The 72,089-nt window shown below is 43.1% G+C and overlaps 1 protein-coding gene and 1 pseudogene across 1 annotated transcript; one reads left to right on the top strand and one right to left on the bottom strand.

Moving 5' to 3' along the window:
* Positions 1-3,340: 3,340 nt before the first annotated feature.
* LOC142448604 (replication protein A 70 kDa DNA-binding subunit pseudogene) lies at positions 3,341-5,177 on the bottom strand (annotated as a pseudogene).
* Positions 5,178-9,336: 4,159 nt separating this feature from the next.
* Positions 9,337-41,071, top strand: RAD21 (RAD21 cohesin complex component). The gene is made up of 14 exons (XM_075549342.1): positions 9,337-9,518; positions 18,585-18,762; positions 26,532-26,661; positions 27,904-28,003; positions 30,157-30,263; positions 30,874-31,080; positions 31,614-31,739; positions 32,051-32,173; positions 33,123-33,346; positions 33,956-34,121; positions 34,983-35,131; positions 36,546-36,695; positions 38,223-38,306; positions 39,350-41,071. Exons 2-14 carry the CDS (start codon positions 18,619-18,621, stop codon positions 39,539-39,541), a joined length of 1,902 nt encoding a protein of 633 aa, XP_075405457.1. The 5' UTR covers positions 9,337-9,518; positions 18,585-18,618; the 3' UTR covers positions 39,542-41,071.
* Positions 41,072-72,089: the final 31,018 nt, after the last annotated feature.

Here is a 72,089-nt window from a genome sequence, read left to right on the forward strand (position 1 = left end):
ATGGCTTTCTTCTTTTTCACTGCCCCGCCACTGTCCAAGCAGGATGTCCTTCTCTGGGGACTGGTCTCTCCTAATGAGAAATCCAAAGTATGGAAGACAAAGTCTTGCCATCCTTGCTTCTAAGGAGCAGTCTGGATTGACTTCTCCCAAGACAGATCTGCTTGTCCTTTTGGAAGTCCATGGGACTTTCAATATTGTTCACCAGGTTCAAATGTATCGATTTCTTCCATTTTCCTTATTCAATATTCAGCTTTCAAATGTGTATGAGGTGATTTAAAAAACGATGGCTTGGGTGAGACACATACTAGTCTTCAAAGTAACATCCCTGCTTTTCAACACTTTAAAGAGGTCTTGTGCGGCAGATTTTCCTAGTGCAAATGTGTCATTTGATTTCTTGTCTGTTCCTCTCATGACCATTGATTATAGATCCAAGGAAGATGAAATCCTGACAACCTCAATTTTTTCTCTCTTATCATGATGTTACCTATTGGTCCAGTTTTGAGGATTTGAGTAGTAAATGATACTGAAGGCCAAAATCCTTGATCTTCATCAGCAAGTGCTTCAAGTCTTCCTTACTTTCAGCAAGTAAGGTTGTGTCATCTGCATAATGTAGCTTGTTAATTAGCTTTCCTCCAATCCTGATACCACATTCTTCTTCATGTTATGCAGCTTCCCTGATTATTTGTTCAGCAAACAGATTGAATAAGTATGGTGAGAAGAGAAAACCCTTATGCACACCTTTCCTGATTTTAAATCATGCAATATGCCCTTCTTCTGTTCCCACAAATGCTTTGATCCATGTACAGTTTCACATGAGCACAATGTAGTGCTCCACAATTCCCATTCTTCTCAAGGTTATCCATAGTTTATTATGGACCATCCACATAGTCCAATGCCTTAGAATAGTAAAAAGAAACGGAAGTAATCATCTTTTTGGTGTTCTCTGCTTTCACCCAAAATCCACCTGACATCTTCAGTGATATCTTCTTCTGAATACAGCCCTCTCAATGTACTGCTTATGTACATCCCTGTTATTGGATGATCTTCAGCAAAATTTTACTTGCATGTGGTATTAATGATACTATGCTATAGTTGAGCATTCTGTTGGGTCACCTTTCTTTGGAATGGGTACAAATATGAATCTCCTCCATCAGTTGGTCGAGCAGCAAGCAGTCTTCCAAATTTCTTGGCATGAGTGTTTTCAGTGTTGCATCAGCTTTGGGGACATTTCTATTAGTATTCCTGAAGCCTTGTTTTTGACTAGTGCATTCAGTGTAACTTAAACTTCTTTCCTCGGCATCATTGGCTCTTGCTCATATGCTACATCCTGAATTAATAGAATGCTGACTTGGTTCTGTTTTGCATAGTGACTCTATATTCTTTCCATCTTCCCTTGATGCTTCCTGTATCATTCAATATTGTACTCATCAAATCTTTCAATATTGCAACTCAAAACCTGAAATTCTTTTTTTCTTGAGTTCTTTCAGTTTAAGACATGCTGAGTGTGTTCTTCCTTTTGTGGTTTTCTAACTCTAGATCTTTGACTATTTCATTGATATTTTACTTTGTCTTCTTGAACTGCCCTTTGAAACTTTCTGTTCAACTCTTTGACTCCATCATTTCTTGCATGTGCCTTAACTACTCTACTCCACGATTAAGCCCAATGTTAGAGTCTCTCCTGACATCCACTTTGATCTTTTCTTTCCTGTCTTTTTAATGACCTTTTGCTTTCTTCATGAATGATGCTCTTTATGTTCTTCCACAGCCCATCAAACCTCTGTTATTAGTGGTCAATGCATCAAATGTGTAATCAGGATATACTCAAAACTCAGGTGAGATCGACGCAAGGTCATATTTTAGCTCTCAAGGACTTGTTTTAATTTTCTTTACCTTTAACACTAACTTATATATGAGTAATTGATTATCTGTTCTGATCTGCCTTTGACCTGGTTTCAACTGCTGATATTGGGCTTCTCCATCGTCTCTTCCCACAGAAGTAGTCAATTTGATTTCTGTGTACGCCATGCGGAAAAGTCCACATGGATAATCCCCCTTTCCATTGTTGACACAAGAGATTTCAAATGAAGAACTCATCTTGTGATCATGTGATCTCCAGCTTCATTTCTATTGCCAAGACCATATTATCCAACTAATTTTCCCTCTTCATTTCCAGCTTTTGCATTCCTGTCGCCAATAATTATGGATGCATCTTGATTGCATGTTTAATCAATTTCAGATGAAAGATATTGGTAGCATTCTTCAATTTGTATCACCCGTTTTTATGGTTTGTGTGTATGTTTGAATAATAGTTGCATTGATTGGATTTCCTTGAATGGGGATAGACATTATCCTATCACAAATAGCATTGTACGTCAAGATCGATCTTCAAGTGTCCTTTTTGGCAATGAATGATACCTGGTTCCTCTTGAACCTGTCATTCCTGCCATAGTAAGCCACGTGATTTTCTGATTAAAAATTGCTCACTGATGCCTCGGACATTTCAGCTCACTGACTCCTAGGACATCAATCTTTATGTGTTCCAATTCATTTCGAATGACCTACTATATTTTTTCCTGCGGTTAGAACATAGCTTTAATCAAGAAATGAAACATAAAAATGCTAGACGTATGTACAGGTAGAATGTGTGCAGTCAACAACCCAAAACGCAACCTTCACTGAAGTGAAAATACTGAAGCCATGCTTTGTAGTGGCCTGCATTTCCCCTGGGGACGGCAATGCGGATCTGCCTTCCTCAGAAGAGACGATTTTGATTAATATCAGACCCATCTGACTCAAGTCTATTAAGCCCTGGAGGAAGGATATTCTTCAGATAGGAGCGATGTCTTCGATTAATAATTCTGCCGTTTTGCCTTCCAAGCACTAACAACTACAAGGCTGGCACCTTTAGGAAGACCGCAACTTTGAGTTCAAGGGAGGCACCTCCACTACACTCTCGCAAGGTGCCCAACACCGCAGCTCGCAAACCGCCCCCCGCCCCACTGAAGAACTCAGTGGTGAAGGTGACACCACTGGAGAAGTAAAACCCCCACAACATAATTTATTTCACTGTTAGTAGATTTGGGGTAATCTCGTGTGACATAATCCCTGCTAAAGATATCAAAATTTCTATAAAATTGACTGGTGCCAGCATCTACTGGCTGATCCCCAAGGTCTCCTGAGATGGCTTCCTGCCATCCAAGTGCTCACTGCGCTCCCACCAGTTGGCTCCACACAGAAGAGGAAACTGCTCGGTCCACCATGAAGGGGAAGCCTGCACTGTGCGGTTAATGTGCAATTGTCACATGGGGTGGAAAGAAATCAATTTCACCTCAGCTCTTTATTATTTGCAAACCTCTGCCCAGTCAGCACCATCCTCCCCGTGCCACTGCATGGGCATGGCATTCTTCCTGTTCACAGGCAGCCTTCTGCCATTTTCCCGGTGGTCCACTGGCTTCACATCCACCAGAGGCCTTCATTTGAGACTCAAAGTTGTAGGTCTCTAGATTGACCCTGATCCTGAATGGGAATGACCGGAAGTTGGCATCCTGGAAAGCTTCCACAAACGCCTATTCACTCTTCTCTTTTAACCCCCCGAGGTGAGCAGAGCTCTGCCCAAGAATGGCCTCGGCAGACTCCTGGAAACACGTCACCCACTGGTTCTCTAGAAAATCTGCAATATTTGCCGACAGGATCAGGCGGTACATGCAGTTGGGAAACCCGCTGTCACATTTCTCACAGCGGTACAGGCCGTTCTGCTGGTCAATCACTTTCTCGTTGCTCTCCTGAGTCGGGCAGGCCTGATACATGCAGCTCTCCTTGCGAAGTACACCACGGTGGCCACGGTGCTAAAGTAGTCTGCCTTGTCCCCCTGGCCCAGGTACTCCGACTTGACTTCCTAGAGGGTTTTCCAGTTGGTGTTGCTCCCTCTGACTCCACCACTCTTTAGATCAGAGATGGAAACACCATCTAAGGCTTGTCCTTCTGAGTCAAACCAACCATGAAGCTTCTAGGCCTCTGGGATATCAGGATTCACAATGACAGTGCTTGAAGACAGCACTGAGAGGCTCCGTCCACCAAAATCAGACACTCTGGCTCCTTTGATAGCCATCAAATCTATCCGCATCTTCTCCCTACAGAGTAGCAGATACCACCTTCGCAGACATGTCCATCAAGTAGATACTTTTCTTCGAGATCTCTCTGTTGTTGGGCCTCACTATGATTTTCATAGCTCTTGCAGACCCCAATGATGTCCACAGGTGAGTCTTTGGGTTTGCTCTCTAGGTCCCCGATCCCTGTGAATCAAACTGAACTGTGGGTAAGTGATGGTCATCTTCACAGGGCAGGACAGACGTCTCATTGTTGAAGGTCATCTCAGTCATTTTCAATAGCTGTGAATTGTTCATTAGCAATCTTGTTCACTTCAATCGGGGCAAGAACTTGTCCACTTGCTCATTGAAAGTGGTGGCTTGGATTTCACCGCTTTCATCAACCATTTCTATAGAGAAAAGCTTTCCTTCCCCTCGAGAATTGCTCCAGGTATGAATCTGACTCTTGTTGGTAACACAAGCGCAAATAGTCCACTTGGACTGGTAAGGAGTGAGGCTGGCAGTGGGCACCGCTTTGGCCTGTGTGCCCCCAGGAGTGCTCTCCAGACTGGTACCTCCACCAGGTTTTCCAAAGGTCTTGGAGGCACCGTAAGCCTTACATGCAGTGGAACCCATTCCTGAATACCCATTCTGTTGCTGGGGTTTGCTGATTGGTAGACTGGCTGCTGAGACAGGAACAGGGACTACTTGCTGCTGCTGACCATGACCTTCATTGTAAGGTACTGGATTGCCTATCTTTATCCCAACTGCTTCGGCCAACTTCAAAACGTCCAACTCCATCAAAAAAGAACAACTCTCCTTCCATCTTTGAGTGTGTTCACAATAAACCGGTTAATCTGGCAACTGCAGTTGCTGGACAACTGTTCTTCTTCCACCAGAGGGTTCAGCTGTGTGGCCAACAAGAACGAGGACAGCGTGTTCACACTGTCACTCATCAGCAGCCGGTAGCGGAGTGGACTAATCCCCGTGATAATGGGACAGATGTTAATGACTTGGAGGACAAGTTTTATGGATGCATCTCCCTGCTGCATGATGGCCGCAATGGCCCCTTCACTCAGTTGGTTGGCCATGGCTCCTCAACTGACCTATATTTTTAATGACCTCCTATGTTCACACATTATACATTCTGAGTTCCAATTATTAGTTGATGTTTGCAACTATTTCTTTCCATTGTATGTTGTGTTCCGTCAGGCTTTACTCCAGCAGGCTTATTATGGTGACTGTACTTTGAGAAGGCAGCGCATCCTCAGCCATATTTTGAGTGCCTTCTGACCTGAGGGGCTCATCATCTTGCGCCCTGTCAGTATTCTGCTTTTATTCATACGGCTTTTCATATCTGACAATGTTTTGATGTTATGTATAAGGTTTTCAGTGGCTAATTTCTCAGAAGTGGACAACGTTTCCTTCTTCATATTCTTTTCCTAGTCTGGAAGCTGCGCTCGAACCTATGTACTTTGGGTGAGCCTGATAGTATTTGAACTACCAGTGACATAACTTTCAGCATTACAGCACACACAAGACACCACAGTACAAACTGACAGAGAAGGAGGGTGGAGTTAATACACTTTGCAATGAACTCTACCTGTTTACAGATCGGGTTAATGGCCAGAAGGAATTCAATGGAGGCTTAACCCACTGGAGAACTCTATAAAGGGCTTGTAAGCTTTCACCGCCATCCATAGCCTTCTGCAAAGTGGGTGCTCAGAATGTAAGCAACAATACAGAGTATGGCAGGGACAAAGAGGAAGGTCCCCCCAGAGATGGATTGACACAGTGCCTGTTAACAATGGGCTAATGTCTAGGAACAATTGTGAGGATAACACAGGACCAGGCAATGTTTCATTCTGTTGTGCACAGGGTCGCTATGGGTCAGAACCAACTCGATGGCACCTAACAACAATACAGAGCACACCCACAAAAGCATGATGATGGCAGATGAAGGATTCACAGTTGCAGGTCAAACTACACATGCAGGAATGGGACCATGACTGGGACTGGTACATTATTCTAGACGGAAGGGCTTACAGTATTGCTTCAGGGGCTCTCCAACAAGGCATGCAGGATATGATTCATGACTACCCTAGGCCCCCAATTTCCAACAAGGGCACACTCAGACAAGTCCCTAAAGTCTAGAGTACCCCTCTTGGACTGGCTAAAATGGTCAGGGTAATCCACTTTCTAATGTATGCTGATTGAGGGCAAAGCTATTTCTGTGGCTGGTTAAAGACTGAGAAATAATTCAGTGGAGGCCGTGGGGAGTCAGAAACCGATTCAGAGTTTCCACTCTAATCATAGCCTTCTGCAAATGTGGGGCTCAGAATTAAAGCTCTACCACAAGTTAGCACATGCACATCCTCCAAATAAGTTCTGCCAGAGAGCAGAAATACTGCTGTCAGCTGAGAAGGCTTTTTTCAAGGGGCAATTGCAGGGGAGTGGTAGAGCTAGGGTCGAATCCACAGTCTTAAGATGTATTTTCTGTATGTTACATGTAGTTAACTTGCCGAAAGAAAATGCATCCTTGACTTTTTCTTTAGTACAGGAGAAGAGTGGCTGTGTTGGTAGGATGGGACTCTGAGATGGAACAAAGCACATACTTTGTTCAAAAGAGTACAATGTATCAAGTTTAGGCAACTAGCATTCTCTAGAAAGAAACTCAAGGACTGGAGATGGTCTGGGAGTAGACAGTGATTGAATAGGAACAGGTGACTGTAGAGAAAAGAAAAGGTGAGTGCTATGGGTGTTCCCTGTGGGCTGCTTGCGGGAGAGAGAATACGAGTTGGAGCAAAGTGAAGATAGAGCAAGCTATTGTCAGCGTGGGGCATCTAGGAGATCCAGCTACTTGCCGGTGTTGCTGAAAGTTGAATGTTTGATAGTCATTTGCCGTATCTTGATATTTCATTTCTCGGACGATTGAAGGAACTAGAAAACTCTCCACTGCTTATCGAATGAATAATCTCTCAGTTCCTAGCATTAGGCAAAGCATTTTTTTACACAAGTATTCATGTAATATATAGAACAATCTTGGAAAGTCTGCAGTATTCTCCTATTTTTCCAGATGAAGAAATCAAATCCCAGAGAAGCTAAGAGAATTGTGTGTGGTAGATCCTCTGGGAGGTTGAAAACCAGAAAGTGAGCCCCAAACTCATGATCATACCCATCCTCAAGAATAAAGAAATGAAGGTCATAGCGAAAAAGTAAGGCTGCGGGTCTCAATGTTATTATCAGACTTGTCACTGTTAAAAAGTTAAGAAGACCAGATGGTTTTTCCTCAGATTTAGAGGAAATATACAGGCCTCCAGTGCGAAAACATTCTGAAAGTTAATATAACATAAAAGAGACAGGCATTGGAGAGGCACACTCATCTCATTATAGTTTCAAATGAAGAGGTTTCGAAAGAACTTGAAGAAGTCACCATATAATGTTGCCTGGTCCCTGAGAGCCCTAAGAAGACAAGATTATTTTTAGGAGGCTATTGATCAGTTGAACAATACTTAAGCAGATTGTGTGGAAGTGGCAGACACGGCATTTTCTGTTGCAAGGCATGTAATTGGTAATGAGAGAGCAGAGGTGGGGAGAACAGTGAGGGAGATGGCCATTGAGGTGGTTGACCAAAATGAGGACCAAACACAAAACCTCACGACTCTCATCCACGCGCCCAGTTTCAGTGGGCAGCACTACACTCAAGTCCCCCCACCCAATTCTGCAAACCCTGCTCCCTCAAAAACCCACAGCCTTCTAGTTCCTTCAGACTTTTAGGGATCTTATATGGGATTTCTGAGGATGTAAATCTTTTTAGGAGGGAGTCTCATCTTTCCCTTAGTAGCTGCTAGTCGATATGAACCCCGGATCTTGTGGTTAATGTTTACCCAACAGGTCACCAGGGCTCCTTTACAAGTCCCTGACACAGGAATGATCCATACAGCTAGCTCTCTCTCCCACAAGAAATCAGCCACAGTTCCCATTGGTTTTATTTCCTCAAGAACAAAAACAACAACCTTAACTGAGTAACAGTTGCATCTGCATGCCCACTGTATCCCTGTCAATATGCCAGGGCAATCTTTCCAAAACGGAGAAGTCACCCTATGGGCCCAGCCACATAGGTTTCTGTTCCTGGTAGAGCAAATTGGTAACTGACTGGACCTACTAGCCAAAGGTTGGTAGCTGAAACAGGCAAAGATGTGCCTTGGAAGAAAGGACTGGTGATCTGCTTCTGAGAGGGTACAGCCTTGAAAATCGTATGGAGTGTAATCCTCCCCTGCACACACAGGGTTGCCACTTTGTAAAACACTGGACAACAACCAACCAACAACATCCGCATTTAGTCACAGGGCTTTTGCAAAGGACAAAGTATGGGTCCCCAAAACTGTTGTCAACACTGATCCAGCTCCCTTGTGTTAACATACCAACCTTTACATCCCAGCTCCAAAATCAGTTCCAGAGGGACTTACTCCATTCTCTGTTGATCTGCATACGCTTCTCCATGCTCAAGTCTCCCTCCCTACCTGGCACAAGCAAGTAATCAAAAGCCAAAATAACTGCCATTGCAGCGATTCTACTCATAGCGCCCCTATAGGAAAGGGTAGAACTGCCCTGTGGGATTTCGAAGCTGTAAATCTTTCATGGAAGTAGAAAGCCTTCCTTTTCTCCTAAAAACCTGAAGGTGCTTTCAAATTGCTGATCTTGGGGTTAGCAACAGAGCAGGCAGCGCCACCAGGGCTCAGTACTTGTAAAAAATGTTAAGCAGCTTCCTTATCATAGGGCAGGTACTGTTTTCGCTGTTTCGTCCTCATACTAAGAGCCTAACTAGCCAATTGTGAAGAAATTCTATAGACATTGGTGGTCTTAACGCACGCGCAATACACGCCAGTGAAGTAGCTATTTGGGTTTTGAGGTGTTCTTGGATATCTTAGCCAGGAGAGACCTTTAATCGTACAGTTTTGGGTGCATCTGAGAGCAAAAAAAAAAAACATTCTAGTGATCTTGTAGTAACGAAGCGAAAGCATACATCTTAAAAGCAATTTCATGGCAAATGCATCACCTTTGCGCTTGCTCAATTTAGGGCTTTCCACGCCCCCCAAGCAGAGGGCGGAGTTCCATGAAAAGGAAGTGGTTACTGCGCCTGCGCCGCGCCTTGCGGCGCTCGAACGCACTGCGCAGGCGCACAGGTACAATTTTTGACCGTAAACATCCTGTCGATTTGAACCGAGGGTTTGGGCGGCCGGAAGAGCCGCGGCGTAACGGCAGCCATCTTGTTTGTTTGAGTGAATTGGAAAGGAGGCGGCGGCTGCGGCGGCGGCGGGAGCTGCTCCGAAGCTACACGGCACCAGGGCTCCCCCTTTCCCCGCCCCCTCCCCCGACCCTTTTCCCCTCCCCGGGCCGACCCTCCTGGCCCGACTCCCGGCGGAGAGCGAGGTAAGGAACTCCGCAGACCCCGTCTTTCCCCCGGGCTCCCTCCCCCCCACCCCTTCCGCGCCGTCGGGGCGCCGGACCCCGGGGCCGGCCGGTTGGGCGGGGGAGCGGGCCTGCGGCACCCGGCGCCCGGGCCGCGCTGCCACCGTCAAGCCCCTGCCGGGCTGGCGCCGCCCGCCCGGACCTCCGTCCCGGGCCCGCCCGCGACCCGCGTAGGCCGGGGCCGCCTCGCCGCTCGCCCGGGAACGAACGGTCCTGCTCCGTCCCGGAACCGGCCGAAGTCGTCACCCCTGCCGGGCCGCCGTCTCGCCGCCAAGGCGGGGGAACCCTGAGCCGGGCGGGAGGCGAGGTTTGAACGGTCCCTCTCTGGGGACCGGGCCGCCTACTTGTTGGTGAAAATGGCTGTCCGTGAAGGCGCGGGATTCCGGGCGGGCGGCGGGCGCCGGTCCCCGCGCTGCCCCCTCGGCGCCTGCCCGGGACCGCCGCCTTTAAGGGACAGTTTTACGTCGGGAGCGTTAAATTCTGGACGGTCCAACAGAATGGACGCGCGGACAAGGGGGCTTCTGATTCTTGGGGAATTAGCACAGTTGGTTTTCCCCGTAATTTTCCTGGTGGCTTTTGAAAAAGGGGTTGTGTCTGTTGGGGGGCGGGGGGTCCCCTGGCAATTGCTTGGTGTTCTTTTCCTAGGAAGGATCGATTGGGGGAGCGCTGTCTGGCTGCGCACCCCAACTTGGCGGCCTCCCTCGAGTTTGGAAGAAGGAAGCGCTGGGGGGCTTGGGTTTGGTCACCTTAGCAGTGACTTGTGCGTCGTTTCTGAGGCTTTGGGGTGAAGGCTTGTGTTTCCAGGCAAAAGTCAAATGTTCGCTCCTATCTCTCGCTTTACTGTTTGGAACGGGCATGGCGGGGGTGGTGGCGGCGCGTTTTCTCAAAATGAATGTGAATGCCGTGTTAGTCTGCAGGGGTTTTGGAAACTGGCTAGAGACGCTGTCCATTAAATTGTAGTCGTTTAATATCTTCCTTTAATGCTGAGAGTAAGTAACTATTCTTAAAGGTTAGGACACAAGCTGTCCAACGATTAAAATCCTGAATACTTTGTAGCTAGTTGATGTGACAGCCACCATGTGTTTTTTATAGTAAGTTACCTTTCGAGAATAACCCGTGTCTCTGTGTCTTTGTAAAAGCAACATAGGATAGTATAATTTAAGGCCTAGAACAGCAGATACTCAGTTGAGATTTTTCTGGCTTGACAGAAGTTTTCACAGCTTGATATACATAAAGAGAAATTTCCTGATTTTTGAGAATTGGTTTTCTCTTTCTTAAAGGTTGCCAGGGCAGAATTATTAGGCATTTTTGTTTTTATCCTGGCACCGGTAGGCTTTGAAAAGTTCGTGGAAAAATTCCCAGCTCTTACAATTCCACCTTTCCACCAACTTTTTCTTAGCCCTTTTAATTGATTTTACTGCTTCCATCTGCAATGTGCCACTTTTTCATGGTTTTTTTTTAAAGCCTCCAAACCTTGTTGTGAATGCTGTCCCCATTTTATCAATAACAAAAACTAATGTGTAAAGTAGCATTCACTGTTTTAGGGGTGTAAAAATTCAATTATAATTTACAGAAACCCCTTTGTTAAATCTTAACCAGGGTAAGGATAAAAGCAAATACCAGGAGGAGGACCAGCAGCCTGAGGCCATACTAAATGATAAAGCATGGAGAAGAATGGAAATTGTTACAATCTTGATTGGCCCCAAGTGAGACTTCAGAGACAGAAAGGAGACTTTGATTGGGACACACCTACATTGTTGCAGAATAGAGACTGAAATTGGTTAAGGACCCTCTGGGCTACCCTGGCCTGGGCATGACTCTTGAACGTAACCCTAAGTAACCCAATTTCCATAGATGCCTGCCTGCTTTAAAATTATGCCTGAGGGCAAAATTTTTACTGAAAAAAGACCAAAATCTGTGGAGACTCAAAAAAAAAATCTATGGAGATTTAGGGTTTCCCATGTAAATTGTAATACCATAAACCTAGGACTTTACACAAATTTAGGCCTCAGAATTTAAATTACTACAGTCCTTACAAAACAAGTAGAAGGAATCTATTAAAACCTAGGACTGTGGGATTGAAAAACCCCTTAGTCAGAAAATAAGAACCCAAAGGCAGAGGGGAACACCTTTGTGCAGGCAAGGGGTCTCCCCAAAAGAAAGTCCAGTTTTGCCTGAGTTCGGTATTGGTGCTTTCCAAAGTTTGTAAATTATGAAACGTGTCGATCTTTTATAGCTAGGAAAGCTAAACTACTTAGATGACGTCGCTTAACTTGCTAGTTATGGGAAAACAATTGTGTCTTGATTCAATTTTGTAGACTTGACTTTGAATAGGTACGTAGACCCCCATTACAAAAAGAGCACTTCCAAAGACCTGCTCTTGAAGAACTGTGCAGAGGTAACGAGTGTCAGCGTATGTTGCAAGTACTGTAAATCTTAAAAAGTGCCCCTCTGCTTTTTTTACTTTTAATAACTCCGGTTGCTCTGAATGTTTAAGAGTTTCCATAGATAGTGCAAACTTTCTTGTATTTTGTTGGGTGGATGTAACCATTCGTGGAAAACCGCTTATTTAAAATCAGTAGGTTATATTATTAAAAGTCATGCTGGAAAACTTACTGCTGCTGTTAGAAGTGTGGATTCTGGATTTACGTGCCACTTGCCTTAAATACTTGGAGCCTTATCCACTCCTTTCCTCAGTTGCATCATCTGTAAAATGGGACAGTATTTACTTCTGTAACCAGACACTTGCCATCAGTCAGTTCTGATTCATAACAACCCTTGTGAGTTTGCGAGACTGTAACTGTTTATTGTTAAGGGAATAGAACGCCCAGGCTTACTCTGTTGGAGCTGCTGCTGGTTTCAGACTTGGAAAGCTCAACACGTAACCGTTAACTACACTACCATGGCTCCACTTTCTGTAACATAAACACTTAGTGCTTAGTATTTTCTTTGCCATGAGTATTGAACATTTCCACATACATTGTCCTAGCAGTCACTAAATTCCCTTCAAAGGCTCTGTGCCAATTTCAATAACCACCGTTCTGCTTTGCTTTCTGTTAGGGATTTTAGGGATTCAGTTGTGTGCCTGCCCAAAATATGTGTTCGGATTCTAAACCTTATGCCTGTGGGTGAAATAATCCCTTTTGGGAGGAATGGGTTTCTTTGTTATGTTAATGAAGACATACTGGTGTTTTAAATCTCACCATTTATGAGGTACAAAAAGAACAAATTAGATAGGCACAGATAGGAGTAGGCACAAATGGGGGGAAGTAGATGTGGTCAAGGAACTGTAAACAGTAGCTGCCCCACAAAGATTTTTCCCAGAATGCACTGAGCACCTTCCCCTAGTACCAGACCCCTCAGTTCTTGACTTTTAACCTTCGTGGCACCTAACAACAACCTCCTAAAGTGAGAGATCATCTTGAGGACTTAATTCCACCTGACCCCACCCATGAGTTTTCACTGGTCTCATGGCGAAGCTGTACAAGCAATGAAGATGATGCATGCCTTTGAGTGATGGTGTTAGCAAAGAACAAATCTCTGAAAAAGTACAGACCCTTAAAAGCAAGGACAGAGAGACTGCCCTGTGGCCTTTCTGAGCATGCTTTCAGGTGGAAATGGAGAAGGGACATTGTGCTTGATAAAGTGGCTGGTCAGCGAAACAGGAATACCATCAATGAGATGGATTGGCACAGTGGGTAGAACAATTGTGTGGCTGGTCCATTTCTGGGCAGTTTTTTCCTTCACTTATGCATACGGGTCCTGGGTCCTGGACCTGACTTGACAACATATAACAAACCAAGAAACTCTGTTTCTCTAGTCAAGTCAACCACTTAAGAAAGGTATTTCTTTCAAGATACTAAGACACTTTCTAACAGTTAGGTGAAATGTTAGTAATGACTGACTGACTTGTGTAAACAGTGAGCTTTCATTGGATTTTGGAATGGTCTAAAAGAAGAAAGCTTTTTTGGCATTCTAGGATATATGGGGATACCCCCCAAAAATTTTTTTGGAAATTTTTTTTTCCAAAGCTATGTATTTAATTTTTTTTTACTAAACTACCTTATCACCTTCAAAGTACTCTCCAGTACACTTAATACACTTGTCAAATCTGCAATTACATTCTTGGAATAGTTTGTTTGGATGGCTGACTGCGCCTCATCATTTTCTTCACCTCTTCTACATCATCAAATCACTGTCCTTTTGTGTCAGTCTGCATTTTCAGGAACAAAAAGAAGTTGCAAAGAGCAAGGTCGGGTGAGTACGGTGTGTGGGGCACAATAGGCATGCTGTTTTTTACCAAAAACTGGTGCACTGAGATGGCTGTGTAAGCAGGTGCTTCGCAGTGGTGGCAAAACCAGCCCCCCACCTTTTTTTGTAACATGTTATGCAATCTTTTCAGAACTTCTAAATAGAAAGCTTGATTAACAGTGACCTGGTGGGACAAACTCCAAATGTACTATCCCCCTCACATCAAAAAAACAAATGAGCATCGGTTTTCTTAGGGTACCCCCTCTGTATACTAAATTAGCAAATTTTTTGCCATCTCACGTAAGTTCAATAATAGCCTGCTGCTTTGGTAAAAGTAATTCTGAAATCAGGAAATTGCTACACTGTGCTCTGGTCCAAATGCGCAAGGGTTTCTACTAAGACCATTTATGAGGATTAGCAAAACATAGGGTCTTAAATCTGTAAAGGAACTAAGGATAATTTAGTTTAAAGGAGAACTAGGATTTTGCTTTTAGACAAACTAGCCCTATAACTCCTGAATTTTTAATTTCAGGAAAAAACTTTGTTTTTATGCTTTACTTTCATAGTTATATATATTAATATATACATTTAATTAAATGTTATGAAAATGTTGTGCTTGGCCTTATAGGGCTAATAGTGGGTCCCCACAACCCTTTTGTCTTCTTTCAGGTATTAGTAGGTTTCTTTTACTACTTGTTTTCCAGATTAACTTTAGCATCATTCTACTTTAGTTGTCCCCACCCTGGGCCAAGAAGGAACCTCATTAGGAATCTTTTCCCTCTGCATAGTTGGGATACTTGAGATGTGTTGCCCTGGAGCAGCAGAGCAGCAGCTGAAATGCTGACTCTGAACTGCCTGGCACCTGTTGTGAAGTCCCAGTACTTTGAATTCCTAAACCCCACCCCTCTTTTTTTTTTTTTGGTCATACATAATTTACTGTCTGATATTTTGCATGTCATACTTAGTATTTAATAATGGTCATGTGGCAGGTAGAGTTCTAGGGCCTAAATATTAAGAGCTTTGTTCTTACTTGGAGCTTGTCACGTGTGACAGATTTCTAAGAGCAGACTTGTTTCATATACATTGGGTGTCTGTAAGAATTCTCTAGATTCATCTACTAACTGAAAAGGTTTGCGGTTCAAACACAGGTTTGGCAGTATGCTTCTACACATTTTGAAAGCCTTGTGTGGTAGAGTTGTCATGTGTCAAAATCAAATGGACTGCGACTAACAACTACAGGGACAGCTTAAGTTTTGCGCTTTTCAGGTGAGAAATAGCAGCATTGGGTTGCAGTGTATTTTGATGGATGCAGTACTGCTGAGTGCGGGAGAGGGGACTCTTAGAATCCTATGTAACACTTCTACTCGGTGAATTCTCAGCCTAGTTCAGTATTCCTTAGTGCTTGCCTTCATCCAGATTTGGGAGAAATTCACATTAGGCAATCGATGGATGCGACTTTGCTTTTACTTTCCTTTGACAGTTTTATAATCCTATATTGAAGTTCGAAAGTTCTGTGTCGAGCAAGTGCTTTCGTGTATTTCTTCTGTGTCTGTAGTTTGTTGTTACATTTCACAACAGGATCTCTGATAGGATAAAAGTTTGTCATTTGAAGCTGGTCTGTCATTCAGGTTTCCCTTTCATGGATCACCCATTGGGTGAGTCATGTGCGACTTTGACCCAGCTGATCCTGAAGATCTCTCCAGCCACCCCCACCACCCAGATAAAAAGGGTAGAGTGAATCCGTTTGCATTTAGTAGTATATTTGAACTAGTAATGTTATCAAGTGGTAGGTTTAGGTTGAGGCCTCTTTGGTGTGTGGGGAGGTAGCTATTAACTTCAGTACTGTTTGTTGAAAAGACCTTTGAATTACTTTTGTACCATTGTCAGAAATTAAACGTGCGTCGGCTAAATTCTCTCAATCTTTTCAAAGTAAGCTTTGGTATGCTAGTTTTGTTTTGTTTTTCTGTGTGACCTTAATTTTATCCATGTCTATTTAAAAGATTTCATTCTAATTTGGTAGGACTTAAGTTTCCTTTTAAAACTAAATATACACTTATGCTACCCTAGCTGTCACACTGTTGAGCATTTGTCCCACAGAAGTGAACATGCATATTCTCTAGAAGTCTATAAAATAGTCTTCATAATAGCTTTCCTTGTAATTAAACAGTTGTGAGGTTGGTGCAAAACCAGGTAGATGGTGTTTTGTTCTGTTGTATATAAGGCACCTAGCAGCCTAAAGTCCTTCAATGAGTGAATGGTTAGACATAGGGTAGCGCATACCATTGAATGCTGTTAAACAATAAAAGGAACAAATTGACACATGATCAGTTTGGATGTATCCCAGGGTATTATGCTTAGTGCCAAAAGTACATAGTGTATAATTGCACTGGTAAGATATTCTGAGATGGCACAGGAAGAGCAGGGCTCAGGTGGGGGAAAGCCTTAAGGAGTGGGTGAGTCTAAAGAGATGGGGAAAGAGATCCATGTCCTGGAATAGTATCTTTTGATAGCAGTTACATGAGTCTACATAGGTGAAAAACCTATGGTAGAACCATATAGAAACTGTACCCCATGGGCTGCCAGAAGAACAAAGAATCTGTCTTGGAAGAAGTACAACCAGAGCATTCCTTAAAGGCAAGGATGGCAAGACTTTATCTGACATACGTTTGACATGCTGTCTGAAGCGACGAGTCCCTGGAGAAGGACCTCATGCTTGGTACTGTAGAGGGACATCCAAAAAGAGGACAGCCCTCAAGGAGATGGACACAGTGGCTGCAACAATAGGCTCAGGCATAGGAACAATTGTAAGGATGGTACAGGATCACCCAGTGTTTCATTCTGTTTTGCATAAGGTCACTATGGTTCAGAAATGGCTCATTGGCACCTAACAGCAACATTTGTACTTATTTGCTATGGTACCAAGAACAAATGAATGCAGGAAAAAAGAGACCCCTTACATGAAAATCTATAAATAATATCCATTACTTTAAAATAGAAGTTATCAGTATGTTCTTTAAATGATTTTAAAAGGGAAAAAAAATGTTTCCTAGAAATAGAGAGCTATATTCCAAATTGCAAAGGTTTTACTTTATCCCAATTCATTTAATGCCTTTATTTCATTCTCATTAATATCATATACATATTTTATTTTGGGGGGCTTGGGGGCATTGATAAAGCATTCTAAATTTCATATGGAATAAGAAATCTGTGGAGACTGGTATGGCTTCTTTTTAAAAAAAGAAGGCTGTATATGGGTGGAAAGGAATAGGAAAGAATGTGACATATTGTAAAATATGAAAATACCTTCCAAAGATTAAATAAACTTTAAAAAAAAAGAAATTGTACCAATGTCATGTTTCGGGGTTGTCATTTTAATTATGTATCGTGTTTCCTTTGGGACAAACTGAATGGCCACTATACTGGATATTGGTATATACCATTCTCATAACTTTCTGTAACTCTTCTTTTAAAGTAGATTCGTTTCGTGTGGTAACAGTGTAACCAGGCATCTCGTGTCTTACTGTAATCGTGGAAATTTTAGAAAAAGATAGAAATTCATTTGGTTAAAAAGCTGTTTTAATCTATGAAAAAGGGATTAATTTGTAGGATACCAGGAGGGGGAGGGGGGGTGTCGATAGAAAAGGGGTACCAGTCACAATGATCTACATATAACCCTCCCAGGAAGGTGGATATTAGAAAAGTGGGTGAAGGGGAACAGCGGCCGGTGTAAGACATGAAAAAAAAATTATAAATTATCAAGGGTTCATGAGGGGAGGGGACAAGGATGAGCTGATACCAAGGGCTCAAGTAGAAAGAAAATGTTTTGAAAATAATGATGGCAACCTATGTACAAATGTGCTTGACACAATGGGCATATGTATGGATTGTGATAAGAGCTGTAAGAGCTCCCAGTAAAATTATTTAAGAAAAAGGATATTAAATAAGAAATAATCAGTTTTCACTATTAATGTACTTTCTCCAAACTGGATTTTTCTGGTTGCCTTTTTTCTTATGTATTAGTAGGACATTGGCTTGTTGAAAGGAAAATGAAGTATAAATCACATACTATATCGCTGTCCTCAAGGAGCCCTGGTAACATGGTGGGGTGAGCATTGGGTTGCTAACCACAATATTAGCAGCAGCAGTTCAAACCCACTAATTACTGTGGACCAGAATAGGCTTTCTGGTTCCATAAAGGTTTGCAACTCAGAAACCCTAGGGAGCAGTTCTGCTTGGCCCTATTAGAGGGCCTCTTGGAGTTAGAATTGTGAAATGGTATGACGACCCATCTATTTTACTTTGCTTGGCTGATTGTGAACTGCTTAACAAATACTTGTTACATAGTGGCAATTATTGTACGAAACATTTAGCTGAGCATCTTAGTTTTGCGTGGGGTCCTAAAATGGATGCTTTCGTTAATATCTGCCTGAACGGCTTTTCTTGGACATTCTTTTTTTTTTGGCCTTGAAGGTATTTCACTTTTGTCAGGAAAGCAACCGGCTTCTGTAGCCAGTAATTGGATAGTAGTGGAATTAAACACTGAACTCGGTTTACTCTCAAAAGTTCTTCTGGTGACAATTTGACAAAAAAGCCTAGGACTTCTGGGTGAGATGGCACAGGAATAAGTGTCCGTACTTTCCTCTTCACCTCTTAGTAGTTTATGGTCCTCCAAATTGAAGCCATAGTGTTTTATTAATGCATATTATATTTTCACATGTCTCAAACATGTTTATTCTCAGACAGTACTTAGTTGCATTGACTTTTCTCTACCCACAGGTTTCCTCCGCCCATCTGATCATCCACTGGAACAATGTTTTACGCACATTTTGTCCTCAGTAAAAGAGGGCCTCTGGCCAAAATTTGGCTAGCGGCCCATTGGGATAAGAAGCTTACCAAAGCCCATGTGTTCGAGTGTAATTTAGAGAGCAGTGTGGAGAGTATCATCTCACCCAAGGTATGTGCCATGGTGATATTTTCATTCTTGCCAATTGTTCTACTGGCGTGGGAACTAGACCTCTGTAGCCAGGCCTTTTGGTGGAGGGATCTGTGTTAGTGCAGGCAGCTTGCTGCTTAGTGTTTATCTCACCAGGTATAAGTTGATAGGGTAGCAAATTGGTGTTCATTTACTTGTTTTAATGGTACATAAATGTGATCTGGCAACACACGAAGTAATTCTAATTGTACCTTTTCAGGGTGTTTGTGGTGTGGGAGGCGGGGAGTGTTTTCTCTTGAGTTAGAAATTTCAAAAATATTTAAAATACGGCCCTGTCAGTGTCAAATCAATCCAGGAAGATGAAGATCCGGCTTCTGGTGCTAAATTGTGTTGTGGAAATGAATTCCACTCCTCACATGAGGGTCCTCCTTCCCTGGTCAGTCTGGACTCTAGCTGCTTTACAGCCCCTCCTGTTACTTAGGTCCAATAATTCCTTGAAGTTACAAAGTGCCAAGGAAAGGCTGTCTGTAGGATGAAAGGTACAAACACAAGCTCCCAGGGGAAGTGCTTAAGTGAAGGTGCATCTGTAACTCTGCATGTCTGTCTCCCCCACCCCCACCCCCCATCCCCCAGGTGATCTCTCTTTGTCTGGTCAGCCCCATTGTATTGGCATCCTGGGTGGTCAGGCCCTGAAGAGCTCGGCAGAAGAAATGTATCTATACCACTTGCCCGGAGCTAAAGGATCCTGGTCCTGCTTTTTCTGGGAGATATCTTTTTCCCTCTTGTGGGATATTCCTACATACTGTGCCTATTCTAAGCCACAGTCTGCCCCTAGATATTACTGCTACATTGCTCACCCAGTGTTTTTTCCACTGGAATGGAAGCCCAGGAACTGGCCTTACTTTTCCTGCCTTGTTTACGGCTCTGCTCCAAGCAGATCTTTATTGTCATCCTCTGGAATGATTTGAAGTAGTGACTTCCAGACTTAAACTGCACAAAGGTATAAAGTAATACTGAGTTTGTTTTTAATACCAAAATAGGACTTTAAAACACATGGTCATAAATCCCATTTCACTGAAAAACAGATACTTTGGCTTCAAAAAATATGAAGAACTAATGTCAAAACAACAAAGAAAATGTAAATAAAATTGATACACTTTGTGTGTGTAAGCTTGCACATTTGGCATTCGCCCTCTCCCTCTGGAGGATGCCAGTTGGGGTGGTGCTGGCAGACTGCGATGTTTTTAGGTGAGTAGTTGTGCTTTGCTGAAAGAGTGAAGGGATCTTGGGAAAAAATAAGCCCAAAAAGATGGAAAATTAAAGTTCGTGCTTGAAATGAAAGTACATTATGAAGTTATTTGTGTATGGAATTTTGCTAGCTTGAGCGTTACAACTAATGGAATTGTTGATATTAAGAATATTTCTACTATTAGCTTTTTATCTTCCAAGAAATAATTCTCCATTTTATTTATTTCCCACATCACTTATTTCTGTGCCCTTCCTCCAAATTACTTCCCTCACTGTAATGTCTTCCATCTGCCATTGTCTTTTGAAGGCAATACTTAATTTGAAAACTTTGCTGCTAAAATGAGAACGTTACAGAAAGAAAAACTACCTTAATCCTACAACCTACCAAAACCATTCATTGTACTTTGGTTTGTCCTTGTTGTATATGCATATATTGTGCACTTGATTTTTCCTTTGCGTACGTACACAAAAACTGCATTGTGTTGTTGTGTAACAAAACTGCATTCAGAGAAAAAACACTGTTCACAGCTCTCATCTTTTTTAATGGTTGCATTGTACAGAGTGATTCTGTCTTATCCACAGAATTTAAATACAAAATTCTTAGAAAGAGACTTGACTGTACTGAGTGTTCGTAAATTCAGTACAAGATATACTAATGTGAATATACAGTACATACATACTGTGCTTTCTTTATAACATTTAAAAAGTTCTAATTTCCCAAGCACATTGGACTCAAGGATTTCATATAAGGAATTATGGACGTGTAATTTTTTGGTTTTGCTCCTGCAAAGATTTACAGTCCTGGAATTTTTTTTCTTTTAATCATTTTATTGGGGGCTCTTACAGCTGTTACAACATTCTGTACATCGATTGTATCAAGCATATTTGTACTTAATGTTGTCATCATTTCCAAAATGTTTCCTACTTGAACCTTTGGTATAAACTACTCTTCTTTCTCCTCTCTCCCGCATCCACCCACTCTGGTGAATTCTTGAACAATTATATATTTTGTATCTTTCACCCACGTGTCTTATTAGTTGTCCCTTTGGAGGGTGCTATATATCCAAGCTTATGATGGGTCCCCCCTCCCCTACATCATATCACTACTTCAATCACTGTGCCTGAGGATTTTATCTGTCCTGAATTCCATGTGTCGAGAGCTCTTATCTGTACCATTGTATGTTCTCTGGTCTAGCCAGATTTGTAAGGTAGAAGTGGGTCATGGAAGTGGGGGGAGGAAGCATTCAGGAACTAGAAGAATGATGTGTGTTTCCTTGGTGCTAAACTGCACCCTGGTTGAATCATCCCTTCGAACCCTTCTATGGGGGATTGCCCACTTGTCTACAGTGGGCTTTGGACTCCACTCCAAACACCCTCATTCGCATCAATATAATTGTTTGTTTGGGATCTTCTGGTACCTGATCCTGTCTACACCTCATGATCACATGGGCTGGTGTGCTTTTTCCATGTGGGCTTATTTGTTTCCCTACTAGGTGGCCCCTTGTTTAACTTCAAGCCTTTAAGACCCAGATGCTATCTCTTTGATGGTCTGGCACCATCTGTTCTCTTCACCACATTTACTTATGCACCCAATTTTATCCTTAGTGATCGTGTCAGGAAGGTACCAAAGAATGCCAGGTTATTAGAACAAAGTGTTCTTGTAGGGGAGGCCTTGAGTAGAAGTCCAAATTGCGTATTATCTTAATACTTAACATATAAATATATGTACATTGGCCTCTATCCCTTTCATTATAAGTTGGATATATTTTATATATACATGCCTATAGCTGTATCTCTATAAATAGCTTTTGCCTTCTATTTCTTTGCTCTTATCATTTTTTTTCTTTTGTTTTTGCTTGCTTTTCTTATGCTCTATTTCTCTATATATAAAATAGGCAGGACAATCAGTCAATCCCTAGGAGAAAACAACAGGACCAGCAGTTCAAGGGGGGGGCATGGGAGAGAAAGGGTTAGGGAGTGTCCATGGGAGCCAGTAGACAAAGGTATAAGGGAACAACAAGAGATCTAAAATTGGCGGTGAAGAGGGTGTATAATGCCTGGTGAGGTTTAATCAAGTGCAATGTATCCTAGAGGAATTACTGAGAGCGGAATGGAAGGTGGGTAAGTATGATAGAGGGACAGGAAGAAGGTGAAAGGAAATGGAGTCGTGGAAATCTTAAAACTCTTTCTGTCCTGTAGTTAGAATACCACTCAATGGGGATGGGTAGTGGTGGTAGTAATTCCTTAGTTTGGATGTACATGTGGGAGGAGGGGATGCTCCCTCTTTCCTTTACCTGTCTCCTCTCTAGTTTATATTTCCAACTCATTATTCAAGGCCTTAAATTTGAAGATGGAGGCTCACAAATGCAGTTGCTTATTTTATGGTTTATTATCTATTCACAATTCCCCCTCTGGAGAGCTTACACTAGCTTGCACTGCTGGGCAAATTATATAAAAACTTGATTTGTATAGGTGTTTACTGGCACATGAGTGGAAAGGGGAGAAAATGATTTCTTGAATTGATGCATGTAGCTAATCTTTAACATCCCTAAAAAAATATTGAGAGTGCTTTAGCTCAAAAGGATGACAAAATTTTTCACATTATATGCAAAATTGTATTCTGTTGGGGACACTACAGTAACGGACAGTGTGATCCCATGAAGAGTTACAGTCTTAGAAACCCACAGGGGCAGGGGCAATTCTGCCCTGCCCTCTAAGATCACTATGAGTTGGAATCTACTCGATGGCAGTGAGGTGCGTTTTTCAGTTCTGCATCATGACATAGGAAGGTGAGGAGAAAGGCATGGCAGCAAGCTCTGATGGCCACCGCCTCCCCAGGCTGAATGCCACAAGTCAGGCATCAGACATGCTTCTGCCTTCCAGCCTTAACTTTATTCTGACAATCATCATCCCTCACATACAACTCTCAGGTGATATTCACGATTAATGGGGCTTATTAGGAAAATCAACAGTTTAAAGTTCAGTTGAAAAATTGTTCAGTCAGGGCAACCAATAAGTGCCCAGAGTGCCTGCCTCCCTGTTATATACCTCAGTCAGAGGTGCTTAACTCCCCCACATTAAGTGCTCGGAGACATCCACTCCCCAAGCTAGCCTCCTGACCCAAAGCACTCACCTGTACTGGCTTTGTGGTCTGGGAAGTCACTGCTCTGTCTCAAGGGCTTCTCCTGATTCTACTTTTGCTCTCCCTCGGGTGTCAAAGCTGTCTCCTGGATCAAGAAGGTCCAGTGCACAAGGATCTCGGGCTCCGAAGGACACGTTCCACTCCTTGGCACTTTTCTCTTCCTGGTAGTGAAACTACCTTCCTGCTTCGGGGCTGGCTCATTTCATGCCCAGCAGGATGATAATCACAAATAACAAATCACTTGGACCTGAATCTAATAACCTGTGTAGGACCTGCCCCCACCTTCCTACCTAGAGCCATCAGGAAAAGGAAGGCGTAGTTGCAGAGGATAAAGAAGTCGTATTGAGTAATTCGCGGTTTCGTAAGTGTGTGAAATGAGGTGTATGGGATAAAATGAAAGACCATTCTAACCAGGTTGTGCTTGTATGTGTAAGAATTACATAATAGTTTTAAAAATACTCCAGCTTTTTTGTTTTGCTGCTGATTGTGTGAAAGAATGTAAAGACAGCTCCACAGAGTGGGTTTGTAGTGTTGGCTGGTGGTGTACCGTTCTTGTGAGGAAATACTGGCGCGTTTAAAACAACTGTTGGATAGGCTGCTCAGGTGCAACTGCCCACAGTTTCCCTCCCTCCCACCCCCTGTCCTCCCACTCTTCTCTGTCTTCTCCTCTTTCATACCTTGACTCTTAACATGAGGTAGGGCCAACTCCTGACCTAAGCTCTGTACCACACTAATCCAGAAAGAAGGCCTTTAGACAAACACTTTAAAAGTCACAATTCCTGACAAGGTGATTTTTGCTTTCCTTAAATGAAGGTGTAATCAGCATTAACTTTTTAAATTTCCACTAAAACTACTCCATAAACATAGATTCTGTTTTTCTACAAAAGCAGTGCTTTAATTGCAAATTATCAGATTTATCATCAGATAAACATTATAATTTCAAATATCTGAAGAACTAGCAATAAACATCATAGTAGCATGAATGGTAGATCTAGCTAGTCATTTCTAAATAGAATCATTCTTTAAAGTGTATTTGTAACCAAAAAATATTAATTTAAGTAGCGTTACTGTAAGAATGACTTGGGGACTGCACCCGACCTGTGCCTGCAAAAAGGGGAGGAAAAGACTCGGTGTGGTCATGAACCCAAAGGTGGTCTCTGTGAGCAGGAGTGAGACAGCCTCCTCTCCCCTCTTTTTCCTTGACTCTTTCTGGCACAAGCAGCTTTGCACCGCATCTTCCACTTCTCAGCTCATTTTGACAGTTCACTGCAGTGCCCGCACGAGAATCCCTAGACCATGATTCCAATTGTGGATGTTATTTGGGAAGTTCCCTGCTTTCTCTGCCACCAAGTTAATTCACACCCTACGATGAGAAATGCTCAGAACAGGGCTCTTTCCAGTTGGGGTAGCGTCTTGTCTTCTTAGCCATGCCTGCAAGCAGGACTCTGGTCCTTGACCTCTGCGCTACTGTGACGATGTTGTAAACTCCGACTGCTTATAACACCTTAGAAGCAACCCAAGCCCACCTGGAGGCGCTTTTTAGTTGTTGGGAGGTGCCCTGGATTGGGTTCCAACTCAGAGTGACATTGTACAGTAGGACAAAACACTGCTTGGCATGAGTGATTGAAAATCTCATGGCTGGGGTTAGGCACATATTAGTTTAAAATAGGTCTTTGTAGCAAAGTTGCCTGATTCGCTGCACCGTTTGCTTTCCTCACTCCTTCCTTGAGCATTGATTGTGGCTACAAACAAGATGAGATCCTTGATGACTTCTATCTTTTCTCCATTTCTGTATTAGTCAAGTCCTGCTGTCACTCCCTAATTGGTGCCTGAAAGCACCCCACTCCATAAGATAGTCTTCTGCCTAAAAGTTCCCAACTTTCCTCCATTGTTGCCTCAGGCTTGTACGCAGGCTCCGCTGCTGTACCTCTGCTGTCTTCTGGTGTCACAGGTTTCTGTTCCTGGCTGGAGGAGATTCAATTGGCAGGAGCCTGCCTGCCTCAGGGTCCACAGGAGGAGCTCCAGTCCTGATTCTTTATCCTTAATAGTAGTAAGATCTGCCCCTTATGTTGCCTAGCTGGCTCACTTACCCTGCAAGATTGCTGTCTGCGGTGGAGTTGGAAGTGTTTATACTCAAGAGTTGGCCCTGTTGACATTCACTCCTAACTGCATCATAGAACCTGGTCCAGCCCCGTCAAGAAAACCTTTTGGTGGGAGTTAAAAAGACCGTGGCTACAAGAACCATATCCAACAATTCATTAGAATAAATGTTTAATGAGTTTTGCTACCCTAGAATTAAGTATTTTGTGGCCTGATCTAAAAACAAGAGAAATTTGACAACTTATTGTCTCATTCTCTCAATAAATTTTCCTATTTTAGCCAGAGGAATTTTAAATGTTCAGGTTAGCTGAACGCTTACTTCATTCTTTTTCCCTATGACTACTTTACACTTCATACACTGGATTCGATTCCACATGAGCGATGGTCAGAATCAGCCTTTGGGTGGGGGGGCGGGGATCAGCTAAGGGCTTGTATTTCCAGGTTAAAAAAAGATGGTACTGCTATCCTTTTATCAATATAATTTTCGGGGAAATAATAGAAACTCACGGTAGGAGCTTAAGAATAAGGTATGTAACAGTCTTAACTCTGAGGTTGAAAACAGATCTAGGATTGAGTCAAAGAGCCCTGCTGGTTCCGTGGGCCAAGTGTTGGACTGCTACCCAGCTCCTCTGCAGGAGAAAGATGAAACAGCAGTCTGCTCTTGTGCAGACCACAGTCTCAGAATTCACATGGTGGCCTCTGGTGATTCCCCTCTATCCGTAATGGAGGTGTGGGGATTGATTGCAAAACAATACATTGGAGAGATGACTGTAGGAGACCAAAATGCTAAGTCTGGCTTGAGCAGTTAAAACCTTGTCAGTTGATCCCCCCACCCCCTATACACATTGGGCCTGATCTGGTTTTCACCATTTTCTGAGTGGTTTTTTCTTTGTTTTCCTTTATTGGGGGTTAGCTTTGATATATTTTGTCATTGGAGGTAACCCTCTTGAATTTTTGCTATATATGTTTTTCGGGGTGTGAAACCCAGGATTGCTGAACCTGTAGAGACAGCAAATGGAATATGGGTTCCCGGGGGGTACAGTGGGCGGGAAGGGGGTGGTCAAGGGGAGCTGCTATGGAGGAGTTCAAGGAAGAGTGCTTTCAAACTGATAATGGTAGCAGTTGTACAACACTGATGTGATTGAATTTGGATTAAAATGATTTTGTAAAAACAACGTAGGGGACATGAAAACTACCTATAAACTGCAAAAACAGCTAGGTTTTTGATGAAGTGCCATTTCCCCCTAACCTCTGAGATTGATTGTGTGGGTTAGATTTATAATAAATGTTTTGTTTCTAGGTGAAGATGGCGCTTCGAACATCAGGACATCTCCTACTGGGAGTAGTTCGAATCTATCACAGGAAAGCCAAATACCTCCTTGCAGACTGTAATGAGGCCTTCATCAAAATAAAGATGGCTTTTCGGCCAGGTATAGTTCGCCTTTTGTAAAAATCTGAGGGCGTAATGGTTCGAGGAAGAAACTCGCTTTGCATTCACTTGGTCTGCCTAAGGAATTATTCAACATCACCTTTTTTTCCTTTCATTTTTTTTTCCTCTGAAGTTGCCTTTAATGTATATAGAATTAAATCACTGGGGGCTAAAGTGTTGAAAGCTAATTGTTGTATGATCATAGCTCAGAATAGAAAAATCAAGATTTTAAGTATCTTTTTCTTTCTTTTAAGTATCTTTTTCATGAATAATTTAAGTGTGCTCTTTAAATCAAATTTACATTTAACTTAAATTACCAAGACTTTTCACTAAACGTTCTCTATGGATTCTTGTTTTATTTTAGGTACTGATTCTAAAATTGGACACTGGCCACACTAGACCTTTATCTGGGGAATTTATTTGTTTGTTTTTGAGCAATGGTGAGATGTTAATTCTAGTTAAGTAATCTATATGGGAGAGCTGTCCAATTAAGTAACATCTGCTGAGCCCTGGTAGCTTAGTAGTTATGAATTGGGCTGTGATCCACAAGGTGGACAGTTCAAAACCACTAGGCTTTCAACTCCCATAGTTACACTCACAGGGGCAATGCTACCCTGTCCTCTACGGTTGCAGTGAGTCAGCATGGACTTGCTGGCAGTGAATTTGGTGTTGGTTTACGGAAGGTATATCCTAGAGCAGCTTCCCTTTATTTTAACACATGGTCCGGTTTGAGACTTAGAAGTAAAATGTTTAGGCACTATGATGCTTATGCTACAGTATGTGAACGCTTTCTAACACGGGGGAGTGGAGGAACTATACATGCATCTTAAGTAACCTGTTTCTTGTCTTTTCCTTTTAAAGCCATATGTATTGAAATAGCTTGTTTAAGAAATGCAGGGGGGGGAATCAAGAATTATTAAAACCCCATAATATTACTCTTTAAAAGAATCAGTACCCCAATGCTAGGTTATTCCTTTGCTCTAATTCCTTTTCATAAATTCCATGCTTGCTTATTTAGTTAATGGCATGAGGATTTTATCAGCTTGATACATAATCATTAGTGCTTTGACTAGTTTGGGTTCAGTGTGTAGAACAGCGTTTAAGAACACAGCAGTTCTTGAGCTTCCATGTATTTTGCTTATGTTACCAACTCTTAGGAAATTATACCGACTTTTCCCTCCTTTTTAATATCAAAATAATGTGTGGTGTAACTACACCTTCAAGCTTAGCATTTGTCTTTCAGGTGTTGTTGATCTTCCTGAAGAAAACCGGGAAGCAGCATATAACGCCATTACCTTGCCTGAAGAATTTCACGACTTTGACCAGCCACTTCCTGATCTAGAGTATGTCTGTCTTGGATTGTTGGCTTGGTCTATAGAAAACTGTTGTCTTCTAAATGTTTACTTTTATTAGAATGTTTTGGCCATTGAGTTAAATATAGCTTAGATGTATGTGGTCTTATTTTGGTTCATTTATAAACATGAAATGGTAGAATCCAGAAAGTGTTTCTTTAAGAAAATCACGTAGAAAATGTCAACTTTCGCTCACCTAAGAAAAGAGACCTCTGACTGGCTTAGGCCAAAGCTTTTGTGCCAAACAGTTGTCCCGCTCTATGCTTTATATTGTGATAACGACACTCTTGAGGTGTTGTTGCATGGCCCCGTTACTGTAGAAGAAGGCTTAGGCAATGCTGTGCTGTGTATGAACTTAGTGATACACTAAAGGCTGGTGAGCTTGGTTGTGTTACAATCAGAGCCTTGTTTGTTTGTTTGTTTGTTAATAAATCTTAGCTTTCTATAACGAGCAAGAAAGGGTCATTGTTGAAATGCATATATTTGCGAGGCGAACATTTTATAGGGAAATCTTCCAGCAAAGAGCACTGTGGCATGCCGTTAACCTCTGAAGTCTGTGAAACCCAGCGTTTAACACGATGAAGGGGAGTGTGTGACTTTCCACATAATTGACAACCAAGAAACCTGACACACCGAGCTGTGATCTTGCTCATACCGTATTCTAGTTAAGACCAAATGCTCTGAGTTTGAAAATAATCTCTTGACTTTTAATTAGAGTAGATTCTTGGCCTAGTTTGATTTTGTGTGTTCATAATAAGCACTGTGAGTTAAAATTGACTCCTTGGGTCCCTACCACCACCACCTGTTTTTTTTGTTGGTTTTTTTTTGGTGGTGTTTTGATTGTACCCATCATTTGCTTACTATAATGATCAATGTATTTATTTCACTCATATTCCTCTAGTTCACCCAACTCCCACCAGGTTATTTTTACTTGAATATTATTTTATTCCATGTGTAAAAACTTCACTGTGTGTCAAATGTTTTAATATCACTATAATATTCCTTTAAATAAAAATGGTTGAGCATAATCAGTGATTGTTTAAAAGTACTCGGTGGCTAGCACAGAGTTTGGTTGGATGGGGGCATAAGTAAAGTCCACAGACTACATACTAGCCTTGCCTCTTCAATATTTTCTTTGTTTTCCCTGGCATTCGATGATTAAAGCTGGTCATTTGTTTTGAAGTGTGAAACTGCATTTGGCCAGTAGTATTCCAAATTAAGGAGTCCTTTGGTTCAGGTGTTGGGCTCCTAAACGCTAGGTCAGCAGTTCGAACCTGTCAGCCACTTGGTGCAAGAAAGAAGAGCCTAGCTGTGCCCATTAAAGATTTACTGTCTCCCAAACCTTAAGGAGCAACTCCGCTCTGTCCTGTAAAAATGGACTGTTAATTGGAATACGAAGCTCAGTGGTTTTTATTCCAGGTTAGCATTTAACATTATATAATTTTTACTTTAAGATCATTTTATTGGGGGCTCTTACGCCCCTTATAACAATCCATATCTCAATCATTTGTGCATATGTTGCCATCATCATTTTCTAAACGTATGCTTTCTATTTGAGCCTTTGGTATCAGCTCCTCTCCCCTCCCACCCTCGTGACCCCTTGGTAAATTATAAGTAGTTATTATTTTCATACCTTACACTGACTGCTATCTCCCTTCACCCATGCTTTTTATTTATTTATAAACTATGAAAGCTTGGTTTGTTAGAATAAGAAGCGGGCAGTCTGAGGTTTACATCATTCATTAACCTTTACAGTGAAAACATAGGTGTAATTATATGCTAGCTCATAGATTAGTAAAGTTTTCTACTAGGTATATCATACTACTTCATGTGGAAATGTATTACTAGCCATTGATGGTATATGATGGAGCTTCAAAAAAGCTCATGAAGACATTTCGTTACCTTTCAGTTTCATTTTTCTAAGAACTTACTGATATCCCTGTCCGTCCCCCCCAATTAGGTAGATGGAAGTACAAATTAACGTCCAGTTCACATTTTCAGATTATACTGTAATGTATTTGGCATTAAATATATTAAAGCTGTTAAATGTTAGGTTTGTTTATATGCTTTATTTTTTCCTTACAAACATATTGCAGTGAGACTTGAGACATCGCTAAAATGTTTTTTGATTTTTTTTTTTTAAGTGACATTGATGTAGCCCAGCAATTCAGCTTGAACCAGAGTAGAGTGGAAGAGATTACCATGAGAGAAGAAGTCGGAAATATCAGTATTCTACAGGAAAATGATTTTGGTAATAGATAATGAATTACTAATCATTGCCTATAATGTTACAGTCATGTGGTAGCACTAGGAAATTGAATATTAATGGATCCTCTATATAAATCATATACTTAAATGTATAAGCCGAGGTTTTCCAGCACATTTTTTAATGCCTTTTTTGTGGTAAAATTAGGTGCCTGGACTCATGTTCGGGTAGGCTTATACTTGAGTATATATGGTATGTAATTTGGATTATCCTTTTGGATGTACTAGTCATGTCTCAGGGAGCACTAGTGGTGTAGTGGCTTACTTGCTGGGCTGCTAAACACACAGTCCGAAGTTCAAAACCACTAGCTCCTCAGTGGGAGAAAGATGAGGTTTTTTTCCGCGAGTAAAGGCGGGAGGGAGCCCATGAAGGTAGTCCCACCTGTCGTTTCAGGATTACTGTGACTTGCACTTGGTTTAATGGCACTGACTTTTTAGTCAGTCATGCCCTACAGCTAAAGCTCGTTATTTTTACATTCAAAGATAAGCCTTCAGTAAATAAATGTGATGTAATTGTAATGCATAATTATGTAATGCATAGTAATTATGAGCTTTCGAACCTTTTTCAACTAATAATTTACTGAAAATGTGTTCAGGTGACTTTGGCATGGATGACCGGGGGATGATGCGAGAAGACAGTGCTTTTGAGGATGACGACATGTTGGGCAGCGCAAATGCTTCTAACCTCTTGCTTGAGCCCGAGCAAAGCACCAGCCATCTCAATGAAAAAATTAACCATTTAGAATATGAAGACCAATATAAAGATGACAATTTTGGAGAAGTGAATGATGGTGGTATATTAGGTAGGTAACAAAGTCATTGTAACATGTACCTACTTTGCATAATGCGAACATGATTAAGTTCCAAACAAGTAACAAGGTAGTTGATTACAGTGTGAGCAGTAGGGATAATTTCATTAATTGATCGTGATGTTCTAGAGCAGGTCCTGATTCTGAGGCTTGAACATATATATACCTAGGAACATATGTGGGGATTGTGGCCAGTTGATTCAGTCAAAGGTTTTTTGGTAAAACGATAGCCTGAAAGCAACTATAATATCAGATTCTATTGAAAGGTGTTGGTATCAAGAATTTTAAATGTTATTGGTTCTTAAAACTAAGTGAATAACATTTGAAAAATACATATTGATTAGGTAATAGCGTGAATGAAAGTCTATGTTCCTATTTAAGAGCTCCACACTTGTATCTACTACCTTGCAGAAAACCTGATAGAAGTTGAATGCAGGTTTAAATTTAAAAACTATTTTAACATTTTTGTAGCTATTGTTTTTTCAATTATTTTTCACATGATAACTGGGTCATTTTCCCCATTTCAGATGACAAACTTATTAGTAACAATGATGGTGGGATCTTTGATGACCCCCCTGCTCTCTCCGAGACGGGGGTGATGTTGCCTGAGCAGCCCGCACATGAGGACATGGATGAAGAGGATAACGTGTCAAGTAAGCAGTTCCTTGCTCTTCGGTGATACTTGGGCAATGAGTGTGTGGCATCCAAACGATACCTAAAGTTAACAGAAGAGTACATTTTCTTTTCGCAAACACCATGCTTGTGACTGATTACCAGTATTTTTTCTGTTTGTGTGTTTAGCCCTGTGCCTCTCCCCTTTTGGCCAGTGGTGTCAACGTTAGAGGGCGGGGGGGGGAAGGGGGATGCAGTGTCCTTTTGTGATACCAGTAGAATTTCTTCCCATTTCATAGATTTTACTGCACATATTTTAAGAGGCATTTTTAACAGCGTTTTTATTTTATAGTGGGTGGTCCTGATAGTCCCGACTCGGTGGATCCTGTGGAACCAGTAACAACTCTAACTGATCAAACAACACTTGTCCCAAATGAGGAAGAGGCATTTGCTTTGGAACCTATTGATATCACTGGTGAGCATACAAAGCACTTAGTTTATAGAGGGTAGCGCATCAGCTCCTACTTGGAGCTCAGGCGTGCCCACTGCTCTGTTTGTAGAAAACTAAGCTGCTTTCTGCTTTGTTACAGCAGTCATAGACTCTTCAGTGTATTCCATTATAATTTGAGAAGTGTGTGAATTGCCCATATAAGTTAATAATAGCAGAACTGATAGAAGTTTTGCGGGATTTATGTAATATCAGTAGTTTCTTGTTATCTTCGTGGAGATAAGTCTACTGACTGCAAATTGTGGTCTACGAAGGATGAGAAATGAATGTGCAGTGTGGAGGGAGGGGGGAGACTTCCAGCTCCGTGTCACTGGGCTTGGACTTGCTCTACAGCTGCCTTATGTGAACTGTAACTTTTTCCAGGAAGTGATAATGATGCACTCTTGCATACAGAATTTAATCTGTGTAAGACAAGACACGAAGTATTTTCCAGTCTCTCTGGGTTCATTAGCCCTGTTACACATGAGAAAATGGAGCAAGATGCTCCATGTCCATGCAGCTAAGAAACTGCAAAACATAGGCGGTGTCATGTTATAGGGGCAAAGGGTGTCGGTCGTATTTGACTATTTTGTGTGGGAATATATGAACATTCAGCACATTTATTGCCCCTACTGTATGCAGTTGGGAAACTTCCAGTTATAAAGAGATCCCTACTATTGAGCTACGATAAGGACCTGTTATTAAAGCCCAGATCCATTGCTGTTGATTTGACTGCAGAGTAGGGAGGTTTCCAAGGTTAAAATCTTTCTGGGCAGAAAATACCGTTTTTCTTTCTCAGAACGGTTGGTAAGTTACATTTCATTTAGTGCTTAACCACTGCACCACTGAGGCTCGTTCCAGAACCAGCTATAGCTGAATATTTCATGCTGGCCTGTCAGGACAATGACGCCCTCCACTCCCCTTTCTATACTGCCAGTCAAAGAAACAAAAGCCAAGAGGAAGAGGAAGCTGATTGTTGACAGTGTCAAAGAGTTAGACAGCAAGACGATTAGAGCCCAGCTGAGTGATTACTCTGATATTGTCACTACTTTGGACCTGGCTCCGCCCACCAAGAAACTGATGATGTGGAAAGAGACAGGAGGAGTGGAAAAGCTCTTCTCTTTACCTGCCCAGCCTTTGTGGAATAATAGACTACTGAAGGTAATGGCACTTTCTTTCTTTTTTAAAAGGGTCCCAAAACCTTTGATGAGTTATTACTATCCTTTACAGGCACCCTGAGTAAAATGGGGTTCTGTTTTGCCCCCCACAAGTCAATCCTGGCTTTCTGAGAGTCCTTTCTCCTGGGCACTCTGCTCTTCTCCTGTATTCTGAAATGAGGTGTGGAGAATTGCCCCAGTGCTGTTGGCCCCTTGCTGCCGACCACGGTACTGTGCGCACACACGGGCACGTGACTGCATTGTTTGCACATGCAAAGCGGCAAGTTAGGGTGCAGCTGCTCTTCATTGGAAGCACTGTTCATTGTAATGTTTGGATGGAGGTCCTTAAATTATGAGTGCTCTTTGACGGGATAAACTCGTTTTTCTCAAGATATAACTGGAAAAATAGAAAAAAAACATTTATATGAAAAAATGTTTGTTACAATGATATTTGATTTGGAAAATCTGAAAATATGAATAGAATAAAATGAATGAAACTGATAAAATTATCAATATTCGCTATAGACTATTGATGCCGTCCTTAGAGAATGACAGTTAAGCTTATTATGTAGTTGCCATCATCTCGACCTTCCTTTTGTGCTCTATGCAATAGCTCTTTACACGCTGCCTCACACCACTTGTACCAGAAGACCTTAGGAAGAGAAGGAAAGGAGGAGAGGCTGATAACCTGGACGAATTCCTCAGAGAGTTTGAAAACCCCGAGGTCCCCAGGGACGAGCAGCAGCAGCAGCTTCAGCAGCAGCAGCGTGATGTTATCGGTTTGTTCTCTTGAATCAGTTCTGTGAGGCAACCTCAAGGAGTGTCTGTCTTTTAATGTACCTGTTCTAGTATCACAATAAGAATCCCTGGTGCCATGGCGGGTCACATTTTTTTAACTGCTCTCCACAAAGTCACCTGTTTGAAACCACCAGTTGCTCCTCGGGACACAGATGAGGCTGCCTGCTTACACACTTTAACTTCTCAGGAAACCCCCAGGGGCACTTCTACTCTGTTCCTGTAAGGAATCAAAAGATTGGAACCGTGTTGTTGGTATTGTTTTGGTTTGATTTTAGTTATTATCAAGGAATGTGTCCCAAATTTTTGGATAGCAAAATATGCTGTATCCACACACACCCCCCTCCCAAAAACAATAGTCTGCATCTGCTTGGCTTGTTCGATAGGACGCTTTCTGGTTCAGAAAGTTCCAGATTTTTTGTGTTGCCATCTGCTAAAGAATTGTCCTACACTGAACTATAAATGAAACTTGTCTTTTAAAGGTTTCTTTCCAATGTTAAGAGAGAGTTAGTGAGAGTGCTTAAGAGCTCAACTGCTAATGCAGAGGTTGGTGGTTCTAACCTACCAGCCACTCCCCGAGAGATGGTATGACGGTCTGCTCCTGTAACGATCGGCACTCTTGAAACCCTGTAGGGCATGCGTGCACCGTTCTGTAATGTCACTACAAGGGAGACTATATCAACCATAATGCAAAATTGGCTTTTGGATCCCATCTTTCAGATGATTAATCTTTGTTGAGTAAAAATATTTTCTGGCCTTCATTAGAAAAATTGCCTATCTCAGTGTAGTAGTATCAAAAAATTTTACTTAAGACTTAGCTTCCTTTTCAATCTGACCAATTACAGATGAGCCTATTTTGGAAGAACCGAGCCGCCTCCAGGAGTCAGTCATGGAGACCAGCAGAACAAACCTGGATGAGTCAGCCATGCCTCCACCACCACCTCAGGGAGTTAAGCGAAAGGCTGGACAAGTTGACCCCGAGCCCGCGGCACCTGTAAGCAAATTATCCCCTACATCTCTGGGAGGAGCCCTTTTGAATTCCCTGTTCTTGGGCAGAAAAGCATTTTCATGGGTTCAGAGCAGTGGTTCTCAACCTGTGGGTCGTGCACCCTATGGGGTTGAAAGACCCTTTCACAGGGGTCGCCTGATTCATAACAGTAAACAAAATTTCAGTTATGAAGTAGCAACGAAAATAATTTTATGGTTGGGGGGGTCACTACAACGTGAGGGGCTTATTAAAGGGTGGTGCCGTCACGAAGGTTGAGAAGCCCTGGTCTAGAGAGTGGCGGTTGAGATGAACACCACCTGGTCCAAATGGGAGACGGACGGCCTGGGAGGCAGGAGTCAGCAACTTTCCCTCTGGCTCAGCTTCAGCGTGCCCCAGAGTGGGCTGCCTGACTCAAACTTGTCTTGGGCCGGTTGGTTAGCAAGCCTTGTTCTGTGCTTCCACTCAGCCTTCATTGTGTACTTGTCAGCAGGGAAAGTAAAGCACCATCTGGCCACTTCCTTCCATCTTTCCCTATCCTGGAGTTTATGTCAGAGATCTAGTTTGGGGCTGCTCAGCCTTAAGTCTGTAAAACACAGTTGATCAGAGAGGGGGGCCTTTTGGTAGCCTCAGGCCCCTGGTTCAGCCTTCAGAAAGAGCCATTGGCAGCAGACTCCTCTGCCAAGTGTAAAAACAACTCCTCTGGGCCTTCTGGTGTTGAAGAGTAGTTTCTGAGTAAGCTCAGGAATGGGAATGAGAACAGTGGGTGACTGACTACACCATTCTACATAGTTATTTTCCTACCACTTTTGTTAACGCCTTTTTTTTTTTTATTATTGAGATTGAGGAAATAAAGAAATGGACCTGGAAAAAAGGAATTGTCTCATCCCTACTGTTTGCTGCCATCAAAGCTCTAAAACATTGCAGATTCCAAGCGTTGGCTTTTAAGTTGTAATTACTTTCAAGCCATGTTAGGGGCTAGCAGTGGATGTCGGTCGTAGAGTAGGTGTGGCCATTGAGTCTGTCCCGGCTCATCTTCAAAGCGATTTACTGCTGTGCTCTCCCCGGACAGCTGGGCAGCTCTCGTGGCCCCTGGGCTTGCATTTTCTGAGGGAGACCACCAGGCTTTTCCTAACTTGCCTTAGTCTGGACGTTCTGCTAACCTTGTTCAGTGCATAGCAGCAAAAGAGCCCTCACGGAGGGACAGGTGGGTGGCGGCGGCATTGCATCCCGGCCTCCTGTGTGGGAGGAAGCACGACCACCAAGCCTCTGGAAGCGTCCTTGGTGGATTTTGCGTGTTTAGGAATGCTACCTCACAAAGTTGGATTGTTTTCTATTTTCTCTTAAAAATGTCTCATTAAATATTTGATCCTAGAAAATAAGTATTAACATGCATAAGTTACCTTATTTTTCTTGCGTTAAGCCTCAGCAGGTAGAGCAGTTGGAAGTGCCTCCTGTCGAACTTCCCCCTGAAGAGCCTCCGAATCTCTGTCAGCTGATTCCAGAGCTGGAGCTGCTGCCAGAGAAGGAGAAGGAGAAGGAGAAAGATAAAGAGGAGGAAGAAGAGGAGGAGGTAGGAGGTCTTTTTAAAAATACCCCTTCCAGTTGTGGCAAAATCTTCAAAGAATTCTTTTCATTTTTCCTATTAAAGCTAAATTAATTGATGGCAGTCTTCAGGGCGATGGGAAATGTTTAATGAAAATGCTTTAAACAAGACTTCTGCTGTAGATCATCCTTAAGAATATCAGATTTTATACTTCATTATAATTTATTGGCTGCTCCTGCACTAATTTCTTGCTTGACTTTTAAACTATTTATTGCTGCTTATTTTATGATCCTGTGGTCAGTGGTTAATTCATACTGCTATTAGCCTCTGCCTCTTGTCTAACCCCTTTTCTGCCTGTCGCGTGGAAATCAGATAACCAAACATTTTATGTGGGTTTTTTATTGTTACTATTAGATTGGAGTTGGACATGACTTGGCTCACACACAGTGAAATCTTACATGAGTTATATTTAGCTTACTTAGAGGTGCCATAGGAATTTAACTTCTTTTTCTAGCTCCTGCTTTGGCCGGCCCTTCAAGGTATCAACGCATTTCTGGTTCATTGAGTTTTACAATAAAGCCTATTCATTTTCTGTTGATTCTCTGTCGAATGTCTTCTTCAACTAAACATTTACATTTAAAATTTAAGTACCTTCCAAGTACCATGGAAACTTCAAATTTATCATTAGGTAGCTGTAGCCATTTAGATTTTGCTACTGCTTACTAGTTATGAATACTATGGTCTGTTTAATAAGAATGCTAGGGTTTTTTTGAACTCAAAATTCACCAAGGCCCCTAGACAGGCAGTGTTAGTGCTGAATTGGTATGCAAACCTATTGTGTCTCCTGTTACATGTGGTGCTGCAATAACCACATGTAACAATATGATGTTCCCAGCATAGCCTGGTAACACGTAGGCTATCACTGAGCTAGCTGCAGAGCTCAAAATGTCCTTTAGGAGTCGGGTTCACTGCTGGATGTCTCAAGGAAAGTAATTGTTATGGGATATAGCCCTCATCTATTTCTCTCTATTTATTTATATAAGCTCTTAAAGACGGTACTACTAATTCAGTACTGCATCCCTGGTGCTCTTTCACCTGTGATGAGAGTAAGATCTGCCAGAATATAAATCATGTAGAAATCATGCTGTCAGAAAAATAGTTATTTTTAAATCATGTACTTAGTAACATAGTTGTTTTTTTTTTGTTTTTGTTTTTTTTTTCGTTATGGTACAGATTCCTTATCTCCGTGGGGGCCAACCAACAATAGGCTATGGATCACACGCCATAGACCACATCTTTATAGAGTAATACACAGGCATATAGTCAGCCACCTGTCTGCTTGCAGATCCAGAGGACTTTGCTCCATAGTATAAGAAAACAAACTTCAAAGAACTTCACATGTCAAAACTGCTAGATGTTTGCTAAGGAATTTTTCAGTAGCATCAGATAAATTTTTCAATAAGGCAAATTGAAAAATTAAAAGTAATTGTGGAGTATCAGGCGGCCCATGTGGAACCGTTTCAACAACTCTTTATTTTTGTCATTTTCACTCAGGATGAAGATGCTTCAGGGGGTGATCAGGATCAAGAAGAACGAAGGTGGAACAAAAGAACCCAGCAGATGCTTCATGGCCTTCAGGTGTGCTACATGCGCTCTGTGAGGAGAGGGCCTGCCTCTTTTCTGTCAAAGCTGCATCATTTTAAAGATACTATTTAAACACAGCCATCTTATTAGGCCACAGGCACCATGAGTTTCTAGTCCTGTCCCTTTGCCACGCCCACACAAAGGATACACAGGATAGTAAACACAGCTGGGTGTTTAGGAATAGGAGACAGACACAAGGGCGCTTGCTCTGACTGTAAGAAGGAAGTATAATGCGTCTGTGTTGCTTGTATGAAGACACAGTGAGTACTGATTGCCTGTGAAACCTTGGAAGCGTTGTCGTCAGTTAACTGGGGCTGCTGGTTGCAAGGTTGGCATTTGTAACCCAAACCCACCAGCCACTCTGAGGGAGAAACATGAAGCTATCTTGCTCCCCAAAAGATTTACAGCTTTGGAAACCCCATCAAAATTGCAATGAAGCAGGATTGATGACTGGCTTTGGGAGTTGGGGTAGGGGTTAGTGTAGCAGTGGTTCTCAATCCGTGGGTCGCCTTAAGGCCATCGGAAAACACATACGGGTATTTCCGATGGTCTTAGGAACTGAGACACTGCTCTTCTATCCTGGGTCCACCCACATGCGGATACTCCCACACAAGAGTACCTGGTGTGAAAACTGTTAGCCACGGTACATGCTTCGAGACAAAATTTCATTAATTTGTAGTTAGAAATAAATATTTCACAATATGTAATTACATAATTGTTTTGTGAGTAATCGCTGTTCTTTAATTATGTTCAATTTGTAACAATGAAAGCACATCTTGCATGTCAGATATTTACATTATAATTCATAACAGTAGCAAAACATTTATAAAGTAGCAGCGAATATAATTTTATGGTTGGGGTCACCACACATGAACTGTATTAAAAGGGTCTTTGGCATTAGGAATTTTGAGAACCACTGGTTTATAGGATTAATCAAGTGATTTAAAACAGTTTGAAATGAGAATGATGATTCTTGTTTTTTAATCCAATTCCCACACGGTGCTTTGACTTAACTCGTCTTGTTTGTTTTATTTCAGCGAGCTCTTGCTAAGACTGGAGCTGAGTCCATTAGTTTGCTTGAGTTGTGTCGAAACACGAACAGAAAGCAAGCTGCCGCAAAGTTCTACAGCTTCTTGGTTCTTAAAAAGCAGCAAGCTATTGAGCTGACACAAGAGGAACCGTACAGTGACATCATCGCCACCCCTGGACCAAGATTTCATATCATTTGAGCAGCTGGGAGCATTATAGCTAGTGTTCACTTCACTAGTGTGTACAAATCGCCCCCGTGTGTAGGGCACATAAAACCCTTTCAGAAAAGTTAGGTTTTTGTCTGTACAGAGTCTCTGCCTTTTTCTTTCTTCACACCCACCCCCACATTTTAAATTTATTATTATCTTTACGGGAAACGACTTACATATGGGTTGTGTTTGTGTTCTGATGGAGAAAACACGCATCCTAATGGACCTGGGAGGTGATCTTTATACAGTTCAGAGCAGATGTGCGCAGTATGGATGCATGTCGTGATATTGGTTGACAGTCAAAACGTCATCATTTCGACCATTGTGTTCTCCATGACTGCATTGAAAAGATAAACCTGTCTGGGGAAATGCCCAATGCGTAGTGAGAGCGATGGTGGTGGGTCTGATAAAAGAGTTCTTTCCCCATCAGTAACATGGATAATCTTTATGTAACCTCCGTGCTTAGTGATGGTGATACTGAACAGCAGAGGTCATGCCCTTGACCTGTTTTGAGTATAATTCCCGAAGGAGCAAGGAGGGTGTGAAATTACTTTGTATCTGATTTCCTTCAGCTCTGAAAGCATAAGAATCACATGCTTGATTTAAATTTTATTTTGTAAATCATTCCATTTGAGTCCTCACGGTGAACCGTGTGGTCCTTAAATCATGTTTTAACAAGGCTTCAGAGTGAACAGAGACAGACTTTTTAGTAGAATGACTGTATAAACAATTTTATAACTTGCCAGCAGCTGTAAAATCAAAGTTTTTTTAAAAAGATGTTTGAATATATTTGAATGTTGAAATCATGAAAATGGAAATTGTGCCTATTAGAAGTACAGACTGATGGGAAATGATGCACCTGGTTGACTTGGGCTTTAAGCAGATGCTGCTGTAAAAATTAATGGCTTCTCTGGTATTTATTGTAAGGTTTCGTACTGAGCTGCACACGCCTGTGTTTGGAACTTTGTTTTGATCGCTTTGCAACAGAAATCCTGTAACCCTTTTCCTGTCATCTAAGTGATGAATACATTTCCAAATAAAGATGTTATGAACAGACCAGATAGTATCAGAAATTAGGTGACTTGTCATTATCGAACTATGTTTTAATTTTTTAGGGCAAAATTGCTCAGTGAAAGTTCAGGCATAAGTGTTGGCACTTTTGTGGGAAAACAAAATCACTTGAAACTGACTTAGATGTATACCCAATAATGTAAAATTATGTGAAATGTTCTAAATTTGTGACCTCGTAATGACTGTTTTCAATGATTCCGTTTTCTCGAGAATAGTAATTGTATGAAATTGCTGTTGCAGCTTTATCTTCAGCAATCACGTGCCTGTAAACCTTGGATCCCCCTTGTCAAAAGACACTGTAGATAATTGAGTGTTTGATTATAGAAAGGTCAGTAGTTTCTTGTTACACATGTTAGGTTTTTATTGTTTATCAGGTTTAATATTCTTGAAAATAGTCGATGCTATGTTATGTATAACTTTTCTAATAAAAGTTGTGTCATAAGCTGTAAACTTGTGTGGATTATTCAGTTGTTAGTGGTGTTTGCTTTTACAAATAGTGTATTGCTAGAGACTTTTGACCAAAAAAACATGAAAGCTAGAATAGTGTGCCCTTGTAACATTTAACTGAAGGGATATGTGGTCTGAAACCTGATAAAAATTAAACTAATGTGTGCCTCGGGCGCGAAAGTTTTCTAGATACAGCCATGCCCCTGGCTTGCCAAGTACGCACATCATCACATGCCGGTGTGCCGAGGTCTCAATAACCTCTGGGAGCGAGCCGCTGCTGGAGATTGCCTAAGAAGCACTCGTCTGTCAATCTGGGATGTCAAAAGGTAGGCCATTGGTGTGTCACAGGTCGCCTGTAGTGGACAGCAAGTGTTGTGAGGTGCCAACTAGTGCTCCAGTTGAGATCCTGTGAGGCACTGCTTAGTCCTGCGTCGTCCTCAACGTTGTTCTAAGTCCGTTGTAGCCACTGTGCCGACGGGTCTCATTAAACGCCTTCCACATACCCTCAACCAAACACGATGTCTTTCCAGGGACTCTCCCGGTGTGCCCACCGTGCATCTTGTTCCTCTGCCGAGTATCCTGGCTGTGCTTCCAAGACAAGTTTGTCCCGGCAGTTCATGGTACCTAAAATGTCTTGCCAAAATGATACTTTGAATGCATCAATTCTTTGATCTTACTGTTAAACTTTAACATGCGTGTGAGGTCTTTGAAAATACTACATAGCGTTGGCCATATGCCGCTAAATCCTCAAACATCTTTGATGGTTTACACTTTTAAGAGGCCTTTGCAGCAGATTTATCCAATGTAAAGCGTAGTTTGATTTCTTTGCTTCCATGAATGTTGATTGTGCGTCAAGTAAAATGAAAACCATCACATTTCCATCTTCTCTGTGAGTCCAGTTATGTGGTTATAAATCTTGATAATCCGCTTATTTTTTTAAAACGGCCAGTGAAAATCTTTAGTAACAGGACAATGAAGTAACACCAAAATTGAGCCGCTCTGGCGGAAAGACTAAAAAATCATAGGAGCGGATGGGGGTGGGGCATGGGGAGTTGACAGAAATCCTTCAGGACTTTAATTTGCTGCTGTGGCTCGACTCTGAGAAGGTGACCCTGCAAACCACCTGTCAGTGCTGCGAAGGTAAGGAGGTGACGAATGAGTTGGTGAAAATGAAATCAAACGATTGATAGCCTAGTCTGAGCTGAAATGAGACAGATATGCTAGAAGTTACTAAATGAATGGGAACTAGTACCTTGTCAGTACATTTCAGGAACTATCCTGGAGTCGAATACTGTCAGTAACCTGCTGCCTACAAGGAAGATAGTTCCTAGGACTGGTACAAGCACAAATAGGAAGAAACGAGTTTTACCGGCTTTGGTGGTAAAATAGGCATATGCATAGGTGGTTACCAGACAAATACAACATTCCTCTGTGTGTGTTGTTACTGCTTCCTCAAACACGGGATCAAGATTCCTGTTTTTACCTTATAAATCCGGCTAGACAGGAATATGTGCAGATAAGGGCTTCTGACACATAGAATCCAGGATAAACTTCTCAAAAACAGTTATGGGAGTAGCGATACCATGGGGGGGGGGGGAGAAGAAGGGCAACTGATAGCAACGATGGATATTGTATAAACCTCTCCCACCTGAGGGGGACAAGTAACAAATGTGAGTGAAGGGATACAGCGGGTGGGGTAAGATGAAAAATAATATATAACAAAGTTTTCACAGGGGTGGGGAGAAGGGAGAAAAAAGCTGAAGCTAGGGGCTCAAGTAGAAAGAAGGTGTTTTGAAAATGACAATGGCAACATGTACAAGTTTTCTTGATATAATTGATTGATGGATTGTTAAAAGATTTGTAAGAGCCCCCAATTAAATGATTTTAAAAAAAAAGAAGATTGACGTCAAGGATTTCAGCTTACTTGGATCCATAGCCAATGCTCATGGAGGCAGCAGTCAAGAAATCAAACAACATATTGCGTCAGGAAAATCTGCTACTAGTTCTAAAAATCAAAGAGGTGGCCTGCCCAAAGTCATGGTATTTTCAATCATTTCATGCATGCAAAAGCCGGCAATGGAAAAAGAAGATGGAAGGAGAATTGATAAATTTGAGTTATAGATATCAGAGAATAATTTTGAATATACCACAGACCACTGGAAAAACCCAACACACTTGTCTTGGTCGAAGTATAACTAGACCCCTGGTGTAACTTTATCTTTTGTCCTATCATGCTTGGTAAAGTAGTTAGTACTTCTAGGTGCCAATGAGTCGATTCGAACTCACAGCAAGCCTGTATGGGACAGAATGACGCCCTGCTTGATCCTCACAGCTATGTTTGAGCCCATTGCTGCAGTCACTGTGTCAGTTCATGTTTTGAGGGTCTTTTGGTGACCCTCTACCTTACCAAACATGATGCTCTTTTTCCAGGGACTGCTCTTTCTTGATCACATATGTGAGACAAAATCTCTTAATCTGTGCTTGTGAGGATCACTCTGTACTTCCTCCAGGACAGTTTTGTTTGTTTTTCTGTCAGTCCATGGTCCTTTCGATATTCTTCGCCAGCACCATGATTCCAATGTATCCACTCTTCTTTGGTTTTCCTTACGCAATATCCAACTTTCCCATGCATTTGAGGTGATTGAAAATACTGGGGCTTGGGTCGGGTATTCCTCCGTCTTCAAAGTGACATTCTGTTTTTTTAACGCTCTACAGAGATCTTATGCAGCACATCTGCCTCGTGAAATGCATAATTTGGTTTCTTGACTACTACTAGCATGAACTTTGTAGATTTCAGCAAGATGAAATCCAAGACAGCTTCAATCTTTTCTGTTTATCATGATGCTGTTTACTGCCCGAGATGCAAGGATTTGAGTTTTCTTGGGTTGTGAACCACACGAAAGCCCATACGCAGTCTTTGATCGTCATCAGTAAGAGCTTTGAGTCCTCGTGGCTTTCAACAGGCACGATTGTGTCACCTGCATTGTGAAGGTTGTTAATAACCAGCCCTTAAATCCTACTGTTTTGTTCTTCATACAGTCCAGCTTTTCAGATGATCTTCTCAGAATACAGATTAAAAAGTACAGTTATAAGATGCAAACCTGATGCACGCCTTTCCTACTTGAAACCATGTGAAACTGGCCTAGCGGTTGGCCTAGTGGAATTAAAGTGAAAGGGAGTTGGGTCCCACATCTACTCTGTTTCTACAGAGAAATCATGGCAAAATTCCCTTCTCAAGGTCTTGGTTTTCTTCTGGGAAAACCTACAAAGTACCTGTGTGGATTAAAAAACATAATGCAATAATGGAAAGAAGGCTCTTAACATAGTACCTGGTCCCTGGTAGCCACTCCATATCCATTAGCTGTATTTATTGAGTGCTTGACTCTTAACAAGACATGACACCAGCAACCATGAGATGAACAAAACAGCAATGTCCTTGTCCTTATAGAGTTTATGATTCCAATTCATGGCAATGTCATGAATGTCGGAAACAAGATGCGCTTCCTACAATTTCTAATCATCATGTCTTCAGAAGTAGATCACCAGATGTTTCTTTAGAGTTGCCTTTGGGTGGTGGACTAGACCTTCCAACCTTTTGGTTAGCAACTGAACATGTTAACTGTTTGCCTTAACTGCTTGGGGGAAGATAGATGCCACGCCACATGAAGCTCCCCACGGAGCCCAGGGAAAAGAAGCTGAAGCAACAAGCACCTGAGAACACCTTGAGCTCCACCCTGGTTTCAGACATCTGGCCTCTACGCAGTGACTGCTAGAGCAGCACTAGAGAATTAAGACAAGTTCATCCAGAGCGCACTGAGCCTCGATTGCCCTAGAGATGGTTAGAGCAGAACAAATGGCCATAAAAATGTTTTGAGTAAGAAAGCTTGCTTTCCGGGAAATCACAATGCCATTTTCTTCCTCTTGTTTGGAGGAGAGTAATCACTCACCGCCATCGAGTCCGTTCCGACTCATAGAGACCCTGGAGGACTGGGTAGGGCTGTCCCAGTGGATTGCTGAGGCTGCAACTCCATGGGAGTAGAAGACTCCTCTTTCTCGCTCAGTAAAACCCAGTGCCCCTCAAATTGGTTTAGACTGATTCTGCTGAAATAAGGGACTACCAGATTTGCTTAATGTAGATGCACATAAAATATAATCTTTTGCATTACCAAGCCCCGTGATCATAAGGTGATCTGCATATATTTCACATAGGGCATGTATGCATAAATGAAGAAAGTGCACATGTTTTGCACTCTGTAAAGTCCTAGAAATGCAGCTCAAATCATCCCAATAATAAAATGGCTTTCCCCACATGGAAGAAGCACACCAGCCTGTGTGATCACGAGGTGCCGAAAGGATCAGTTATCAGGCACCAAAGAACTGAAAATCATATCATTGTGTGCTCACCTCCATGATACGATTGCTGAAGACATATGGGTGCATAAGCAAATGTGGCAAAGAAAGCTGATGGTGCCCAGCTATCAAAAGATATAGCGTCTGAGGTCTTAAAGGCTTGAAGGTAAACAAGCGGCTATCTAGCTCAGAAGCAACAAAGCCCACATGGAAGAAGCACATCAGCCTGTGCAATCACGAGGTGTCGAAAGGATCAGGTATCAGGCATCATCAAAACAAAAAATCTTGCCATAGTGAATGAGGGGGGGGGTGCGGAGTGGAGACCCAAAGCACATTTGTAGGCCACTGGAGGAGATGAGCCAGACAGGGTGAGATGTAGCAACTATGAAAAACTTTCCTCTAGTTCCTAACTGCTTCCTTCCCACCACCCCCACGTCCCACTATCATGATCCCAATTCTACCTTGCAAGTCTGGCTAGACCAGAGGATGTACACTGTTACAGATAGGAACTGGAAACACAGGGAATCCAAGGTGGATAATCCCTTCAGGACCAGTGGTGTGAGTGGCAATACTGGGAACATAGAGGGAAGGTGGGTTGGAAAGGGGGACCCTATTACAAGGATCTACATGTGATCTCCTTCCTGGAAGATGGACAACAGAAAAGTGGGTGAAGGGAGATGTCGGACAGGGCAAGATATGACAAAATAATAATTTATACATTATCAAGCGTTCATGAGGAGCAGGGAGGGAGGGGAAAAATGAGAACCTGGTGCCAAGGGCTTAAGTGGAGAGCAAATGCTTTGACGATGAGGGCAATGAATATACAGATGTGCTTTACACAACTGATGTATGTATGGATTGTGATAGGAGTTGTATGAGCCCCTAATAAAAGGATTTTAAAAATAAAAATAAATAAAATGGCTTTCTTGGGAAGAAGAGTCGTCGAATTAAAAGACAAAAATGTTAGAATGCAATGTGAAAGTCATTTTCAACTAGGTGAGATAATATCACATGGTCAAGATTGAATTCTTGAGGGAACTGCTGAACTTTTTATTAAAGTGTCAGGGAATTTCAGTACTTAAAGCTTGTCTTGATGAGGGTCTGGGACAGAGGGGAGCTTTCCACAAACTTTTTGGAATTGTCACAGCTGATGATTTCCATAAATGTATCCTAAAAGATAACTTTAATGCAGAAAAGAGGGAGTGTTTCAACCTGGCAAAGATGTTTTGAACATTAGACACTAGGCTGGGTGCTAATGGCATTTAAAGACATGCAGCGTTTCTGAGGTTTCAAGGTAGCAGTGAGTGATATTTGTACAAGAACTTAAAGATTGTCAACAGATGGATTACAAGGGATGGAAGAGAAGAGTGTTCCAGGAAGAAGAATCATCTGGATTCAGAGACCGAGAGCTGCAGAAGGGGAAGGGTTACCAGGAAGAACAGCTAAAAGGAAGCAATGTCAAAGCAGACGACAGCCTTCGCTCTCAGGCGAGGCAAGATTACTGGGACATCTTCCTAATGCAGCCTCAGAATAGCCATCTCCTCTCCTTCTTCCAGAATATTTTACAGTCAGATGTTGAACAACGAATCATGCCTCCCCGACTAGTTTTTTTTTTCTGGTTGGTTTTCTGTTTTTTATCAGTCTGTGTGGCATGGTTTGTTTAACCATAACAAATCAAAGAGAGGGTAGAAAACTGACCAGCATTTCCAGACAAGAGTCTGCTTGTCGAATGGGACATTCTTTTCAAGGCCTCCTGGTTCCACTTGGTTTTGCATATGCGCCTGATTGATAGGAAAAGTGCGCTGCCCCATCATGTCTCTGGCATCCTGGATGTGTCGCAAGGTTTAGGCTTGGAAAAGGCTTTTGAAGAAGAAAGAGCGATAGGCAGATTTTCCCCTGGGCTACTGATAAAAGCAGGTGTGGCCAGGAGTGTTGGCAAAAAGTACAGGTAATTATACTCCAGGAAGAAGACCAGGCTGCAGTGGGGACATTTTAGAAAAACAAGACTCCCACAGTTGACAGAATATAAATGGAGAGGGCTTAACAAGTGGAGGCAACACTGGAAGCATTCACTAGTCTATGCCAAGCAATTCAGAAGAGAGCCCACCTGCCCAGTCACTTGAAGGGGATTCAGATGCACTCCCATACCCAAGAAAGGTAATGCAACAGAGTGTGGGCATTATTGAATGACATCCATATCACAGGCAAGAAAAACTTTGCTGAAGATAATTTCCAAATGTGTGTAGCAGTACTGTGTTAGTCTGGGTTGACTAGAGAAACCAATTCATAGACACTCATAAGTGTATAAGAAAGTACTTTCTATACAAGAGCAATTTGCATATTGAGAAAACTTCCCAGTCTAGTCCAGGTCAAGTCCATAAGCCCGATAATAAACCATATGTTCGATAACTATCTATAAATTTCTCCTCAGAATCACAAAACACATGCAATGATGCTGAGTGCAGGAAGATCACAGTCCAGTGGGTGGAAAGTCTTGTGGATCCAGTGGCAGTAGAAGCATCTCAGCACTGGCATGAGTCTCGATGTGGCTCCTCCAGCTCCAGGCTCTGGCTGCATCAGTGTAGCTCTATCAGGCTCGTTGTCACTAATGTCTCACAGGGAGTGGGCATGTGTCCTGCCGCCAGCGAGCTATTTATCTCCTTAGCACCTCCAAATGAGGTCATCAAGCTGCAACCTGATTGACAGGCTAAACTCCCGCCCTTCACTCGTAAGTCTCAAATTGATAACAGATTATGTAACAACCACAAGTACATTGACAGGGAACTGCCAGGAATTTAGGTGTACTTCAGAAGAGGACTTGGAACAAAGATATTATTGATGTCAGATGGATCTTGACAGAAAGCAGACCACACCAGAAAGATATTTGCTTGTGAATTACTGACTGCACAAAGGCATCCAGCTGCACGTCTCCTATAACAAATTACAGGTAACATTGGCGAGAGTATTCCAGACACTTCGTCGTCCTCCTGAAGAACCTGTAACTCAAACCACAAGGCAGTTGTTCACAGAGGATGCTGGGAGAGTCCCAGTTAAGAAAGATGTGTCAGGATTGTAGCCCTTCATTAAACGTATTCCATTGATGTGCTAAATAAATAAATGTCAGTAGCTATATTCCCGAGAACACAGGGAAAATTCTGTCACTGGAATGAAACTAATCAGGGTGGGGGCGGGGGGCGGAGTAGAAAGAAGGGAGCCAGAGTGTCCCAATCGCCTTGAATTCTGGTTTTAATTTGTGAGATCCTGGTTCCCACCGTGATGACTCTTATCCCCCTTCATCCTGGTCGGTCTCTTTGTCTGGTACGTGACCACGTAAATGATCTTTTCCTTAAACTGATTTGAGTAGGGCTTCCATCCTTTGCAACCAGAAGCCCTGATGACTGATCTGAAACCTTGTAATATCTGCTAAATCAACTCATCTTCTATTCAAGTCCCATCCCCATTGTCCGCTGTCAGCTCCTGACGGCTTCAAACGTTCACTGGAGAAAAGGCTGTCATGAAGGGAGTCTGGAGGTGGACAGAGAAGCCCTAGGAGAGTGAATGGGCCGCAGGGATGAGGAGCCAGACAGGATGAAAAATGACCACTCCGAGTAGGCTGACAGAAAAGAGAAAGGAGATCAAAACATAAAAATAAAAATGGGGAACTTTTGGCAGCTAAGACAGTACACGGAAGGATAAGGATGATGACCGAGAACACCCACTTGCATCTTACCTGCAATGAACTCAGCCCAATGGCTTTGAGGCTGTTAGTGGTTGTCTTTTAGGGGAAATGTACTTAGAATGGGAGAGAAAACGAAGAGAAAGAGTGATGAGAAGGCGCTCTAATTAAATGAACAAAAATTGGGTTGGGAAGAGAATTACTTCTTGATGTAAGCACAGTGCTGCTCCTGTTAAAGTTTGTTATTCGATCAGAAAACCCTTAAAATGACACCAGTCTATCCTCTCACCCAGAAACGCTCTGACATCCGCTTCCCTGAAAGATGGTATTGTAAAATATAACCCCAGGGAATTAGAGTCCAACCTTCTGTTCCCTTGGGCAAAACCCGACCTTCTTTTTCCAGCTGCCTGTCTTGGTTGCGCCCCCTGCTCTGCATTTCTTCCTCGCTAACTCTGCCATCTGGCTGCCAGTCTCCCAGTCAGCCTCAGTCACCTCCAGCTCATCCTGAAACACCTTCATTTTCAAACACGGCACCTTTTTCAGTGTTGTTGCTTTGATCTAGGTGGCTGGTTCACAGTGCTTTCATTGGGGAGGGCGCGGTTCGTGAAAGACCAAACGGAGGGATAGCTTCAGGCAGTTCCCAACAATCCCCAATCCACCAGGAGCGCAGAATCGCTGCAAATAGTACTGAATTCATACCTGCATGAAATGAGATTATGTATGGGAGGGAAAAAGTCAGTAGCCGCCCCCAAAATTGGATGAAAGGTTAGCACATCCTATCATCATTTGTTCTCTCCATATAGTTTCTCTCCTGACTAATGACTGCTGTTTCTTGCCGGCGCATCTCCCCTCACCGGTCCTCAAAAGGTAATCCCTAATGCCATCGAAATCTGTCCAGCGTGCCCCTCCGAGCCTATCATCCTCCTTGTAGCGGTTCCTGGCCTCTCTGTACTCTCTCTTTCTGCCCCGGCTCATAATGATCAACGAAAACAAGCAGGAAGCTCTCAAGGGGCAAAGCATTTACTGAATAGAAAAAGGAGAATGAAATGCTCTGGGAACCATCCTTGGAGCACTTGGAGAGCTGGAAGTTGTGATCCAAGGGAGAGGCGACAGACAGGAAGCGCTTACAAATCCGCAGAGTTGTGGAAAAGCATGAGCTGCAGACTCCGAAGCTCAGATTCAGGCTCTGCCGTGAAGTGACCGTAGGGCCCCACGCTGAAACTCACGGTCCTCCGAGCCCATCCGGGTCCGCCAGGTGGGTGCTGTAATGAATCCCGCAGCTTCAGGTTAGCAGATGCAAGTTCAAAGAGGAGGCTTGCTACTCACAAAGACGGACAGCTTCGGACGCCCCCAGGGGCAGCCCGACTCAGTTCTAGAAGGTCCCACGGAGTAGGCATGTGACAGCTGCCTAATAAAGAGTTGGCCAATGAATAAACAAAGTTACTCAGTTCTGAGGCTTCCCTTTCTCCGGTGTCAAGCACACAGGTGAATAACATCCACTAGAGAAGGCTAGAAGAGATCATGTCTAGAAAGTGGACGAGCGGCACAGAATGATATTCCGTGCCACCATGACTACTGTTAGTGTCCTGTATTATAGAGTCTGAAAGAAAGGGGGTCCCTGGCACAGGACAGGGGCTTTGGCATGATAACCGATTCCTCTTTGGTATATCAAAGGTGGTAGCGAGTGGAGCACAGGAAAAGTCCCAGTGTTTGCATTTTTCCCTTAGGACAAACCAACCAACCCAAACCAACACAACCTAGGCCGTCACGGTCTCATTTTAAAAAGAAAAGTTACTCAGGAGCAAAAAAAGAATAAAGGATGTGGTGGAACGTTCTCCAAGGTTAAGGTCATAGTAGAATGATGTCTACAACTCAGGAAACTCATGTTCAAGCCCTGAATCTGTCCAGGTGGTGAAGTCAGTTTGTGTTCGAGCCCTGATCTAAAGGCTGGTGGTTCAAATCCACCCAGAGGCATCACTGAACAAGACGCTGGTGCTTGACCACCTTCAGGACCACAGGCCCAAGCCCACTATGGACAGCTCCCGTCTGTGACACGTGGGCTTGAAGGAGCTGGAGAGGGCTCAAAGACAATGGAGTCTCTCTTCCTCAAGCTTTGTTTCGGAGAGGAAGACATAGAGATCCAAAAGAGACCTCTTTAAAATGCTGAGTGACTAATAGTGATCAGAATCAAGCTTTAAAAAAAAACCAAACATACAGATTTCTAAAAATAAAAAATAATAATAATAAATATGGATTTCTGGAGTTCCAGTCTCAACACACTGACTCAGTGTGGGCCTGGTGCAATCCACAGACCTTTTTCTAAAGCTTCCCAAATAATTCCAATGGGCAGCCAATTTTGGAACCATTGTCTTTATCAGGAATCTCAAATTCAAATTCCTAGAAGACCCAGAGACACCAAGATGCTAATAAAATGTAAGGGTTTCTCGGTCTGTATTTCGTTTTCCCCCTTTGTGAGAAAGAAGTGACTTTGACTTCTGCGATTTCCTGCAACATCCCACAGAAACTCACTAAACCTTGAAGAAATGTCTCACTTAGTGGTAGGCACTATTCAGTCCCAAATGTGAAGGTCAAGCAGGTGAGCCAAATGCAAGGTTCCAAGCCTGAGACCAAAAATGTCCAAACGTCCCAGCAGGTCTTGCTTCTACCAAAGCTCAGTCAGGAAAGAGGTCTGGGTTCCCAGGTGAGATGATGTGGTGTTAGAAGTGAACAGTGGTACCAGCATATACACCCCAGCCCAGGGAAACAAAGTTGGTATTCTAAGTTACACCCTCAACTGAGGGAAAGCCTTAAAGATGCCCCCATGGAGGCAAGGGGGTGTGGTGCACTTCACATCTCAACTCAGGCTCTAAGATGCCCCCAAGGAAGAGGGCATGACTTGATTTACAGTCTCCACTGAAAACAAAACAAAGCAAGCTCATGATGATTGAGTCATGCCAACTCTTAGTGACCCTAGAGGGCAGGGTAGAATTACCGCTGTGAGTTTCCAAAGCTGTAACTATTTACTGGAGTAGAAATCCCTCTTTCTCCCGGGAAGTGGCTGGTGGCTCTGAACTGCTGGCCTTTCGTTTTGCAGCTGAATCCATAACTATTATGACACCAGGGCTCCTCCCCTCCACTAAAGTCCAGTGCTAATCCCACCCAATCCTGCTCATTAGTATAGTGGGGGGACACCCTCCAAAATGAGACCATGTAGTCTAGGCATACAGAGTCCAGAGTTAGAGCACATAAGGAATTGCGGCTAGAAGGCCTATATTGATTGATTACAAGTCACTACACATAGGGAATACATTGGATTGGCATCTGTTTGGGGTTCTATATCTTCAACACAATAAAAACTAAATAAAATATCCTACAAGAGGGAGAGAGGAAACTGAACAAAAAAGGTGGGTGGGGGGGTGAGGGGGAAAATGAGGGGCTGTGATACCAAGGGCTCAAGTAGAAAGAAAACATTTTGAGAATGATGATGGCAACAAATGTGTAAATGTGCGTGACACAGTCGATGAAGGCATGGATTGCTGTAAGAGTTGTACAAGCCCCAATAAAATGATTTTAAAAAGAAAAAAACAAAAGGTGGGTAGCTGGAGGCAGGGTGGGGTGGGGTGCAGGGCAAGCTATTGGGAGGTTAGATAAGTTGTGGAAGTTACTGAATATGAAAAATGCTGATTTGAAATGTAAGCTCCCACCTAATTCACAGTAAAAAAAATTTTAAGTCAAATTTAACAAAGGAGAGACAGCACTTCATACATTGTGAAACATGAGTTCCTAGTCTTCTTTTTTATTCAGTCAAACCAGAAAGTGGAGGTTCATACAATAAAATCATCTCAGAGACTGACAGGGATTGTCTTCAGGGTATTCTTAGAAGGAGCAAGTTCTGGGCCAGCGAGTTTTGTGGTCAGAGAAGGACAAGATCAGAGACTACTTGCACTCAGCACGCCTTCGCGGTTGGCCTGATTTGATTTGCATTCTCTCTGTCAACTGGTGAAAGCTGATAGCTGGCCTTGGCAGGGGCCTGCAAGGCTTGGCTGCTGGAAGTCTCCAGTCTCCTGGCATCAGCACCTGCCACAGCTGGAGGGGACGAGGAAGGAGGAAGGGACACTGAAAGGGCAAGAGGCATTGCTAGGGCCAGGGACGTGTTAGCGGCCCTGTGCCTTGATGGAAGATTCAAAGACAGAGGGCAGAATTGGTGCTGCTTAACTGAGAAGAAGTGCCAAAACCAGAATGCCAGGAGTAAAGCTGTTTCACTGAAGTGGAAAGTCCTGTAGGAGGTGGTTCCCAAGGGAAAAACAGATGGATAGCTGTCATCGGCTCAGTCTTGCGGAGAAGCCTCAGCCCAGACGTCTAGTAAAGCCTGCTCAATGTGGAAGCTATTGAGTCAGATGCAGACACCGCTGGGCTCCCGCAGTTTATTGATCCTGAAATGAGCGCAGGAGGTCAGAGGCTTCCAGAGTGAAGTTACACCCTCACGCCTTCCACTGGGGAGGAGCAGGAAATGAAGTCCCAAGAACTGCCTGTTATGGATTAAACTGAATACCCGCCCCCCGCTCGCTCCCCCCAAATATGTGTTGGAATCCTTAAGCCTGTGCCCATGGATAAGGAATTCCTGTGGCAGTGGGTATGCACTCTGCTGTTAACCGAAAAGTTCACATTCACACCCACCTGCTGGAGAGAAAGATCTAGCTTTCTGCTTCTGTCAAGATTCCAGCCTCAGAAACCCCATGGGGCAGTTCTACTCGGTCCTACAGGGTTACAGTGAGGCAGTGAGGCAGCGCAACTTGGGGGCATGCAAAGCATCATTGGAAAATGGATGTCATTAGGAATCCTGTTTCCTGGGTTTCAGTGTAGAATACATTGTGTGTCTTACACGCAATCACTGCTGGGTTCTAAAAAGCACAGATCAAGCACGCCTGCCGGGTAGCAAAGTGAAGCCACGGGAGCTTGCCAGGAGACTGAGGAATGACAAGTTAGAGATGCTGGGCAGAGGATTGTCCTTTTAGAGTCCACAGCGGGACTCTTCCCTTAGAGCTGGTGCTCAGATTTTGGACTTTGTAGCTTCCTGAACTTGGAGAGAATGCATCTTGAGGCACTCCTGTTAAAGCGACTACAGCTAACTAAAGGGTCACCTCCTCACGGCACCTTTGTGGAGGTGACTCTAGCCAGGAATTATAAGAAGCGTCACAACAACAGGCTCTCCTAACTTACCTTGTGCTGGGGACATTTTCATTAAATCTATCTGCTGAAGTCTATGTATCATTCCCAGAATACTGTTTATAAATGCCTCAAATTAAAGAGGTAAGATTACACAGAAAATGAATTATATTGCAAGAAAATTATCAAAATATTAAAACCTAATTTAATGAAGTAATAATATCTCTGTTGTGGTTCGGTGCCATCAAGTCGGTTCCAGCCCACAGTAATCCTGTGCACAACAGCGTGCAATGCGGCCCGGTACATGTGACATTGGCAGCTATGTCTCTTGTCCCAGGTCTTCTTCTGAATCTGTCTTGAATTTCAGCCATTTCCATGTCAATCTGAGTATAGGACTACAACTGCTTTTGCACGATCTTCAGCAAAATTTTGCCTGCATGTGTTACTAATGATATTGTCCAATAATTTCCTCATTCTGTGGCGTCACCGTTCGTTGGAATGAGTACAAAGATGGATAACTTCCAGCTAATCCATCAGGTAGTTGTCTTTCAGATTGCTTGGCATAGACGAGTTAGCACCTCCAGCCATGCTGCCATTGGTTGAAGCATTTAATTTTGCATTCCATCAATTCCTGGAGGCTTCTTTTTTTGTCAAGGTCTTCAGTACCATCAGTCCTTGGTCAAATGATACTGCTTGAAATGATTAAACAACAGCCAATTGTTTTTTGGTACAGTGACTGTGTGTATTTTCCCCCAATTAAAAAAAATGATTCCTGTATAATTTGCCCAGAGAATCCTTCAGTATTGCAACTTGATGCTTGAATTTTTTCTTCAGTTATTTTAGCTTGTTCTTCCAGTGCGTTCTTCCCTTTTGATTTTCTAACGGCAAGTCTTTGCGCATTTCATGATAATACATAACTTTCTCAACTGCCCTTTGAAATCTTCTGGTGAACTCTTTTATTTCACCATTTCTTCCACTTTCTTTACTTACTCTATATTTTATAGCAAGTTTCAGAGTCCCTTTTGAAATTCCTTTTAGTTTTTTCCTTTTTGTCTTCTTAATGGTCCTTTTTGGTCTTCACTTTGGTGTTTCTGATGTCATCCCACAACTCGTCTGATGTTGATTATGCCCAACCTACTCTTGGGTTGGGTCTCTGCATCTAGGTGGGATATACTGAAGGCTGTATGTAGGATCTCGCAGGCTTATTTCCATTTGTTTTATCTTCCATTTGAAATTGCATGTGAGCAGTTGATGAGATGGTCTTGTTCGATGGTCAGACCCTGACTTTGTCCTGACTGAGGATGATGAGCTTCTACATCATTTCTTTCCACAGATGGAATCAATTTGACTCCTGGGTATCCCACCTGGTCCACATCACTGTTTATATATATTTTTAAAAGGGGTCCTTAAGGTGAGTAAGTCATTGGTCTTCTTAAATAGACTACATGAAAAAGAACAAGGTACCAGGATTGAAAGAAGACCCATGAATAGCCTGCGATATGCAGATGATACAACTTTGCTTACTGAGAACAAGAAAGACCGGACTTCCAGGAAGATGGCAACGGAGTGACACATACCAGAGGGACTCTGCAGAATCCAGCCCAGGAGAGTTGCTTAGAGGGAAATTCAACGCTGCTGGATTGCAGGAGACACATCATAAAGATAAGTAGGCACAGACCCACGGGGTTTTGAGGGCCAGGGAGCTTTTGGCTTACCTCAGTGGAAGCCGGCTGGGGCTTGACCTTAGCCCAGCCCCTGTATCTTCTGGAGCTGGGACCATTTGGAGCCTGGAGCGGGGCTTGATCTCAACACAGCCACAGTTTTCCCCTGCCTGCCTCAGGGTAGGGACAGGACTCTTGCAGCTTCACCAGCAGGGATCAGGGTTCAGCTACATTGTTGCTTCTGTTTACATCTCTGCCCTATATTCCCACAGAGCCTTCGATGGCTGCGCAGGGGCTTTTTCAACCAAATATAAAAAAAATCACATTCTTTTCAAGTCCCCATGGCACATATTCGAAGATAGACCACATGCTGGGGCATAAGAAAAATCTACATAAATTTAAGCACATTGAAATAATACAGACCTCTCTCTCTGACCACTGTGCCATAAGACTGGAAATCAACAAAAGGAAGACAAAGAAAATAAGAGCAAACAATTGGAGGATGACTAACTTTCTACTGCAAAAGGAGTGCATACTGGCGCAGATCAGAGATGAGATTAGGAAATTTCTAGAAACCAACGAAAATGAGCACACGATGTACCCAAACTTATGTGACACAGCAAAGGCAGTCATCAGAGGAAGTTTCATAGCAACACATTCACACCTGAGAAAGGAAGAGAGACTCATGATTGATATGCTGGCACAAAATTTACAAAAACTAGAGCAGAATCAGCAGGACAATCCTACTAATAGAAAAAGAAAAGAAATTATAAAAATCAGAGCTGAGATCCAGGAGAGCGAAAATAAGAAAACTATGGAAAAAATTAATATCGCTAAAAGTTGGTTCTTTGAAAGGATAAACAGTATCGATTGACCATTGGCAAACTTAGCCAAAGAAAGAAATGAACAGGCCTGATAGACATCTATAGAGCCTTTCATCCAAAAGCAAAAGGTTTCACATTCTTCTCCAATCCACACGGATCTTTCTCAAGAATAGATCACATGCTGGGGCACAAGGCCAGCCTGAGTAAATTCAAACACATAGATATTATCCAGACGTCTTTCTCAGACCACCATGCCATAAAGCTGGAGATTAATAGGAGGGCACCCAGAAAAGCAAGGGTCACCAATTGGAGAATAAACAACGATCTCCTGCGACATGAATGGGTTAAGGTCCAGATCAGAGAGGATATCAGGAAATTTCTAGAAACTAATGAGAACGAGCATACAACATATCAAAACTTATGGGACACTGCAAAGGCAGTTATCAGAGGTAGCTTGATATCACTGAATGCATACATGAAAAAAGAAGAAAGGCGTATGACAGATATGTTAACACAAAACCTCCAACAACTAGAACATAGTCAACAGAACTACCCCTCCAATAGCAAGAGAAAAGAAATAATAAAAATCAGGGCGGAGTTAAACCAGTGGGAAGACAAAAGAACAATGCAAAGGATTAACGCAACCAGAAGCTGGTTTTATGAACGAATTAATAAAATTGACACTCCCCTGGCAAAGCTTACCAAAGATAGAAAGGAACAATCATCAATAGCCAGGATAAGAGATGAATCGGGGGCAATAACAACAGACCCCAATGAGATAAAAAGGATAATCACAAAGTACTATGAAGGTTTGTATTCTAATGAATTCAGAAACCTGGAAGACATGGATAAATATTTAGAAAAACAATCTATCCCTAGATTATCTGAGACAGAGATCAAGAACCTCAACAAACCCATAGCGAAGGAAGAAATAGAGAGTGTCATCAAAAACCTACCAAGGAAAAAGGCCCCAGGGCCAGATGGCTACACAGCAGAATTTTACCAAACATTCAGGGAAGAGCTGACACCGATCCTCCACAAAGTATTCCAGAACATAGAAAAGAACGGCAAGCTCCCAAACTCATTTTACGAAGCCAGCATTACTTTGATACCCAAACAGGGAAAAGACCCCACAAGTGTAGAGAATTATAGACCAATATCTCTAATGAACATAGATGCAAAAATCCTTAACAAAATATTGGCCAATAGAATACAAAGGAACATCAAACATATCATTCACCACGACCAAGTAGGATTCATCCCAGCGATGCAGGGATGGTTTAACACCCGAAAATCCATCAATATCATACACCACATCGAGAAGAAAAAGGATAAAAACCATATGATAATATCCATAGATGCAGAAAAAGCATTTGACAACATCCAGCATCCATTCCTAATCAAAACACTCATGAAGATAGGATTGGAAGGTAAGTTCCTCAAGCTCATACAAGCTATCTATGAAAGGCCAACAGCCAACATCATAGTCAATGGAGAAAAGACAAGAACAATACCACTGAAAAAGGGCACAAGACAAGGATGCCCCCTGTCCCCTCTTCTATTCAATATCGTTTTGGAGGTCCTGGCTAACAACATAAGACAGCGGAAGGACATCAAAGGGATCCAGTTGGGAGAGGAGGAGGTGAAACTATCGTTATTTGCAGATGACATGATCCTATACATTGAAGACCCCCAAAACTCCACAGTTGGAATACTTACAGCAATAGAGGAATACGGAAGGGTAGCAGGATACAAGATCAATAAACAGAAGTCGGTAGGGTTTCTATACACATCGGACAGGGCCATGGAAGAGGCGATTAAGAGGGAAGTACCCTTCACAGTAGCCAAGAACAAACTGAAATACCTAGGAATATACTTAACAAAAAATACTAAAGACCTATATAAGCATAATTATAAAACCCTATTACAGGAAACCAAAAGTGACCTTCACAAATGGATGAAGCTCCCCTGCTCATGGTTAGGTAGGCTGAACATAGTAAAGATGACAGTTCTTCCTAAAGCACTCTACAAGTTCAATGCTATACCAATCCAATTACCATCAACCTTCTTCAAAGAATTGGAAAAACTGACCACCAACTTCATATGGAGAGGGAAGAAACCCAGAATTAGCAGAGAACTCCTCAAGAAGAAGGACACAATTGGAGGACTCGCCCTGCCTGATTTTAATGCCTACTACACAGCTACAGTGGTCAAAACAGCATGGTACTGGCACAATGATAGACACTCAGACCAGTGGAAAAGAATAGAAAGCCCAGGAGTAAAATCATCAGCATATAGACAACTGATCTTCGACAAGGGTCCCAAAAACGTCAAGTGGGAAGCAGATGCCCTCTTTAATAAGTGGTGCTGGAAACAATGGATATCCACATGTAGAAAGTTGAAACAAGACGTCTACCTCACCCCATGCACAAGAATACACTCAAGGTGGATCACAGATCTAGAAGTCAAACCCCAAACCATCAGGACCATTAAGGAAGGAATCGGGACTAATCTCAGAGCACTGGCCCAGGGAGCACATAGGCTCACTGCAACAGGGAAGGGGACACACACAGGTGATCTGGAAATCGACAAATGGGATCTAATAAGAATAAAACACCTGTGCACCTCGAAAGACTTTGCCAAGAGGGTGACAAGGCAACCCACAGACTGGGAGAAGATTTTTAGTAATGACACGTCAGACAAAGGGCTCATTACTAAAATCTACAACACCATCATGACCTGCAAAAAGAGGAAAACAGTTAACCCCCTAAGGAAGTGGGCAAAAGAAATGAGAAGAACTTTCACTAGAGAGGAGATCAATATGGCCAATAAATATATGAGAAAGTGCTCGAAGTCCCTTGCCATAAGAGAAATGCAAATCAAAACAACCATGAGATACCACCTAACACCCCTGAGGCTAGCCCAGATCAGTAAATCAGAGAGCAACAAGTGTTGGAGGGGCTGTGGTGAAATAGGAACCCTTCTCCACTGCTGGTGGTCGTGCAGATTTGTACAGACACTGTGGAAAGCAATCTGGCGATACCTAAAGAAAATGGAAATCGATCTACCTTACGACCCAGCCATCCCTCTACTGGGCATATACCCGGTTGAAGCAGCAAATAAAACACGACCAGTCATATGCGCTCCAATGTTTATTGCGGCACAATTCACAATAGCAAAGACTTGGAAACAGCCTAAGTTTCCATCGATAGACGAGTGGATTAGCAAACTTTGGCACATACACACAATGGAGTATTATGCAGCATTGAAAAGCACCGATGAGCACATGAAACACGTTATTTCATGGGAAGAGCTGGAAGGAATTATGCTAAGCGAGGTAAGCCAGTCCCAAAGGGACAGGTACAACATGAGTCCCCTGAGGTAAGTACAATCAGCAGGACAGAAATGGGGCATTAATCCACCCAAGGGGAGGGTATTGTTTATATCTCCACAGGGAAAGTGGGACCAGACTTCAACCCAGTGTCGCAAGGTGTGAATGCATTATCCCGGCGTGGAGGACGGAACCGGTGGAGAGGTCTGGGAGGCAGGCCCCAGCACCATAAATTAAGTGGATTCCTGCCCCTCCCCCGAAAAGAACTTGTTCCAAAGGACGACATTGACCTGCAGCTATGGGAGATGGTCATATTTGACCAGAGCACACGGGAGCAGATGAAGGGGCAGGAGGAGAGAGTGGAGCACAGCCTGGGCCACCAGGCCGTGATGATGATGTTCCTGAGTAGAGCAGCCAGTCCACAGAGAGAACAACATGGCTGGCCCTACTATGAGACATGATGCCCCTCAGTGACTAAGGGCGATACAGGGGACAGCACCGGAGACACAGTGTGGGAATTGCACCTGACCTGATCCCACCACACCGAGGCAATGCACTGGGGGAGTGCAGCGGAACAGCAAGGGAATGGAGTGGCAAGGTCCCCAGGGAATGCTGAAAGTGGACTTTGGGGCCAGGGCGTGGTGCCCCAACAGACTGGACTGGAAAACGCTCCTAAGGGCCAGCAAAGATCCCTGAACTAACTACAAGCTTTTCTCTTGTGAACTGTTTTGTTCTGTTCTTTTTCAGTGGTTTGTTTTGGTTGTTTTGTTGTCCGGTTATATACTGTTGCTTTGTGTTCCTCTGTCTAGTTTTCGTGCATGTTAGTGACTCCACAGGTCTGTCTGAATAGGACAGGCTGGATGAACTATCTGGAGGAAAAACAACGGGACCGACAGTTCCGGGGGGACTTGGGGTGGGGGGTAGGGGGGGTAAGGAAGTGGTGTTAACAAACCCAGGGACAAGGGAAAAACATGGGACCCCAAAGGGTAGAGAAGGGGGAGTGGCAGGCCTGGTGGGAAATGATCAAGGGTAAGGTTGCTTAGAGAAGAGGTATACTCTAGCCCAGGTGGCAATGAAGCATGGTAGTAGGGCAGGAGGAAGGTCAAGGGAGATGGAGGAAAGAGCTAGGAGTCAAAGGGCATTCATGGAGGTCTAGACAAAGACATGTACATGCAAATATATATAGGAGGTTGGGAAATAGATCTTTGTGTCTATATTTATAGGTCAAGTATTAAGGTGGCGGAAGGACCTTGGGCCTCTACTCAAACACTCCCTCTATGCATGAATACCTTCTTTTATTAAATTGGAACTCTATGATGCTCACTCTCCCGACACAACAGCTGGAGCCAACATGGGTGAACAAGTAAATGTGGTGAAGAAAGCTGATGGTGCCCGGCTATCAAAAGAGATAGTGACTGGGGTCTTAAAGGCTTGAAGATAAACAAGCGGCCATCTAGCTCAGAAGCAACAAAGTCCACATGGAAGAACACACCAGCCTGTGTGATCGAGTGGTCCCAAAGGGATCAGTTACCAGGCATCAAAGAACAAAAAATCATATCATTGACTGCACACCTCCATGATAGGATCGCTGAAGACAAATGGGTGCATAAGCAAATGTGGTGAAGAAAGCTGATGGTGCCCGGCTATCAAAAGAGATAGTGTCTGGGGTCTTAAAGGCTTGAAGGTGAACAAGCGGCCATCTCGCTCAGAAACAAATAAGCCCACATGGAAGAAGCACACTGGCCAGTGCGATCACGAGGTGCCCAAGGGACCAGGTATAAGGCATCATGCAAAAAAAAAAAAAAAAGATATAAGTGTGTGTATGTATGTGTATTTATGTGTATATGTATATATGTATGTGTATATATATATTATATTAAATGAAGGGGGAAGTGCAGAGTGGAGACCCAAGGCCCAAGTGTCAGCCAATGGAGATCCCCTCATAGAGGGGCTTAGGAGAGGAGATGGGTTAATTAGGGTGTGAGGTAGCATCGATGAAGAACACAGCTTTCCCCCAGATCCTGGATGCTTCCTCCCCCCAACTACCATGATCCGAATTCTACCTTGCAGGGCTGGATAGGACAGAGGCTGTACACTGGTACATAGGAGGGTTGGAGATACAGGGAATCCAGGGTGGATGATACCTCCAGGACCAAGGGAGTGAGGGACGATGCTGGGAGAGTGGAGGGTGAGTGGGTTGGAAAGGGGGAACTGATTACAAGGAGCCACATGTGACCTCTTCCCTGGGAGAGGGACAGCAGAGAAGGGGGGAAGGGAGACCCCGAATAGGGCAAGATATGACAAAATAACGAGGTATAAATTACCAAGGGCATATGAGGGAGGGGGGAAAAGGGAGGGAGGGGGGAAAAAAAGGAGGACCTGATGCAAGGGGCTTAGGTGAAGAGCAAATGCCTTGAGAGTGATTGGGACAGGGAGTGTATGGGTGTGCTTTGTACAATTGATGTATGTATATGTATGGATTGTGGTAAGAGTTGTTGGAGTCCCTAATAAAATGTAAAAGAAGAAAAAAAAAAAAGAAAACGATTAGGGCAAAATATGTACAGATGTGCTTTATACAATTGATGTATGTCTATGTATGGATTGTGATAAGTGTTGTATGAGCCCCTAATAAAATGTTTAAAAAAAAAAAAAAAAGAAAGAAATGAACAAATTTCAATAGCAAGAATAAGGGATGAAAGAGGGGTCATTACAACAGACCCTAATGAAATCAAAAGGATAGTTACACAATACTATGAAGGATTGTACTCCAATGAATTCAACAATTTGGAAGACATGGACAAATTCTTGGACAAACAATCCCTCCCTAGACTATCCTCGGTGGACATCAAGAATCTCAACAGACCCATAGCAATAGAAGAAATAGAAAAGGTTATCAAGGGATTACCAACAAAAAATCCCCTTGACCAGATGGCTTCACTGGAGAATTCTACCAAGCATTTAGGGAAGAACTAACACCAATCCTACACAAACTTTTCCAGAACATAGAAAAAGATGGCAAAATCCCAAACTCCTTTTATGAAGCTAGTATAACTCTGATACCCAAACTGGGCAAGGGTCCCACAAGAATCAAGAACTACAGACCAATATCCCTAATGAACATTGATGCAAAAATCCTTAACAAAATAGTAGCCAACAGAATACAAAAGTATATAAAACAAATAATTCACCATGACCAAGTGGGATTTATACCAGGGATGCAGGGATGGTTCAACATATGAGACCCAAAGCCCATTTGTAGGCCTCTTGTGATCCCCTTGCAGAAGAGTCTAGGGGAGGAGATGAGTCAGTCAGGGTGCAATGGAGCACCGATGAAAAATACAGCTTTCCTCCAGTTCCTAAATGCTTCCTCCCCCTACAACTACCATGATCCAAATTCTACCTTGAAAGTCTGGATAGAGCAGAGGATGTACACTGGTGCAGATAGGAGTTGGAGGCACAGGGAATTCAGGGCGGATGATACCTTCAGGACCAGGGGTGTGAGGGGTGATACTGGGAGGGTAGAGGGTGAGTGGGTTGTAAAGAGGGAATGGATTACAAGGATCTACATGTGACCTCCTCCCTGGGGGACAGAAAACAGAAAAGGGGGTGAAGGGAGATGCTGGACAGGGCAAGATATGACGATATAATAATTTATAAATTATAAAGGGTTCATGAGGGAGGGGGAGCGGGAAGGGAAGGGGGAAAAAGAAGACTTGATGCAAAGGACTTAAGTGGAAAGCAAATGCTTTGAAAATGATGAGGGCAAAGAATGTACAGATGTGCTTTATACAATTGATGTATGTATGGATTGTGATAAGAGTTGTATGATTCCCTAATAAAATGTTAAAAAAACAAAAAAGAAAGGAAGAAAGACTTGAAGTACTTGCTGGTAAAGATCAAAGACTTTATTCTTCATTATGAGTTATATCTCAACATAAGCAAACAAAAATCTTCACAACTGGAACAATAAGCACCATCAACATAAGTGGGGGAAAAGATTGAAGTTATAAAAGATTTTATTTTACTTAGGTCCACAATCAACGTCTATGAAAACAATAGTCAAGAAATTAAACAATATACTGCATTGGGGAAAATCTCTTAAAGTGTTACAAAAGAAAATACATCACCTGTGCCTGACCCAAGCCATTATCTTGTCCATCACCTCATATGCACGAGAAAGCTGAATAGTGAGTAAGGAAGAACAAAGAAGAATTGATGTCTTTGAATTATAGTGTAGGTAAAGAATAGTGACTAAGTCATGGGCTTAGAAGAATGAACAAATCTTGTTGGAAGAGCTAAAGCCAGAAAGTTCCTCATGTTTAAGTGAGGACAGTGAGACTTCATCTCATGTACTTTGGACATGTCACTGTGCTTGGTAAAGGACAGGGTCAGTGAAAAAGAGGAAGACCTTCAATGAGATGGATAGGCACAATAGTTTTGACAGTGGTCTCGGGTATAGAAATGATTGTGAGGATGGAGCAGGACCAGGCAATATTTTGCTATATATATGGTCATTATGAATCAGAACTGAATCAATGGGACCGAACCACTAAAGAGAAACATAGTTAGAACCTATATCTTCCACAAATGGAGTCTTCAGATAAGAACACAGCCCCAGGTAGGAAAAACTTTGATTGCAGCCACTTGAAGCAGACCAAGACAAGCTCTACATAAGCTGTCCCCAAATTCCTAATACAAGAAACCATGCAACAATATATATTTATTGTTTTAAGTTGATTAATAATGAGGCAATTTTGTTTTTCAGCAATAAGAAGCAACTACAGTGAGTTTCCTGAATAAGAGGACTTCTGGGGAATAGAAATGCCCATAAGTAAGAGAAGAAACAGGAAATACTGTTATTTTAGAGAATTCCAAAAAGGGAGCACAAGCAAATTTTATAGAACAAACTAGAAGTTTCCCATTAACTAGAACAATGGAGCCAGAGGTCTAAGTAAGCAAAGGAATTGACAGTGACTGGTAATCAGGAATCACAAGTGTGGACTTGACCTGGAAAGCGAGTGTCTTTGGGAGGGAAGCTTTGCATCTGTGCGCATGCATATTTGGAAGACTCCATGGGAAACCAAAGTGTGCAACAATCACTTTGTTCCCATCCAACCATTGAAAACAGCCTAAGCCAGTGCCATGTCATCATCCACAATACATTTTTGTGTGTGAGCAGTTTCACAGAGAGCAATTTCACACTAATTACCACCCAGTCTTGATTTTCTGTCTTTGTCAATGATTGCCTACAAGAAATGAATGTGGTTGATGAGGTAAAATTCAGTCGGTCCTCTGTTTCCTGGGTCAGTAGTGGCAAACCATCATTTTATCTGACTTTTTTTTAAATCAGAATTTTCTTCTACATCAGCTGTAGAGACCTTCACCCTGAAAGTATCCTGGGAAGACCAAGGTCATGCAATTGGAGTGCTCTCTCAATTTTTTTCACTGCTGATCTTGCTACATAATTACCAGCTATCACCTCTTATCACCTTGCTTGGACACAGCAGCAGCCCTCTGCCTTTGCAAGACCCGCCGGCCGCTTATTGAGTTTTCAATCAGCTCCCACCAGAACTTCGTCTCCACCCATTCCTTGTCTCAGTCCTGCAGATGTAGGATCCCATCACAGAGGCTCACTTCAGCTACTACCCAGTATGGTCCCTTCCCTCAGATCAACTACTGCTTGACTTCTTGTTCACTCTTCAATTGAGAGAAATTCATGTTATTACCCACCCTCCTATTCAATTAGATTCAAAAGCACGACTGCAAGCAGAATTATAGCAAGATGGATTCCAAGAAGGTGTCCTGAATAGCTGACACATACGCCCGTGATTCCAGCCTTCCTTCCTTCAGAGACTATCTACTCAGGCCTACGAGGAGCCAGCCTGACAGTGCACCCTATAGCCAAGGTACCCTGGATAGCCAGCAGAATGAGTAAATCCACCTCGGAAGAAGTGCAGCCCAAGTGTCCCTGATCAGTGAGAACTTTGCCTCACATATTTTGAAGCTGTTGACGAGAGGGACATGTCCCTGCAGAGGAGCATGAAGCTTGGTAGAGCAGGGACCCGTGAAAAAGAGAAGGGTCCCCGAGGAGAGGGATTAGCCCGGTGGCTGCCACACTGGATTCAGTGGGAAAGATGGTGAAGCCATTGCAGTACGGCAGGACCACACGGTGTTTTGTTCTGTGGTTATGGGATTGCTGTGAGTGGGAACGAACTTAAAGACCCATAATAACAAGGATGTGTTAAAAAGTGTTCTCTGTCAATCACTCATCCATGGATATGCCAGGATGTACCCATCCTAGACCAGGTGCTCTAGAAAAGTAAAACTGGGGAAGCTTCTCTATGAATATACACAGAGAGGTGTATGTCAGGGCTCTGATCACCAGAGAGCAAGAGAGAAGGGGGTTGGGGAGATTGCACAACTATTTATCTCTTCGTGCTACAATCTGTGACCTTATTAATCCCACATATTCCTATTGGCCAGAGTGGCACAATAAGCACACTCTCCAAGCCACCTTCGGCTCCCTGAGACTACGCCATGTATATATTGGTGTGCAAAGAAACATGGGCACTGAGTTAGTTCACCAGAAGGCAGTCCTTCTCCAACAATTATTTCCTGAACATTCCATTTGTTTCTCGTTTCTGTATCGTCAAGACTTTTGTTCCCCCCTTGGTTGTGGAGTTACTTTTTTTGAACCTACACTCAAATTATGCCAATCACGGATTGCAAAACTAGCTTCGACTACCAGAGGGTCCCTCAAATATGAGCCCTTCGCCAGCTTGGCCTTTTCAGTTCGAAGTCTAGTGCTCAAGATTCACCACCCAGGACGACTCACCTTAAAGGTCCACGGGAGAGCTTTCAATGTAAAGAATCTGCCGAAGTGACTCCTTTTGGAAAGCAAGGGTATGTTGCTAGATTGTGATCAGCTCTCTATGTGTACATGTTGAAACAACCTGCCGAGCAGAAGGGGCACACCTGGATTGGATGAAAGCGAGCATTTTCCCCCAACAGAAGAAAAGGCAAACTCCTGAAGGTTTTTGTGTCTCCGAGGCGAGGGTGGGGCAGGGGTACGTCTTTTTGCAGTGGCAGAGTCAACGCGGAAAGCTTTCAACTTCCACAGCCTTGGAAAAGCTGTCAGCGGAAGGCTTTGGGGTGGAAATGGGTCCTGTGAAACATGAGTCGGCTGGGAGATTAGAGGCAGTGTCCTGGGATGGCGGTGAGCTCTCAGACTTCAGCACTCTGGAAGTAACCTACATCAAGAACTCGCTCTTAGATCCTCCCTGAGAAGCCCAGGTGGCCTTCACAAACAGACAGCCCGACAAACCCTGTTTTACACTGCTCTCTAACAAATGGAGATATCAGTGCTGCAAAGAAAGCTTCATGGGAGAGGGCAACTCGATCGTGGGAGCCATTAGCAGGAGACTCACTAAAAAGCGCAGTGAACGGCGGGGGTGGCCATTTCCTGACTTCCTCCCGCAAGCGGTGCCTTTGATGCTGTGGAAACGTGAGCGCTGAGCACACAGGTTACCACCTGTTGTGTATGTGGCTGTCTACGCAACATGAACTCTTCGAAGGGGCTTTGACAGTGGAGTTAGAACTGTCTCGGAAATTGCTCTTTGAAACCCTCCGTTCCAGATTACATCACTAGGATGGTTTTGCCACCTGCTAAATTGGGTTCTTTTGTTCCCAGCCCCTCCTGATCAGGGCAAAATCCCTGAAAGAAAATTACCGGGCAAGGAGGAGGGACGGGAGCAGAGACACGGCAACAGCATAAGTCTTCTCTTACTCACCGAAGACGCCTGCTAGGGGGCACCTCATCCTCATGTGAGGTGCTGGGCTGGACTTTTCAGCTCAGGACACGCAGGTGGGTCTTGCTGACAGACGGATGAGGTCCTTCCCACCAATCCTCCTGAGAAATGCGGTCCTTCTGGGAGGGATCAGCGTCAAGCCATTCTCTGTGCAATTGGGTTCCTCAATCTGCTAGTTGTGTGATTCACTTAATGTGTCTAGTCTCTCGTTGGTCGGTTTGTCACACTGTCGTGGCTTATGTGTGGCTGTGATGCTGGCAGCTGTATCACTGGTATTTCAAATGCCAGCAGGGCCGCTCCACGCCAACAGGTTTCAGTGGAGCTTCCCACTGAGAACCGACAACACAGAAGAACTCAGCTCCCCACGTTCCTGCAGGAAGGAGCTACTGAAAACCTTAGGCACAGCTGCGAGGCTTTGGGCTCAGCCATAGGAACGATGGTAAAGCGGGCACAGGGCCATGCAGTGTCTTCTTCTGTTGTGCACAGGGTGGCTATGGGTCGGAACGGACTTGAGAGTACTTAACAGCAACAACTGTGTCTTTATCACCAGCTGCAAGGTCACAGTACTGTGTGCTCAACCTCGTGATTCTGGTGACAACAGCAGGCGGCAATGTATGCAGCCCTCATGGCGCAGTGCCTGCCACGGAGCTGGGGCTCTGCCTGTTAGCTGGGGGCAAGGGTATCATGGAGCAGCAGCAGGGACCCTTAGAAGATGTGTCCCCCGGAGGTCTCCTGGATGTGATAATAGCAGACGGGTGCTGGGCCACTCACATTCAGGAGAATCACTGTGAATTAACTCATTTAATTCTCAGCCCAACCCTAGCAGGCAGCTCTAATTGAAATGGCCATTTAAAAGATATGGGAGATTCCAGAAGGACGTGGGGCCAGGGTTCAGAGCAGGCACATAACCACTACATTGTATGACAACTCTGCCGTGTCACTGAAAATACAAACGTGAGAACCATCAACCCACGGGGGTCAGAGAAATCGTGCAGGAAGACATGCCACAACTCGATTCCTAGCCTTGCAATGACTTGCAATGTCAACAGGTCATCTGTCTGTGCCAAGGACGATGTGGACTTCCTCACAGGGTAACCTAGCAATCAGCAAAGGAGCGCCCAGGGGCATTTTCTTTTTTTTTTTTGTCTCACTCTCCTTGTTTTTATTAAATATTTTTATTGAGAACTCTTACATCTCTTATCACAATCCATACATTTATCCATTGTGTTGAGTGCATTTGTACATATGCTGCCATCATCATTTTCAAAGCATGTTCTGTCTACTTGAGCCCTTGGTATCATCTCCTCATTCCACCCCCCTCTGTGATGAACCCTTGATAAATTATAGATTATTATTTTCATCTTACATTTTCCTCTCTCACCCTTTACCCACTTTTCTATTGTGGTCTCCCCCACCCGCAGGCTCATTTTCAATGGGAAAAATGACACTCCCAAGTATGCACCAAGTCACCGGAACCAGAAACCAAGCAGACACTACATTTCATCACTGTCAATATTCCTCATCCAGCATTCCAGTTCATATAGATGTATCCATAATAAATGCAGCACACTAGGCATATCTTATATCAAAAGAAATGAAGAAAAATTATGTCTTGCATTGAAATATTGAAAGAATCTGTGGGCAAAATATTGAAAGATGCAAGAATCATCAAAAGAAGGTGGAAGGAATACGTAGAGTCATTGTACCAAAGAGAACTAGTTGACATCCAACTTTTTCAAGAGGTACCGTGTAAGCAAGCACCAATGTACTGCAAGAAGCCCAAGGGGCCCAAGGAATTGATGGAACGCCAGGTGAAATGTTTCCACAAGCTGCTGAAGCACTGGAAACACTTGTTTGTCTATGCCAAGACATTTGGAAGACAGCGACTTTGCCGACTAACTGGAAGAGATCCGTCTGTGTACCATTCCAGAGGAAAGCGACCCAACAGAATGCTCAGATCATAGAAAAAACATCCCTGAAATCACTTTCAGGAGTGACACCAACACTTCCTCCCGCAACCCTGTTATTTTCTGCTGTGTTCCATAATCCACTGCAGTGGCCACACAGAACCCACAGACCCTACTCACAACTATGGGATTTTTTTAAGGAAGCAACAGATGGCGATTCAGGTTTAGGAATGCTCAGGATACAGCTCTGCAAGCAGGAAAGCTTCTGCTCAGCTATGCCCACAAGCATGTCTCTCTCACATCAGAACTTCAGTCACTTGGTCTGGCCTCTGCTTTGCTCGGACAAGGGGCACAAAGTGCGGTAGGCACCCGTCTCCATCAGCAAGTTTCGGCCTGCAGGCACTCAGGTCTATCTCTGTCAGCAAGCCTAGCTCTACTGACAAACACCTGAGAGCACCTCACTCTACCTGTCCGCTTCCTGCCCGGAGGCACTCGGCTTCCTTGTTCTGTGGACTGGGAAGCCCCCAGCCCTGTCTTGCGCTGGCCTCTTGGCTCTGCTGCTTCTGCTGTTGCCATTGCTTTTTCACATTTCCCCCCTTCTCTGGTGTCACAGCTCTGTCTTCTGGATTGAGGAAGTCCCTTGTAGGTAGCTCAGTTTCGAAGGACACGCTCTCCTCCTGGCTCATCTTTCTTTTCCTTTCCATCAGTTTTATTGGCATATGGGTCACATAGCATACACTTCAGTAGTTCAATCACATCAAGAAGAGTGCCACCACCATTGTTCTTAGTCCCCATTTCCGCCAACCTCCCAGCCGCGCCCCTAAGGAACCATGCATTTGATCCGCCTTATGAGCCATTTCAACTGGTTCTCATTTTAACATATTTTCTGCTTTCTTTTCCATTGAGATTCTTATGTTTTACTCTGTTATTCTTGTTAATTTCTTATTGCTGTTTGTCTTTTTCATGTTTTTCTGTATAGGAAATCCAAGATAGATACTTCTGTACCGACAGTGCCTGGATTAGTGCTTCCTTGGGTGTATGGCTCGTCATTCTTGATGACAGTGAGAGTCCCCAGTTTCTGCCTGTGCGGTAGCTCACTTTAAGCTGAGTGGGATGGCAAAACTGACTAATACCCACAATAGGTTTCCATACACCTTATCTACTTGCTTGCTCTAATGCTTCATGTGCCTTATTCATAACATTAGCGAGCTAGCCAATCCCCTTGGTGGACCACAAGCACCGCACATTTGCAAAATCTTACCCACTCATTTGGTGGGAGTTACACAGACTGGCTTGACGAATCATATTAAGTGATCATAGAGCATGGGCCAAGTTGGCCCTCAGTGAACACAGAGCAAGACACAACTGATCCTGGTTGATTTACCAAAGACAGTGAGCGTGTCTTACACTCACAGGGCTGGACAAGGCAAGAATAACTATTGTGTTAGTCCGGGTTGACTAGAGAAACAAATCCAGTGAGACACATATATAAGAGAGAACTTTATATCAAGAAGTAATTGTGCATCAATAAAACATCTCAGCCCAGTCCAGATCAAGCTCATAAATTTGTTATTAGTCCAGAAGTCTGATATTAGCCAATGAATTCCTCTTCAGATTCACACAGAATATACAATGATGCTGAAGTAGGATGATCACAGGCTGATGGATGGAAAGTCCTGTGGGTCCAGTGGCAATGGAAGCATCTCCAGGACTCTGGATGCCATCAGTGTGGCTCCATGTGGCTTGTCAACAGGAAAGTGAAGCAGAGAGAGAATGTGGCCCACCTCTCAGGAGGAAAGAGAGGAAGTTCCCAGAATCCTCAGGAGAAGACCATACCCACAAGGAGGCATCATCAGGCTGTGAGCTGATTGACAGGCTGTACTCCACTCTTTCACTCTATTATCAAGTTGACATTAAATTATGTAACTCCCACAATTCTCCATAAACATGGGCTCCTGATCTAAGGTCAAGGAAGCAGACAATGAGTCTTTCCTCAGGCAAGACAGGAAGAGTCTGCCTACAGGCAGCAGACAGCAGGTAGGTCAGCAGCAGTCAGTAGCACTGGAGCTTAGCAAAGCAGGGTCCATGGGAACTCCAATTCAAGCAATGCATGGCAACAGGATCCACCAGCCCCAAGCTCAAGCAATGTACACACTAGCAGCGCATGGTGACACAGGTCTCAAAAAACCCTCAAATTCTAATGACACGATCCATGTGGCTTGGCCCACAGATAGTTCAGCACACTAGCTCAAGCAGCAGCAGGCTGGTCTGATCACCAGGGAGGAAGAGGAAGATGGG

Source organism: Tenrec ecaudatus, chromosome 5, assembly GCF_050624435.1.
Source record: "Tenrec ecaudatus isolate mTenEca1 chromosome 5, mTenEca1.hap1, whole genome shotgun sequence".
NCBI classification, from domain to species: domain Eukaryota; kingdom Metazoa; phylum Chordata; class Mammalia; order Afrosoricida; family Tenrecidae; genus Tenrec; species Tenrec ecaudatus.

Coding starts and splice junctions, on each gene's coding strand:
- RAD21 (XM_075549342.1), top strand. CDS start 18,619: ATGTTTTACGCACATTTTGTCCTCAGTAAAAGAGGGCCTCTGGCCAAA. Junction 30,264..30,873: donor TCTACAGGAAAATGATTTTG/GTAATAGATAAT, acceptor AAATGTGTTCAG/GTGACTTTGGCATGGATGAC. Junction 31,740..32,050: donor TGAAGAGGATAACGTGTCAA/GTAAGCAGTTCC, acceptor TTTATTTTATAG/TGGGTGGTCCTGATAGTCCC.